General features: G+C 51.5%; 3 protein-coding genes, 1 long non-coding RNA gene and 2 other non-coding genes across 12 annotated transcripts in view; 4 read left to right on the top strand and 2 right to left on the bottom strand.

The window, feature by feature from the left end:
* The window catches only part of XG (Xg glycoprotein (Xg blood group)), a 43,390-nt gene extending 37,442 nt beyond the window's left edge, over window positions 1-5,948 (top strand). For all 4 annotated transcript variants that reach the window (XM_066249881.1, XM_066249878.1, XM_066249880.1 and 1 more), the window contains 2 exons: window positions 1,164-1,280; window positions 4,404-5,948. In XM_066249881.1, the coding sequence (XP_066105978.1) occupies window positions 1,164-1,280; window positions 4,404-4,420 (134 nt within the window). In that variant the 3' untranslated portion in view covers window positions 4,421-5,948. The remainder of the gene's footprint in view (window positions 1-1,163; window positions 1,281-4,403) is intronic.
* On the bottom strand, window positions 3,576-4,996 carry LOC136317231 (uncharacterized). The gene is made up of 2 exons (XR_010727850.1): window positions 4,957-4,996; window positions 3,576-3,738 (listed from the first exon to the last, which is right to left on the bottom strand). It is a non-coding gene; the product is annotated as an uncharacterized lncRNA (long non-coding RNA).
* A 4,099-nt stretch (window positions 5,949-10,047) lies between the features above and the next one.
* On the top strand, window positions 10,048-49,030 carry GYG2 (glycogenin 2). 3 transcript variants are annotated; one of them, XM_066248832.1, is made up of 12 exons: window positions 10,048-10,232; window positions 10,684-10,821; window positions 15,514-15,655; window positions 22,183-22,357; window positions 25,166-25,328; window positions 27,567-27,693; window positions 28,472-28,694; window positions 31,607-31,816; window positions 42,113-42,217; window positions 43,393-43,500; window positions 45,576-45,745; window positions 45,856-49,030. In XM_066248832.1, exons 2-11 carry the CDS (start codon window positions 10,815-10,817, stop codon window positions 45,735-45,737), a joined length of 1,422 nt encoding a protein of 473 aa, XP_066104929.1. In that variant the 5' UTR covers window positions 10,048-10,232; window positions 10,684-10,814; the 3' UTR covers window positions 45,738-45,745; window positions 45,856-49,030. The 3 variants fall into 3 exon arrangements, with proteins under 3 accessions (XP_066104929.1, XP_066104928.1, XP_066104931.1); XM_066248831.1 differs by having other exon boundaries at window positions 45,576-49,030; XM_066248834.1 differs by lacking the exons at window positions 10,048-10,232; window positions 10,684-10,821; window positions 15,514-15,655 and adding an exon at window positions 19,402-19,699 and having other exon boundaries at window positions 45,576-49,030.
* On the top strand, window positions 19,104-19,179 carry TRNAP-GGG (transfer RNA proline (anticodon GGG)). The gene has a single exon. It is a non-coding gene; the product is annotated as a tRNA-Pro (tRNA).
* Window positions 49,031-58,688: 9,658 nt separating the features above from the next.
* Window positions 58,689-70,351, bottom strand: part of LOC136316733 (arylsulfatase D-like) — a 21,458-nt gene continuing 9,795 nt past the window's right edge. Inside the window, exons 5-10 of one of the 2 annotated variants that reach the window (XM_066248828.1) lie at window positions 68,926-69,349; window positions 65,736-65,872; window positions 64,015-64,152; window positions 62,931-63,093; window positions 61,030-61,151; window positions 58,689-59,439 (exon numbers count right to left, since the gene is read on the bottom strand). In XM_066248828.1, the coding sequence (XP_066104925.1) occupies window positions 59,075-59,439; window positions 61,030-61,151; window positions 62,931-63,093; window positions 64,015-64,152; window positions 65,736-65,872; window positions 68,926-69,349 (1,349 nt within the window). In that variant the 3' untranslated portion in view covers window positions 58,689-59,074. The remainder of the gene's footprint in view (window positions 59,440-61,029; window positions 61,152-62,930; window positions 63,094-64,014; window positions 64,153-65,735; window positions 65,873-68,925; window positions 69,350-70,351) is intronic. The other variant, XM_066248827.1, reaches the window with a different exon arrangement.
* TRNAT-GGU (transfer RNA threonine (anticodon GGU)) lies at window positions 69,391-69,466 on the top strand. Its single transcript has one exon. It is a non-coding gene; the product is annotated as a tRNA-Thr (tRNA).

Genomic DNA, 70,351 nt, shown 5'->3' with positions numbered 1-70,351 from the left:
TCACGCCAGGCACTCCCTCTGGGACGGAAGCAGGGGCTGCTCCTTCGTAAAACTGGCTTTATTTATTTATCTCATTATTATTGTTATTTTTTTTAATGAAGGAGGGAGCAATAATATACACTTTGGGGGGAGTGTTGACTGTCTGTCCAAGCTCCCCAGCCTCAGTTCTCTTGTGCCGGAGACCCTAGAGCAGGGGTCGGGAACTTAGGGCTCACGACCATGATGATGGCTGCCTCTGGCTCGCAGACCAGCCTTTAATAAAAAAGTAGCAACGTTAAAAATATAAAACATTCTCATGTATTGCAATCCACTCATTTCCTACCGCTCATGTTCATGATTGCGGGTGGCTGGAGCCCATCACAGCTGTCCTCCGGGACAACACCACATTTTTATTGGATGATGCGTCACGTCCACGGGTTGTTGTATGGCTCTCACGGAATGACATTTTAAAATCTGTGGCGTCCGTGGCTCTCTCAGCCAGAAAGGTTCCCAGCCCCTGCTCTAGAGCTCTGCATTACACGTGACTGACACGTCTCGGCATCCTGCGTGAGCCCATGTGTCCCGGGACCCAGCGGCCTTGGTGGGCAGCGCTGTCTGGACACAGTCTGGCTGAACACCGTTTTGCATGAGTTGACACGCTATGTCCAAAGAGGGGCGAGTCCACCCAAGCCAACGAACCAAAACACAGACACGACTCAGTTTATCAGCTCACGTCGGGGACCAAACCAGGGTCACTTTCTCGTGCTTGTTGTGGCAATGGCCCGTCCTGGGCCGGGAAGGGGAATTGCAAAGTTCTTTCAAACGCATGATGTTACCACCGGCCATGTTCTTTCTTAATTTTTTTTCTCTTTTTTATCCTCGCTCACCCGACCTTGTCCGACTCTCTCCCTCCCTCTCTCTCTCCCCCCTCTCTCTGTCCTCTCTCTCTCCCTCTCTCTTCCTCTCTCTCCCTCTCTCTCCCTCTCGCTCTCCCTCTCTCTCCCTCTCTCTCTCCCTCTCTCTCTCCCTCTGTCTCCCTCTCTCTCTCCCTCTCTCTTGCTCTCGCTCTCCCTCTCTCTCCCTCTCTCTCTCCCCCCTCTCTCTCCCTCTCTCCCTCTCTCTCTCCCTCTCCCCTCTCTCTCTCTCTTTCTCTCTCTCTCTCTCTCTCTCTCCTCCCCTCATAGGCAACACAGTAGCGAAAATCGTGTCCCCCATCGTGTCCGTGGTGGTGGTGACCCTGGTGGGCGCGGCGGCCGGCTACTTCCAACGCAACCGGAGAAGGAACTGCTTCCGAACCAGCGGCAAGTGCCTCTCAGAGTTTTTTTTTTTTTTTTTCTATTTATGAACCGTGGATAAAAAATGCTTCCCCGGAACGGTATCTGTCCCTGGCTCCGTTCCCTAGAAACAGACGCCCCCGTCGTCTAACGAAGGGATTCCTTCCCTCGGGACCCGAGGGTGCCGGTAGAGAAAACTAGGCATACGTTTTCACGGTAGAGAAAGCTCAGCGTTTTGTTAGCTTCTCCGAACAGTTCTCTGTCCTGAAAGAGTTGGGTCAACGGCCAAGAAACTGCACATAAACCAGCACGTGAGAATCAGTGGATAGGTGGGAGCAGTGGTCCCCCACCCCCGGGGCTGCAGACCGGTACGGGTCCGTGGGCCATTTGGTACCGGTCCGCAGAGAAAGAATAAATAACTGACACTATTTCCGTTTTATTTATAGTTAAGTCTGAATGATGTTTTATTTTTTAAAAATGACCAGATTCCCTCTGTTACATCCATCTGAGACTCACTCTTGACGCTTGTCTCGGTCACGTGATACGTTTATCTGTCCCACCCTAAAGGCCGGTCCGTGAAAATATTTTCTGACATTAAACCGGTCCGTGGCCCAAAAAAAAGGTTGGGGACCACTGGGTGGGAGGGAGGGTTGTGCATTTACCTAGCCTGGCCCAGTTATTGTTTCTGTATTTTTTTATTTTTATTCTGTGAAATTTTCATCACCAGCGAATCTGGAAAACAGAATATCTGGGTTGAACCAGAAACGTTTGCACGCCCGCCCCACCCCCACCCCATCAAGAAAACGGGGAGAAGAAACACAAAATTGAAAACCGTCCTGTTGTTATTCAGAGGCTGGACTCCAGCCTTGGGGAACAGGGCGGGGGTGTGTGGGGGTCTCCCTGGTTTGCTGGTGGGTCCAGGCTCCCTGGTGTGGACAGTCACCCCCGCTCAGCCATTTTGGGGGTGTGTGTGGGGGGGAACAGAGGTCTCCAATGCAGGTCGCTGAACGCCCTAAAGGCGTCACGGAAGAGAGCACATAGCTAGGGGACGTTTTCTTGCACAGACCCCGCCTCAGATTTTAACTGTCGGGGTTCGTTTGGGAGAGCACCCCGTGCCCGAGTCCGTCTGGGGTTCGGTGGGAGCCTGCACCCCATCCACAGAGGAGGGTATCCGCAGTGACCTGCCCCGATGGTCTTGTTTCTTCTTCTTTTCCTGGTCTTTTTTTATTATTATTAATTTTAATGGGGTGACATTGATCAATCAGGGTACATAGGTTCAGAGAAAACATCTCCAGGTTATTTTGACATTTGATTATGCTGCATACCCCTCACCCAAAGTCTAATTGTCTTCTGTCACCTTCTATCTGGTTTTCTTTGTGCCCCTCCCCTCCTCCCACCCCTTCCCTCTCCTTCCTCCCCGCCCCTGGTAACCACCACGCTCTTGTCTCATTTTTATGTCCCACCTATGTATGGATTCATATAGTTCTTCATTTTTTCCTGATTTACTTATTTCACTCCGTATAATGTTATCAAGGTCCATCCATGTTGTTGTAAATGATCCTGTTCTTTTTTTTTTAAAAGAATTTCTGCAAATTCTGAAAGGCTGAGAAGCTGTCCGTGACCGCCCTCTGCTGGTGGACGGGCGGTACTGACCCATCCCCGCGGGGCGAGCCTAGGTTAACACCACACCCTCAAAGTACGCAGGAAAAGGCAACAGGCAGGAAAAAAAACCAAAAAACAAAAAAACCCTTGCTTTTTTTTTTCTGTATTTTTCTGAAGTTGGAAATGGGAGGCAGTCAGACAGACTCCTGCATGCACCTGACCGGGATCCACCCGGCACGCCCACCAGGGGGCGATGCTCTGCCCACCAGGGGGCGATGCTCTGCCCATCTGGGGCATCGCTCTGTCGCGACCAGAGCCACTCTAGCACCTGAGGCAGAGGCCAAGGAGCCATCCCCAGCGCCCGGGCCATCTCTGCTCCAGTGGAGCCTCGGCTGCGGGAGGGGAAGAGAGAGACAGAGAGGAAGGAGAGGGGGAGGGGTGGAGAAGCAGATGGGCGCCTCTCCTGTGTGCCCTGGCCGGGAATCGAACCCAGGACTCCTGCACGCCAGCCCAACGCTCTATTACTGAGCCAACCAGCCAGGGCCAAAACCTTGCTTTTTTGACAACACGTAGGATCACAACAGAAGCAGGGTTTAATTCCGACCACACCCTTGGTGCTGATTCGTCAGCACCCGTGAGCCCGTGGTGAGATTACGGCCGGAACCGGGTGCAAATATGCAGAAGGAAAACATTTCTCTTAATGAAAGAGAGAGAGAGAGAGAGAGTTATTCCATTTATTTATGCTGTTCAAACGGCCTTAACAGACCTTGGCCGGGCGGCTCAGTAGGTTGGAGCGTCGTCCTGCTGAGCCAAGGCTATGGGTTCGATCCGAGGCAGTTGAAGGTCAGCTGAGGCCCTGGGCGCAGAAGAAAATAATGGTCCCCTTAAAAAAGAAAAATAAACAGAGAGAGAGAGAGAGAGAGACAAGGAAAATAAAAATACATGTTCACCATGGTTTTTTAAATTAATTAATTTATTTTTATTTTTTTAATTTATTCATTTTTAGAGAGGAGAGAGAGAGGGAGAGAAAGAGACAGAGAGAGAGAGAGAGAGAGAGAGAGAGAGAAGGGGGGGGAGCTGGAAGCATCAACTCCCATATGTGCCTTGACCAGGCAAGCCCAGGGTTTCGAACCGGCGACCTCAGCATTTCCAGGTCGACGCTTTATCCACTGAGCCACCACAGGTCAGGCATCACCATGTTTTTAAAGAAATAAAAAATATGGAGTATTCATGTTAACACAGCGCAGAGGAAGCCCAACAGGGTATCGTTAGAAAAAAAGTGTCAAGTTGGGGTCTGGAGGGGCCCTTCAAATGTCGGGGTCCAGGGCGCCCCCCCCCCCGTGAAATCCGCCTCTGGGTTCGGTTCCCGGTGGGGGCACATTCGGGAATCAACTGATGAATTAGTTCCTTAGGAAACGGAAAACACATTGATGTTTCCGGTGGGTGGGGTGAGGGGGGTAAATGCTCAACAAATAGAGAAACAATGTTGCAAAGGTGATAATAATGCTCTCAGACCGGCTGTGACATTTCTGGTGCCTCCCCCCGCAGCTCCGGAGAACGTCTGAGGACCCTGACATCCACCGGTCACTCTGCCAACACTCCCTCCGGACGACAGCCCCGTGGACTGACCCCGTGAACACTCTCCTTCATGCTTTGGCGTTAATTCTCCTCCCTCCCCATGGGAGTGTTCTCTGTCCCCCCCACCACACCCCCCCTGGACACAGAGGGGGCTGCCCCTCAACACGCCACCCACCCCACCTCGTGTTGCTGGACGCGGCCACCACCCCAGCGGCCACCAGGCGGGAGGAGAGAGGGGGGCATCCAGAAGTGGCTCGACCCGTTCCTCACACAGGGACTCCGTCTGACTCCGTTCTGAGCTCATCAGAGACTATGCTTCTTGTGGGATGATGTCACGCCCAGGGTCCACCCTGAGGGCTAAGCCACTTAACGCAAGGCCAGCAGAACGGCCCAGGGTCTGGGAGGCAGAGTGATGGACTAAGGGCGGGCAGAAGCTGATAGACTATTCACCTCCGGGTCCCCAAGACACACACACACACACACACACACACACACACACGCGCGCGCGCGCTATTTGTGTCACCTGCAGAGAGAGACAGGCCAGATGGGAGCGGCATTTCGAGAGACACACACACACACACAGACACACACACACGATTTGTGTCACCTGCAGAGAGAGACAGGTCGGATGGGGGCGGCATTTCGAGACACACACACACACACACACACACAGACACACACACACGATTTGTGTCACCTGCAGAGAGAGACAGGTCGGATGGGGGCGGCATTTCGAGGGCACCATCGCTCCACGGGAAAACCGCCACGGAGAACCGGTCCGGGGGTGCGTCTCCCTGTGACCTCTTGATGCGTCGGTATCTTTCTGGCAGACCCTGGGACCCAAACGGCGGTATTATTTTGGGTGGCATGACTGTTGGTTTCTGCTATATTTTTTTCTTTTCTTTTCTTTTTTAAATTCTTGGATGCTCTGTGGGTGCCAGGCGCTTTGGTGCTGGGGCTGAAAACATTTTTTTCTTTTGTCCCCGGAGGGACAGAAAAAAACGTTATAACGTCCTCGGACGTCAAAGAAAAAAGAAAGAAATTCTATTCGCTCTCGTAAGAGTTTCAGGGAAGAGGGAAAAAAAGGGAGTGATTTGGGTGGGTGGATCCGGGGGAGTGGGATTCGATGAGGATGAATACGGGTCAGAGTTTCGGACGTGGCCGTTGAGTCTGAGATCAGACAGGGGGCACATTCACGGCAAACGGGGAATTCGTAAAGGGGTCCCCTGAAATATCCCACACTCACGTGCCGGCTTCCATGGCGGGTGGGGAGACGGGTGGGTCTCCCCCGGGAGAGGTTTGAAAGCACAGAAGTGTTTGAAAAGGAACTTAATACTAACTGTCGAGGGGTGATGGAAGGACTTGGGGGCGGTGAATAGACCATACAGGGTACAGGTGACGTCTTGTGGAATTGTTGCCCCGGAAACCGGTATAATTGTATTAACCAACGTCACCCCCATAAAGTCAATGAAGAGATGTCTAAGAAATGGCTATAAAGGTCCGTCTGTGCCCTGGCGTGAGCTGACTTTTTGCCCTTGCTCGGACGACGGGGATGTGTGTCACGGGCCCCGGAGAGTTCTCCGCTCAGCTCGGAGGGACAGAGAGACACGTCAGCCAAGTGGCGGAGAGGGAACTTTCTCGAGGGAGGATGTAGACCAGGTGCTATTCTCTGGGTGTCATCGTTGGTGGCTCCCAGGCAGACGTGCCTGAGACACGGACCTTCACGATGTCAGGGGCGGCCGTGGAAGGTGGAACGCTCCTGACTCTTGTATCTTAGAGTCTGGCAGACGGCTGCACCTGGTTCAGCCCCGAGCTGGTGGCCCACCCAGGCCTCTCTGTCTTTCGCACTAAGGGACAGTTTCTCAACCGAGAGTGCCGTTGTCCCCAGAGGGAGGCCACCAGGCAGTGTCTTGCTCCCGGCGTCTGGTGGGGGGAGACCAGGGAGGCCGCTCAGCACCTTATGGGGCACAGGACTCCCCCATGTCAGAGAGTCACCAGCCCCAGACGTCGGGAGGGCTGAGGGTGGGAAACTCTGACTTAAGCGTGAGAGCTTGTTAGCTTTCCTTTCCTGTCTCTTTCCTTCTTTCATCTACTTGTGTATCTATTTATAGTATGTATCTGTGTCCCTGTCTATGACTATATGCATCCATTCATCCATCCATCCACCATCCATCCACCATCCATCCACTATCCATCCATCCATCCATCCATCCACCCATCCACCCACCATCCACCCATCCCCCATCCATCCATCCATCCATCCACCCATCCACCCACCCATCCATCCATCCATCCATCCATCCATAAATCCACCATCCATCCACCATCCATCCACTATCCATTCATCCATCCATCCATCATCCATCCATCCACCATCCATGCATCATCCATCATCCATCCATTCATCTATCCACCATCCATCCACACATCCACCATCCATCCTTCCATCCATCCACCCACCCATCCACCATCCATCCATCCATCCATCCATCCATAAATCCACCATCCATCCATCCATCCATCCACCATTCATCCATCCATCCATCCATCCATCCACCCATTCATCCATCCACCATCCACCCATCCATCCATCTATCTACCTTCCTATGTATCCATTACTAAGGAGGCTTTGCAGCTCTGATGTTCTCAGACCTTCTGAATTCTCTACCAATGCTGCACAAATGTATTTTTTTAGGGGAGAGGAAGGTAGATAGTGAGGCAAATTCCTGCCCATGCCCCAACCTGGATCCACCCAGCAACCCCCTCTGGGGCCGATGCTCAAGTACCAAGCTATTTTTAGTGTCTGAGGCTGACACACTTGGACCCATGGAGCTATCCTCAGTGCCCAGGGCCAATCAAACCACTAACTACAGGAGGGGAAGACAAAGAGAAGGAGGGAGAGGGTAAGAGAAGCAGATGGGCGCTTCTCCTGTGTGGCCCTGACTGGGAATCGAACCCGGGACGCCCACACACCGGGCAGACACTCTCTCCACCGAGCCACCAGCCAGGGCGCATATTGGTGGCTGTTGTTCTGGAGTTTTTGGAACATTCTACATTTAAAAAATTATTTATTTATTTAATTTTTGCTGCCCCTTCCCCCCCCCCCCCCAGTTAAAGGCCTAAATTCTAACATTGATCTTGAAACCTCGGATAAGCATAACATAACGTATAGAATCTCTCCCTGCACGAGCCTACATTGTATTGGTTCTCAAACCAGGAGACGTGGAACCCTGGGGGGAGGGGGAGCTGTCCCCAGGTCCTATGTTGGTGTTTTCCCGGAGGACCTCCAAGTGCCGGTTCAGTGTGGGGTCGGAGAGGGGTGAGGGGGGGATGCCGGTGCTCCCCTCCGCCTCCCCCTCCTCCCGGGTGACATTAGCAGAGCAGGAGGCCCAGGCTGTGAAACCTGCCCAGCAGGACTGTTGATTCTGTCTGGCGACTTTTGTCTCCCGGAGCCTCCAGCCAGTTAGAACAAGTCTGTCCGTCTGCAAGAGCCGGTGGAGTTCCTGGAATGATTGCTGCCTTTTTCCGCCTCCCCCCCCCCCCCCCACGGCTTCTCTGACCCACCCAGCGGCTGGGCTGTCTCCCCCTCCCCCCCCTCGGAATCCCCACCCTCGCAGGTCCCCCCCGCCCCGCCCCACGCGACAGCATGCGCTCTCACGCTGCGTTCTCCTGTCCCTCTAAGGTGGGTATCCGGAGGCCCAGCGCTCCAGGGCAGCACCCCTGGGTGCTGCGGCCAGAGGTTCCAAACCCGTGGTCTCCGGGGGATCCACACGGGAGCCGCGCGCCTCCCTGGTCCGTCCACTTCCGGACTGTTTGACAGCGAGGGCCGTCCTCACAACACTGGGCCCGTCTCAAGACCACGCCTAGGGGCTGGCAGCCTGGCCAAAGTCCTGCCCTCTGTCCTCCTGCAACTGGGTGCCCTGAGGACTTCAACCCAGATGCACATGTGACCCCAAGAATGGCTGCGCGTGTGGGCCTTGCAGACAGGTCCCTGCTGGTTTGGGTCTGGGTGGTCCTGTTCTGCGTCCTTCAACAGGAGAGGAGACCCCCTCCCTCCCAATAGGGTCTGGGGCTTTGCAAAACCAGAAGGAACACGATGCCCAAGGCTCAGGAACACTGGTTTTCATATGAATCCATTTTCTGACCCTTGCACGTGTGCGTTCACACGTTCATTCATTCATTGGCTCACTCACACACGCATGCGTTCACAGTTCATTCATTCATTGGACTCACACACGGGTGCGTTCACACGTTCATTCATTCATTGGCTCACTCACACACGGGTGCGTTCACACGTTCATTCATTCATTGGCTCACTCACACACGCGTGCGTTCACACGTTCATTCATTCATTGGCTCACTCACACACGGGTGCGTTCACACGTTCATTCATTCATTGGCTCACTCACACACGGGTGCGTTCACACGTTCATTCATTCATTGGCTCACTCACACACGCGTGCGTTCACACGTTCATTCATTCATTGGACTCACACCCGCATGCGTTCACACGTTCATTCATTCATTGGACTCACACACGCATGCGTTCACACGTTCATTCATTCATTGGACTCACACACGCATGCGTTCATACGTTCATTCATTGGACTCACACACGCATGCGTTCACACGTTCATTCATTCATTGGACTCAATCACACACACGTGCGTTCACACGTTCATTCATTCATTGGACTCACACATGCATGCGTTCATACGTTCATTCATTCATTGGACTCCCTCACACACGCGTGCGTTCATACGTTCATTCATTCATTGGACTCAATCACACACACGTGCGTTCACACACGCATTCATTCATCCAACCCCTTCACCGCGCCGGTATCCGCCCATCAGCCAATCAACGCATCCACCCGCTTGCGCGCACCTTGTCCCTTCCGGGGGCGCAGCTATCTGCTCGCTCATATCAATATTATTTATCCCAGGCGGGTCACCCATTCGCGCACGCGGGTCTTCATTCCTCCATCCACGTCCTCACTGCTTCAGGCACTTCATTCATTCCTTCATCCCTGCACGCACCCCTGCCCTGTATAAACTCATTCCCGTGTCCACTCCCTGACTGGTGCGGGCATGCGTGAGTCCCTGGCTCATTCACGGCTTCCTGCCTTTAACGCGCTCGTGGACCAGCTCGTCTCCGTTCATGCATTCATTCTCTTAATCACTCCTTCATCCACGCACGGACTCACCCATATATCCACGCAGTCCCTCGTTTGCGTTAAATCCTCCTTCGCATCCCCCCCCCCCCCCCCCCCCCCCCCCGCCTTCCGTCCATCAACGCAATCCTGGTTCATGAATTCACTGGCTTTACTTTCTCCGGTGCTCGCCCCGCGTGCAACAAGACCCGACTGCAGGGCCACGGCTGGCTCAGAGGTGTCCACCGCGGCCTCCACGCGGCCGGCAGCGCGCTGGCCTGGGGCCCAGTCTCCTGGGGCCATTGCAAACATTTGCTTTAGGGCTAGCTGGTTAAAGGTGAAATGTCCAAACCTAGAAACCGCCCACTGCTGGATTCAGCGAAGAGGGGGTTGGTGAGGGCGCAGGGGCGGCGCTCGGACTGCGGGGCACTGGGCGGGGCCACGGACGCGGCGAGACCCGCGCCTGCCCGCCCGCCCTCCGGGCTGGGCAGAGGCGGGCCCGGGCTTCCGGCGAGCAGCCAATCGCGGGACCCTGGCACTGCAGGGCCTCCCAGCGCCCGGGGCGGCGGAGGCTACCGGAGCGGACCGGAGGTGCTGGGGGGGAGGGGTCACTAGGGTTTGAGACTCACAGGCTGCCTGAGCGCGCAGTAAGTGCTGGACACGCAGGGGTGCGGGGGCGTGGGAGCCTCTTGGGCGCGGGTGGGGACCCGTGGGGCGGGGCGCAGGGGCTGCCCAAGTGCAGAAGGGGGCCGAGGCGCGGCGGCGGGGGAGCATAGAGGTGGATCTGAGCGGAGAGGTGGCCGGGAGGCGTTGGGCGGCGGTGGCGGCCGAGGCCGCCCAGAGCGAACCGGAGGGGCGGGGCGCAGCGGGCTGCAGAAGACAAGGGGGCGCCGAGGAAGTCCCAGGCGCGGCGGGGTCGCTTATAATACCTCCGGGGCGGACTGGTGGTGAGGGGAGCGCGTGGACGGACGGAAGACAGAGGCTGCCCCCCGGAGCGCTGAGGAAGAGGTGTGGCACGCGGGGGTCATGGAGGCGGCGGCCTGGGAGACGCGGAGCGAGTCGAGTCGTGGGCACCGCAGCCACGCGTGTGTCCCGCAGGCCTGGAACTCCGCGCGGGGTCCCCTGGAGACGACGCCTGTGCGAGGCCTTGCTAAAGGCCGGAGAGTCCGCCCAGCGCGCCTAGGCGCACTTCGGCCCTTCGGTGCCCGCGGCGCGCGGAACCTCAGACCATGCCGGGTGAGTCGGAGAGTGAAACGCTCTTCCCCTTGGCGCGCGTGGGATCAGCCTGCGCCGGGGAGACCCCCCCCCTCCCTTACCCCGCCAGGATCACCCCAAACACCCGGTCTCCTATTATTTGCTTCCCGAACGTCTCCCAAGGTTGGAGACGCTGGCGGCGCCGGGCGCAGCTGGAGAGGTCCATGTTTCAACAGTTGGGAGGGGGCATTCCCATCCCATCATTTTCTCTCCGTAAAAAGAGGTCGGGGTGGGAGGCGTCTCAACGGGCTAGTTTCTTGGCCAAAGGCTTGGAGGGTCTCAGACTAGAAGCAGACGGGGAGAGGTTTATGCCCCCAAAGCCCCAGCCAGACAGTAAGCTTTTGGGGTTTCCCCCCTGAAAGCATAGTTAGATATTCCCCCACGTGCTTGGGACTACGGATGGCGCATGGCTGCGTGTTTGGCAAATCCTGGTCCCCCGTGGGTTCCAGGTCAGCCCTGTGTCTGCCCCGTTGGGTTTTTGGGGACCCAACTGTCCAAAGATCTGGGCAGTTCACTTTAGAGGTCTGACATGAGAATAATGTCGTTTCCTTAAGACACGCCCACTCTTGAGCATTCACCAGCCTGTGTGTGTGTGTGTGTGTGTGTGTGTGTGTGTGTGTGTGTGTATTTAAATGCAGGCTGCTGGTTATTCAGGGGAGCAGTTTGATACACAGCCAGGTGGCTTTCCCTGTGGTGTTTTTCCTCTCCAGACTGGGAAAGGGGAATTGTTGGGGAGAGGCCACTGGCCCCGTGTCCCTGGGCTGTATGGTCAGATGCCGCTCAGGACGCACACAGAAAGGGGTCTCTGTGTCCCGCAGGGGCTGGGAGCTCTGCAGAGAGGAAAATTACTCTTCCCTCCTCCCCCTCCCCCCCTCCAGCTCCCCAAAGCCGGAGGGACACTTATAACGGCAGCATTCAACCCTGGGCGTTCGCTCTCCATGTGGGTTTTCAGCGGTTGGCAGGAGACAGAACCATCTTTGAGGACAGGGGAGGCCAGCGGCCGGAGCCGCCCGTGTTAATTTCCGGGGCTGGTTTTCGAAGACGGGCTCCCTGCACGGCAGGGCAGGCGTGGACATAAACACGTCTGTCTCCCCACGGGTTTCTTATGGAACTGGCAGCCGCCACGATCTTCGGGCTGACCCCGACGTGGCGACAGCATTTATTTATTATTGTTATTATTTTTTAATCCTGCGTTTGGAATCTGGTGACAAATTTTGTTTCTGATTTTTTTTTTTAAAAAAAGGTTTAATTTCTTATTTGTTTGGTTTTATTTTTAAGTGAGAGGAAGGGAGATAGACAGACTCTTGCATGCACCCTGATCGGGATCCACCTGGCAACCCCCGTCTATGGAGAACGCTCAGACTAACGGAGCTATCCTCAGCACCCGGGGCTGACGCTTGGACTAACTGAGCTATTTTTAGTGCCTGAGGCCAATGCTCAGATTAACCGAGACACTGGCTGCAGGAGGGAAAGAGGGAAAGAAGAGAGAGAAGGAGGGGTAGAGAAGCAGATGGTTGCTTCTCCTGTGTGCCCTGGCCCGGGAATTGAACCCGGGACATCTGCATGCTGGGCCGACACTCTATCCACTGAGCCAACTGGCCAGGGCCTCTGTCTGATTATCCCCTGTGTGGCTCCGTGCCGCGCTGGTGGAAAGGCGCCCTTGGAGTGCGGTGACCTTGGATAATTGTCGGCGTTTTTTCTCTTGGGTGCCTTTCCCAAACACCGACATTGGTGAAAGCTCTGGCAGTGAGATTCCATCCTTCACTGCGTTACAACCCACTGGTCTGTCGCTGCCGTGGGCATGGAGCCCTTACCCGTCAGTGGCTTTGCAACATCGTGTGTGGACCCCCAGCGGACAGCGGACGAGCGTGTCTAGGAGTCTTGGGGGGACCGTGGAGAGACGGCCACTTTTTTTTTTTTTTATCATTGGTGCCGTCTGGTTGTTCTGGGCATAGGACGACGAGTCTCTGTCCATCGTCAGTGGAGAGGAAGGACGTTGAGACGTTGAATAGTTTCCAAATCCCAGCACCCCTGCCTCCGCCCCGATGAGTCGGGGACCTCTGCCTGTCTGCACCCTCCCTCCTCCATGCCTCCACCGCCTGGGGTCCCCACAGACCTGTCGGGCCACCCGCCTCCCCACACAGACAGACTCCGCATCCCATCCACCCATCCATATATCCACGCATTATCCATACATACATCAGTACCCGGGGCTGATGCTTGGACTAACTGAGCTATTTTTAGTGCCTGAGGCCAATGCTCAGATTAACTGAGCCACTGGCTGCAGGAGGGAAAGAGGGGAAGAAGAGGGAGAAGGCGGGGTAGAGAAGCAAATGTTTGCTTCTCCTGTGTACCCTGACCAGGGAATTGAACCTGGGACATCTGCATGCTGGGCCAATGCTGTATCCACTGAGCCAACTGGCCAGATGGCTCCCAGATGGACGTCTTTCTCACCCGCTGTGTTAGCTGGGGCATGGCCGCCCCAGGTGGGTGGGCAAACACGACCTGGTTGAAAATTCCACGCTTCCGGTTGGATACCTTCTCCGGCGAGAGAAGCCCCCTCGTCCACCACGTTGAGTCCAAACACCTCCGGCCAGGGAGGTGTCCATGTCTCAGCTGCAGCGCAGGGGTGCGTCTGACCTTGGGGGGAGGAGTCGGAAACGATCCTCATGGGGTTACTTTTCATGTCCTTCGTCTGCCTGTCCCAGTAGGGAAAGATCTGATGCTCTTTTCAGGAATTGTCTAACCAATCATCACCATCATAGGTGCATCTATAGGTGGTAGGTAGGGAGCTGGATAGATACATAGGTAGATATAAATAAGCGGATGAGTGATTGATAGATTGGATAGATTGGTGGTAGGCAGATGTAGATTGATTGGTAAATGATGGATGGATGGATGGACAGATAAATGGATCAATGCATAGATAGGTAGGTAGATAGATAGATGATAGATACATAGATAGATGATATATAGATAGATAGATGATAGATAGATAGATGATAGATAGATGATATAGATAGATGATAGATAGATGATAGATAATAGATAGATAGGTGATAGATAGGTAGATAGATGATAGATAGATGATAGATAGATAGATGATAAATAGGTGATAGATAGATGATAGATACATAGTTAGATGATATATAGATAGATGATAGATAATAGATGATACATAGATAGATGATAGATGATATATAGATAGATGATAGATAGGTGTTAGATAATAGATAGATGATAGATTGATAGATAGATGATAGATAGATACATACATAGATATATAGATAGGTAGATGATAGATAATAGATAGATAGATGATACATAGATAGATAGATGATAGATAATAGATAGATGATAGATGATAGATAGATGATAGATAATAGATAGATGATATATAGATAGAGAGATGATAGATAGATAGAGAGATGATAGAATAATAGAGAGATAAATCGATAGAGAAATAGCCGGGTGGAGAGGTATAGTATCATTGAGGTGGATGAGCAGGTGGACACATAGATAGATAGGTAGGTAGATTAGATAGATAGATAGATAGATAGATAGATAGATAGATAGATAGATAGATACATAGCTGGCTAATTGTTGAGTTGCAGACTTGAACCCTGCCCTGGGGCTGTGACGCTCCACTCACGAAGCAGACGCCAGGAATTCTCATAACTTCTTAATTCAGGAAAGAAAACAGAGCCCCACCCACACCGTGCAGACAGAACCCTGTTGGGACAGGCTCACTCGGGGAACGCGCCCTGGTGGAATGTGGAGGTCTGAGCGGCAGCCTCAGGAAAGCAGCTGTGGGAAGCCCCTCTGTCCCCTGCTGCCCGGGGCGCCGGACACGGGGGGGGGGACACTGTGACCCCTGAGAACTGAGCCCTGAGTGTTCCCACCCAGACGGCTTGCTGTGAATTTTAATTTCTCCAGACGGCACCGTCCCTTGCGCAAGACACAGCTTTCTCCGCGGTGCCGTCGTCACCGTGCCAACAAGCTCTCGGGGTTGGAGGGAGAGCCCAGAATTCAACTGTTGAAACGCCCCCCCCCCTCCCATCCCCGGGCGTGGGTTAACATCCCTACTGTGCGCTCGGACTTCAAATTGCCATAAATTGGACCTGCTGTTAGCGTCCTTTCCTCTGCCCTTGAGACAGGAAAGGATTTCTGTTCTCTGTCCCCTCTCTCTACACGGCTTCTTATATATAAGGTACACCCCGGGGTGGAAGCCTTTCCAGCAGGTGGTTTGCGCAGGGCGTAATTGCTGCGTTCTTTCGAGAGGGCAGGGCGTCTTTGTTGAGACGTCTCACTTTTTCTCTGTGTTTTCTTCAAAGATTCCGATATGGGGGCGGGATGGGTGAACTTTTGTGACGAAGAAGGGGCCACAGGTGTGAGGTCTCTGGGTGCGTTGGCATCAGGAAGGGTTAAGTGTTTTCTGGTTGACATGGGGTCCCCTGCTGTGTGTGTGTGTGTGTGTGTGTGTGTGTGAGAGAGAGAGAGAGAGTTTAAATGAAAGTTTAAATATAGAAGCTGTTACCAGGGAACATTTTGGACCACTGACTAGCTATTCTACATGAGTTGTGGAGCTCAGGGGAGGAAGAGGAATGACCGTCGACCGCGGCAACCCATGAGATCCGCCAGGAGGGTAACCGCCCTGTCTGTCCCTGTCTGCAGTGTCCGACCAGGCATTTGTTACGCTGGCCACCAATGACGTCTACTGCCAGGGGGCCCTGGTCCTGGGCCAGTCGCTGAGGAACCAGAGGGCGACCAGGAGGCTGGTGGTGCTGATCACCCCTCAGGTGTCCAGCCTGCTCAGGTACGTCTTGGGGACACGCCTGGGTCTTATTGGCTTCTTCTCCTGTAGAAGTTTTTTCTGGTCCTGGACCACGGGGCATCACGGACTAGATGTATGGATAATGCGTGGATGGATGGATGGATGGATGGGTGGGTAGAGGGATGGGTGGGTGGAAGGATGGATAGATGGATGGATGGATGGATGGATGATGGATGGATGGGTAGAGGGATGGGTGGGTGGAAGGATGGATAGATGGATGGATGGATGGATGATGGATGGATGGATGGATGATGGATGGATGGGTGGATGGATGGATAGATGGATGGATGGATGGGTGGAATGATGCATAGATGGGTGGATGGATGGATAGATGGGTGGGTGGATGGATGGATGGATGGGTGGATGGATGGATAGATGGATGGATGGATGGGTGGAATGATGCATAGATGGGTGGATGAATGGATAGATGGGTGGGTGGATGGATGGATGATGTGTGGATGAATGATGAATGGATGGGTTGATGGTGGATGGATGAATGGATGATGGATGGATGGATAATGGATGGATGGATGATGGATGGATGGATGATGGATGGATGGATGGGTGGAGGGATGGGTGGGTGGATGGATGGATAGATGGATGGATGATGGATGGATGGAGGGATGGGTGGGTGGATGGATGGATAGGTGGATGGATGGATGGGTGGAAGGATGGATAGATGGATGGATGGATGGATAGATGGGTGGGTGGATGGATGGATGATGTGTGGATGAATGATGAATGGATGGGTTGATGGTGGATGGATGAATGGATGATGGATGGATGGATAATGGATGGATGGATGATGGATGGATGGATGGATGATGGATGGATGGATGGGTGGGTGGATGTATGGATGGTGGATGGATGGATGAATGGATGGAAAGATGGATGGATGGATGGATGGATGGATGGAAAGATGGATGATGGATGGATGGATGGATAAATGAATGGTGGGTAGATGGATGATGGATGGATGGATGGATGGATGGAAGGATGGATGATGATTGGATGGATGGATGGATGATGGATGGATGATGGATGTTTGGATGGATGGATGGATGGATGGATGGATGGATGATGGATGGATGGATGGTGGATGGATGATGGATGGATGGTGGATGGTGGATGGAGAATGGATGGATGGATGGGTGTGTCGATGTATGGATGGTGGATGGATGATGGATGGATGGTGGATGGAGAATGGATGGATGGATGGGTGCATGGATGATGGATGGATGGTGGATGGTGGATGGAGAATGGATGGGTGTGTCGATGTATGGATGGTGGATGGATGATGGATGGATGGTGGATGGAGAATGGATGGATGGATGGGTGCATGGATGTATGGATGGTGGATGTATGGATGATGGATGGATGATGGATGGGTGGGTGGATAGATGGATGATGGATAAACAAGCAGATATCATGACTGTCTTAAAGCTACCTCAAACTGTTATTCATGTAGGGAACTATGTTATAGTGTGTGTGTGATCAACATCAACGTACTTACACAGGATCATGCTTGTGGTTCAAGCTTATTGTCCCAACTACCAAAATTTAAGTCAATTTTAGGGTGAGGGGAGTTTCCAAAGCAACAGCCCTGAGCTAAGTGAAAGAACTCCAGCCTTGGAACCTCAACCGTCCTCAGTTAAATTAGAGAGCTGAGCCCGGATGTCACAGAGGCCCCTGGGGCTCTGCAGCGCGTCCTGACGTGTAGAACGGGTCTGTGCTGCGTCTGGACGGGGCGTCCTGGTGCCGGTGTGCTCGCTACGCCGACAGGCGTGTCTGGTGCCTGTGCGCAGGGCCCTGCTGCGCTGACGTGGTATCCGGGGACGAAGCACAGCTCTGTGCGTCTCGGGGTCTGTACGGAGACACAGGTGGGTGTCGGGCGTTCAGCCAGGGGTGGGCGGTGTGACAGCCAGGGACCGGCGAGCGTGGCCCGGCGTGGGCTCAGGGACACGTGAGCAGCAGGCGTGGAGTCGTCACACCAACCAGACTCCCTGGTTCCCGAGAGCTGGCACTCCTGGGGTTGGCGTGGTGGCCTCGTGAGCTCCCCAAGGACATGACCTCACTCATCCAAGCTCCTCATGACTCCTAGTCGTCCGCCTCTCTCCCCCAAGATGCCTCGGGCAGCGGGGACAGCGGGGAGCTTCCCCTTCCCTTCCTCTGGGGCCCTGGTCACTCGCGATGACCGGCCGTTAGTGGTGCTGAAGGCCTCCGGTCCCAGAGGGCGGCCTTCAGGGTCCGAGGGAGGACAGGGGAGGTTTGAAGGTGGCCAAGACGTAGTAGGCGTAGGGCGCAAGCCCGGGCCAGAAGGGACTCCCCTCTTCCCAGTGCAGTGGGGTGCAGCATCCGTAAAGGGCGGTGCTGGAGGCGGAAGAGAGAGAGAGAGAGAGAGAGAGAGAGAGAGAGAGGCCATTTCCCGTCATCGTGGGTCAGTGACCTGTTTCCTGGGGAGGTCACGGATGGAGCTGGCCGGGGTGACCTCATTCAGCGTTGGGGTCCGGCTTGCCGTGGTTGGGCTTCAAATCCTGGGGAGGTCACGGAGGACGCCACGCCGAGGCCCCTGACGTTGTCCGCGCACCAACGTGCAGGGGCGCAGCCGAGTGCCTCGCTGCCCCGTTTCCATGGCGACTGCGCGCTACGCCCCGCGTAAAGGAACAACCGCGTTGATGAAGGGACCGGGGTTGGCCATCTCTGCTCACTCAGCAAGCCACCAATTCTTCTCGGATGCTCCCAGGTGGCCAGAGATGCCTCAGTTTACCCTCCCATTGGAAGGGGTGCCCATCGTGGACACAGAGAGAGGACAGAACACCTTTTTTTTTTTTTTTTTTTTTCCATTTATCCTCACGAAGAGAATTCTCTCGAACTTCATGGCCGTGGGACGGCGGACACCAGTCAGAGCGAGTGGGTGGACGCGTAAGGTTGGGGGCTGCCCGGGGGGACACCCAGGAAAGGCGTTGGAGCCCGCAAGCTGTTGTGTGAAGGGCCTTTGGTGTGACCTGTGTCCCACGTGGGGTTAGGGGCCCGGGTGTGTTGGTCCCCACCGGTACGGCCCGTTTTTGGTGGGTTTGCTGCTGAGTGGAGACGGGAGGGGGGCGTGCAGCTGGTGCCCCACCCCCCCATGCAGACAAGGCTGGGTGGAGAAGGAGGTTTTCACCTCCTATGACCAGCGTCCTCCGTAGGAGCCCCCTGGCTTTCATGAAGTTGGCGTCCCTGGAGGAATGGTCCGAACGATTTGGCGGGAGCTTTGATGTGGCCTCTGGCTGTTGAGACCTCCTCGTACTGGGTCACTGCGGGCGGGTGGGGTTGAGGGAGGCGTGACATTTGGGGTCTTGGGGTCAAAGGGAACCTGGGGGTCTCGTGGCCGCCCCTCCTCCTGGGACGTTGGAGGGGATGAGAGCTGGAGGCAAGACTCTGTCTGTTGGCCTTGGCCGGTTGGCTCAGTGGTAGAGCGTCGGCCTGGGGTGCAGGAGTCCCGGGTTCGATTCCCGGCCAGGGCACACAGGAGAAGCACCCATCTGCTTCTCCACCCCTCCCCTTCTCCTTCCTCTCTGTCTCTCTCTTCCCCTCCCGCAGCCGAGGCTCCATTGGAGCAAGTTGGCTCCAAGGCCTCTACCTCAGGTGCTAAAAAGAGTTTGGTTGCCGAGCAACAGAGCAACGCCCCAGATGGGCAGAGCATTGCTCCTGGTGGGCATGCCGGGTGGATCCCGGCCGGGCGCATGCGGGAGTCTGTCTGACTGCCTCCTGGTTTCCAGCTTCAGAAAAATACAAAAAAAAGAAAGAAACCTTTTTTGGAGAAATTATGGCACCCAGCCAGAAACACCGGTTATAGAGCATTCATTACAAAAGATATGAGATCTCATCAGGATCAGAGAAGAGGTTTTACGGAGAGAGAAATGGTGTCCGAAACAGACGCACCCCGTGGAAACCCCAAAGCCAGTGGAGCGGGCTCCGTAGACGAAGATGCGTTCGAGGAAGACGTCTCGCTCTTCTCGTTTCTGAACAAACCCAGGCTGAGCGGTGCGTGCCGTCCTGGCAGGAGCGAGGGGGGGGGGGCTGTCTGTCAAACCATCCCTTCATCACCTTTTATTTTGTTTCTCCTTAAGCCCCTCCCCTCCCCCCACCCCCATTCTCCTCCTCCCTGCCCCTCCCCCCATAACCACCACACTCTTGCCCGTGTCCCTGAGTCTCAATTTTGTGTCCCACCTATGTATGGAATCATACTACAGCTCTTGGCTTTTTCTGATTTACTTATTTCACTCCGTATAATGTTATCAAGGTCCATCCATGTTGTTGTAAATGATCCGATGTCATTATTTCTTATGGCTGAGTAGTATTCCATAGTGCAGGGGTCCCCAAACTTTTTACACAGGGGGCCAGTTCACTGTCCCTCAGACCGTTGGAGGGCCGGACTATAAAAAAAAAAACTATGAACAAATCCCTATGCACACTGCACAGATCTTATTTTAAAGTAAAAAAACAAAACGGGAACAAATATAACATTTAAAATAAAGAACAAGTAAATTTAAATCAACAAACTGACCAGTATTTCAATGGGAACTATGCTCCTCTCACTGACCACCAATGAAAGAGGTGCCCCTTCCGGAAGTGCGGTGGAGGCCGGATAAATGGCCTCAGGGGGCTGCATGTGGCCCGCGGGCCGTAATTTGGGGACCCCTGCCATAGTGTATATGTGCCACATCTTCTTTATCCAGTCTTCTATTGAAGGGCTTTTTGGTTGTTTCCATGTCCTGGCCACTGTGAACAGTGCTGCAATGAACATGGGGCTGCATGTGTCATTACGTATGAGCGTTTTTGAGTTTTGGGGGTAGATTCCCAGTAGAGGGGTTGCTGGGTCATACGGTAGTTCTAGTCTTAATTTTCTGAAGGAACCACCATCCTTTCTTCCCTAACGGCTGTGTGCGGTGAAATTTAACTCCACTGCGAAGAATTCATCTTCAAGAAGCAGGCGGGACCGGGGACCGAAATTATTTCGGGAGCTCCGCTACAGGGCTATTTGTGGCAGTGAAGAGTGATACCTCCCCCTGTCTCCACCCCGGGGGTCTTTATATAACCACGAGGATGCCGTAAATTCCAGAAATAATTGGGCAGGAGGCTCGCGTGCGGAGGTGGGAGGGGGCGGGTGGAGGGGAATTGGCGAGGAGATAGTTCTTTCCTAGAGAGAACGCTTCTTTGAATAATAGCCTGTGATGAGAAATCACCAATAAATGCAGAGTATTAAAAAAAGAAGCTACTATAAAGGCTGTAAATAGACCCCCCAGAAGCTCCAACATATGTCTCATCATAGGAGCTTCATAAACAACAACAGACAATAAATAAACAGGAAGAGACAGAAAGAACTCCCATCCACTGTAAGAAAGGAGGTTCCAGTGAGCGTTTGTTTTCTTTACCATTGGGCAGAGTGAGCGAAGCAAGCCCTTAGGTTGACACAAAAGGTGAGGGGTGCATTTTAGGGCTCCCCCCAAATAAAGGAAACATTCCGCCCCCCCCACATGCATTTCACTCCCAGGTCTGGTTGAGAGAGGCTCAGTGTCTCAAAGGTTTGGCACAAAATCGTTTTTTTTTCCTGTGTGTGTGTGTGTGTGTGTGTTTAAATTGACTTAGGGCAGTGGTCCCCAACCCCCGGGCCGCGGACTGGTACTGGTCCATGGGCCATTTGGTACTGGTCCGCAGAGAAAGAATAAATAACTTACATTATTTCCGTTTTATTTATATTTAAGTCTGAACAATGTTTTATTTTATTTATTTTCTGAAGCTAGAAACGGGGAGAGACAGTCAGACAGACTCTCGCATGCACCCGACCGGGATCCACCCGGCACGCCCACCAGGGGGCGACGCTCTGCCCACCAGGAGGCGATGCTCTGCCCCTCCAGGGCGTCACTCTGCCGCGACCAGAGCCACTCTAGCACCTGGGGCAGAGGCCAAGGAGCCATCCCCGGGCAAACTTTGCTCCAATGGAGCCTCGGCTGCGGGAGGGGAAGAGAGAGACAGAGAGGAAGGAGAGGGGGAGGGGTGGAGAAGCAGATGGGTGCTTCTCCTGTGTGCCCTGGCCGGGAATCGAACCCGGGACTTCTGCACGCCAGGCCGACGCTCTACCGCTGAGACAACCGGCCAGGGCCCTGTTTTTTTTTTTTTTAATGACCAGATTCCCTCTGTTCCATTCGTCTAAGACACACTCTTGACGCTTGTCTCAGTCACGTGATACATTGATCCGTCCCACCCTAAAGGCCGGTCCGTGAAAATATTTTCTGACATTAAACCGGTCCGTGGCCCAAAAAAAGGTTGGGGACCACTGGGTGGGAGGGAAAACAAAACCGGAACAGGAAGGCTTCAGAGAGCGGGCGTGGAGGTGGTGGTGGATTTGGATTCACGTTCCCTGTTGCTGAGCAACAAACAGGTGTCCCCTTTGGAGAGAGGACACAGCCAGCCGGAGAAGTCCGCCCGGTCTCCCGGCTACTCGGCAAATCCCTCTCTCCCGGCAGGGTCCTCCTGTCCAGGGTGTTCGACGAGGTGGTGGAGGTGAACTTGATGGACAGCGCCGACTACGTCCACCTGGCCGTCCTGAGGCGGCCGGAGCTGGGGGTCACGCTGACCAAGCTGCACTGCTGGACGCTGACCCGGTACAGCAAGTGCGTGTTCATGGACGCGGACACCCTGGTGAGTACACGGTGTGGGGGTGTGTGTGAGCGTGAGGCACGCTGCCAGCTCTTGTTGGCTATCCCACCGGGTCCCACGCGTCCGTCGGTGACAAAAACGATCACCCCGTCACGGTCAGGATGTCCCATCCGCGCTAGTGCTGCCGTTAAGCGACGGGACATCGCGTCCCTCTCCTAGGACCACCGTGCCGCCGTGTTATTTTCAACGGACACGAGACAGAATAACCCTCCAAAATAAAAATAAAAATAAAATCGTGTCCAACGGTGTATGGCGGGTCACTGTGCTGATCGGCCGGGTCCGCACGCGGGTCACCTGGACGAGTGACAGCTCGCGGCCGGCACTTTCAGAAACAGCCCTGGGAGAGTCGGGGGTCTCACCTGAACTCGGAGGGTTCGAGACCCATTCTGGGCGCTATCCATTCTGCAGAAGCGTCTCCTTGCAAAGACAGGACCGCACAAAGGAAAATAACGGTTGTGTTATCAGAGTAATCACCCCCCACCCCCAATGGAGCTGAGTGGAGAAGGTGACAGGTGTTGGAAGCACCTGCTATCCGCTGTCAATCTCCTGGAAGGTAACGATGACACAGTACGGACTCATAAACCACCTCCAGTGCCTGGGCGTCGGTAGCTTGATTGATGGTGTTTGTAGATTGAAACCGGAAAGGCGGGTTGAGACAAGTCCACGGAGACCATGAAGAACTTCGGGAAAAGCACGTGGTTTTAGCAGCGGTGTGGTTTGACCGCTGGAAATGAAAAGAGAGCCACTTGGCTCGCTGAACTGTCTGTCTGGAATACATTCTCTTGCCCCCCGAGGACGGGGACGCATCCGGAGAAATGCGTCCTCAGAGCCTTTAGACGTTGTGCGGACTGTCAGGGGCACTGACCGAGGCTGTGCGGTCTGGGCTCTTGCTCCCGGGGCTGCAAACCTGGACAGCCTGTCCCTGGATGAGACAAGACAGGCTGAAATCAGGCATGAGAGGAGATGAGGCCATCAAGGGGCAGGAGATGATTGTGCAGGAAACCTCTCCTTTTATAACTAGAAAGAATAAACATACTGTCGAAAAGCAATAGAAAGTGCGGGGTCATAAGGGCATGAACCAGCAACGTCCTCAGGTAGATGCGTACGCAGCGCTGGGATTCAAATGATTGAACAGCCCGTTCTCTGCCTTAATGACCATCTTAAGTATATGTATGTGTATCTATATATACACACAAACAAAATGATATATATATACAATATCATTTATATATGTAATATATATTTATATATACAATATATAATGATACAATGCATATAATATATGTGCAATATATATAAATATATGTAATGTATATTTATATGTATACTATATATAATGATACAATGTATATATAATATATATAATATATACGATATATACACAATATATATAATGATACAATGTATATATATAATGATATATATATATGTAATAGTATATATTTGTATATACAATATATATAATAATACAATGTATATATAATGATATATAATATATACTATATATAATGTGTACACAATATATACAATGATACAATGTATATATATAATATATATGTGATATATGTAATAGTATATATTTATATATACAATATATAATGTTACAATGTATATATATAATGATATACACAATATATATAATATATGTAATATATATTTATATATACAATATATAATTATACAGTGCATATATAATATATATGCAATATATATAAATATGTGTAATGTATATTTATATGTATAAATATATGTGATGTATATTTATATGTATAGTATATATAATGATACAATGTATATATAATGATATATATAATATATACAGTATATAATATATACTTATATATACACAATATATATGATACAATGTATCTATATAATATATATGCAATATATGTAATAGTATATATTTATGTATACAATATATTTATATGTTACAATGTATATATAATGATATATATACAGAATATATATACAATATATGTAATATTACATATTAATATATTATTAATATAATATATATTATATATGTTATACATAATTAATAACTAGATATGTAATAATTATATATAATATATAATTAATATATAATTATTATTATGTATATGTAATTAATATATATTGTATATGTAATATTACAATATTATTGTATATATATACACAAAAGGATATACTGAAAAATAGTTTATGATTTCATGCATTTAATAGTTAAATAGAACAACAAAAGAGGCACAGAAAGCTAGATGACATTATATAAAAGTTTTAAAATAGGAATGCAAAATATTAAGTAACACCTGACCAAAAGAAACCCCCAAACAATAAAACCATTATTTAAGATATTCCCATATGGCTTCTTGATGGGTGTCCTCACTTGCAATTTTTTTCACCTCCGGACGGAATGAAGATTTCTACGGGGGGCTTATAACAGGCTGTTGTGCAGATTAACGTTAAAAAATAAAAGAGTAAGGAATGTCAACTTGTGATTTTTACACGGGGCGGCTGTCTCAATGCCCGCCTTAGAGAGAGAACGCTGATTATTCAAGTGCCATTCGAACGACCGTTTGGCCGAACTCCACAAAGAAACGAGGTATCCGGGCTGAGAACCGAGGTGCGCCCGCCGAACCCCACCACCGCGCTTAAGAGAAAAACGCCCCTCACCAACCTGGGCTTGGGTTTTCGACCGCCGGACGCTCTGCAACCCAAACCCAGCCCCGATGGTGTTGGTCACCTGCAGACCAGAGGTCCCAGATGTCTGGCTTGTAACAGGTTCCTGTACCCTCCCCCGCTCGCCAGGTGCTGTCCAACGTGGACGAGCTGTTTGACCGGGGCGAGCTGTCCGCGGCCCCGGACCCCGGCTGGCCGGACTGCTTCAACAGCGGAGTGTTTGTCTTCCAACCATCCCTGGAGACGCACGCCCATCTGCTACAGCACGCCACCGAGCACGGCAGCTTTGACGGTAGGTGAGGGGACGCTGGGACACTGTGTCCCCTCCCTAGACCCTGTCCGCCCCCCTGTCCAGTGTCTCTGAATGACAGCTAGACATCAGTTCAGCACAGGAATCAAAAGACTCAACCCACCTGACCAGGCGGAGGCGCAGTGGATATAGAGCATCGGTCTGGGATGCGGAAGGACCCAGGTTCGAGACCCTGAGGTCGTCAGCTTTAGCACGGGCTCATCCGGTTTGAGCAGAGCTCACCAGCTTGGACCCAAGGTCGCTGGCTCAAGCAAGGGGTCACTCGGTCTGCTATAGCCCCACGGTCAAGGCACATATGAGAAAGCAGTCAATGAACAACTAAGGTGACACAATGAAAAACTGATGATTGATGCTTCTCATCTCTCTCCGTTCCTGTCTGTCTGTCCCCTATCTGTCCCTCTCTCTGACTCTCTCTCTGTAAAGGGGAAAGGGGAAAAAAAAAAGACACAGCCCAATGCTGAGGTCACCGGTTCAGAGCCCCAAGCTTGTCCGGTCCTCGGTGCCTCCAAGGACCCTGCCTCTCCTCCACTGCCTTCCTCTCTCTCTCTCCTCTCTCTAAAATAAAAAAATCAATAAGTAAAATTTTAAAAACAAAAAGAGCCAGCCAGCAGGGGGACCGAAAGAAACGGAGAAGGTGTCCTCAGCGGGGACGCAAGAGACACCTGCGTGGACAATATCTTGCCCCCGTGGAAACAGCGTCACCCAATCGTGACTGTGCAGAACAGGTGGGCAGTCCTCCCACGAGACTCCCAGATCATGTGTCTTTTGTGGCGAGCTCGGTTGCCAATATTTAACTGCGCCTTTGCACGGGGAACACAGCCATGGACGAGAGCTCCCCAAGCATGTGCAGCTCATTTATAAACACAACTTTATTTGACCCTGGCCAGCTGGTTCAGTGGTAGAGCATTGGCCTGGTGTGCAAGAGTCCCGGGTTTGATTCCCAGCCAGGGCACACAGTAGAGACGCCCATCTGCTTCTTCATACTTCCCCCTCTCCTTCCTCTTTGTCTCTCTTCCCCTCCCACAGCCGAGGCTCCATTGGAGCAAAGTTGGCCTGGGCGCTGAGGATGGCTCCATGGCCTCTGCCTCAGGCACTAGAATGGCTCTGGTTGCAACAGAGCGACACCCCAGATGGGCAGAGCATCACCCCCTGGTGGGCATGCCGGGTGGATCCCGGTCGGGCGCATGCGGGAGTCTGTCTGACTGCCTCCCCATTTCCAACTTCAGAAAAATCAAAAAAAAAAAAAAATTAAATAGAGCTGACTGGGAGCCCAGTATTTGAATGAACAGTCGTTAACGGGTAGACAACTCCTAGAGTTTTTGTAACGTAAAAAAATATATATCTATTAGATTTTCGAGGAAGAATTGTCTCTAGATTTGAACAAAGAGTTAACAAACTTGCAAGAATGTTGGGGGGAAAAAGCAGTAACCCTACAAAACAGAATTCACTGGGGTCAGCACGGGGAATTTTGCAGACGAGATGTCATCTTATGATTAATTGTTTGGGTTATCGGCAGAGAATTTGGGGGAGAATACAAACTTTTAAAAGGCACGGAATGGTGTTCATGGTATTCGTTAGTGGTATCAGTTTACAGTATTCATGTATACGTTGGTGGAAATACCCTAAACAGTGTTGGTGAAAAATAGTTTATGGCATTTCTGTAAACCAGAGATTTTTATACCTACCGCCCACTTTTGTATCTCTGTGAGTAGTAACATTTTCTCACCGCCCACCGGTTCCACAGTCATGGTGATTTATAAAGTAGGGAAGTCACTTTATAAAATTTATAAAGCAGAGTGACAGCAAGTGAAAGCATATAGTAATAATTACTTACCAAGTACTTTATGTCGGATTTTCGCTATGTTTGGCAGACTCCATCTTTATAAAACAACTTACTATCGTTCAATCTATCCTTTTATTTCTACTTTGGTTGCTCCACTACCGCCCACCATGAAAGCTGGAGCGCCCACCAGTGGGCGGGAGGGACCAGGTTGACCACCACTGCCGTAAACGGTCATTTGCTCATGGTATTCGCCCGTGGTCGTTCATAAAAATTAATTCTATGGAGGAAGGGTCAGACTTTTAAGGTAGTGCTGTAGGAGGAGGCAGGAAGCAGAGATGTAGTCCGTGACCTTGAGTGGCCTTCAGACAGCACCCATGTCCTGCCGGCGTCCTGAGCCGTCCTGTGGTGACGTCCCCGGGCGTCCGCTCACCCCGCAGGGGCCGATCAGGGCTTACTGAACACCTTCTTCAGCGGCTGGCCCACGGCGGACATCCACAAACACTTGCCGTTCACCTATAACCTGAGCAGCAGCGCCGTGTATACGTACAGCCCGGCCTTCAAACGGTGAGTGTGCATGGTTCCTCTTGCTGTGGCTCACGGCCAAAAATGATAGGCATAGCCCTGGCCGGTTGGCTCAGTGGATAGAGCATCGGCCTGGCGTGTTGGAAGTCCTGGGTTTGATCCCCGGCCAGGGCACACGGGAGAAGTGCCCATCTGTTTATCCACCCTTCCCCTTCTCCTTTCTCTCTGTCTCCCTCCCACAGCCAGTGGCTCGGTTGGTCTGAGCGTGGGCCTCAGGCTCTGAGAATAGCTTGGTTGACTTGAGCATCGGCCCCAGACGAGGGTTGAGAGGTTGATCCCGGTTCAGGGCCGCATGCGGGAGTCTGTCTCTCTGTCTCCCCTCCTCTCCTTTAACAAAAGAAAATTAAGCTATAGGCTTCTCACAATGATAGCGATTCTCGAAGGGTTGTCCAAGGAACCCCTTGGGGATTCTCCGCAACTCTCCCGAGCGTCTACGAAGGGAAAATGTTAAAAAAAAAAAGTTCTAAAATGTGATGTCTGTTTCTTTTCCCTCTCACGTTTTTTATAAGCGTCCAGGGCGACTTTGCTCGCACGACCGGGTGTGATAGCGCCCCGTGCGGAAGGGAGACACAGACACGAGAAAACATCTAAAGTGACATTTGAGCCAAAGGGTTACAAGTCCGAGGTCGTGCTCGCTCCATGGTGGCCAATGACCGATGAGACGTGGGGGGCGGGAGGGGGCGTGCCTCGCGGCTGTCACTCAGCTCCCCGTGCAGGTCGGGGACACACCCACACAGAAGACCCTCTCTTTCCTTCTCAGATTCGGCGCCAGCGCGAAGGTGGTGCACTTTGCGGGCTCCACCAAGCCTTGGCACTACCAGTACAACACCAACACCGGCTCCGTTTCAGACGACGGCCCGGGACCGGGCCGCCACCACCAGCTGTCCTTTCTCAACCTCTGGTGGGATGTGTACCGGCACAGCGTCCTGCCGCTCTACGGGACCGTCCTGGACGAGGAGGGACCCCCGTCTCCCGGGCGTGCGGTAAGTGGGCGCTCCCCCCCCCACGCAGAAAGCCGGAGCTGAGAATACCGCGGATGGTGGCTAAGTTGTTGTGCACCTAAAATTAATATATATCATCTGCCAACTATAATTTAATTAAAAAATATGTTTAAAGGCCCTGGCCTGGCCGGTTAGCTCAGTGGTAGAGCATCGGCCTGGCATGTGGGAGTCCCGGGTTCGATTCCCGGCCAGGGCACACAGGAGAAGCGCCCATCTGCTTCTCCACCCCTCCCCCTCTCCTTCCTCTCTGTCTCTCTCTTCCCCTCCCACAGCCAAGGCTCCATTGGAGCAAAGTTGGCCCGGGCGCTGAGGATGGCTCTATGGCCTCTGCCTCAGGCGCTAGAATGGCTCTGGTCACAACAGAGCGACACCCCAGATGGGCAGAGCATCGCCCCCTGGTGGGCATGCCGGGTGGATCCCGGTCGGGCTCATGTGGGAGTCTGTCTGACTGCCTCCCTGTTTCCAACTTAAGAAAAATACAAAAAAAAAATGTTTAAATAAATCAAGCAAGAGTTGACTATGGAGATACTCTGTCTGTGCGAAACATGGAGTACATTTCTTTCAAATACGCCCCTTCTGTCTCCCATACTATTATTCCTTGCGAAAGATAATAGAGAGACATGACCTTTTTTTTTTTTTTTTTGGCTGAAAATAGTGACTCTAATGAGCAGAAATGCTTCTCTAATGTCGAGGACGGACCCATCAATTATGCAAAAAAAATCAATTTAAATTAGCCTCCTTCATCAGGGAAAGAAAAAGCCTCTTGTATAAGGAGCTAAAGATAACTGATGATCGTGTTGTTGAAGGAACATCTTCCCTTTAACATCTTGGACCAGAATTGCAATCAGCAGGAACCTTCTGAAAAGGATTGTTAAAAATGGTTGATTGACACTCATTTGATTTAATTTTTTTTTTTTTAATATTTATGCGCTCACTGGTTGATTCTCGTACGTGCCCTGACCGGGGATCAAACTCACAACCTTGGTGCATTAGGACGATTCACTAACCCACTGAGCTACATGGCTGGGGCCCTTGATTTTTTTTTTTTTTCAGAGACAGAGAGAGAGTCAGAGAGAGAGATAGACAGGGACAGACAGACAGGATCGGAGAGAGATGAGAAGCATCAATCATTAGTTTTTTGTTGCGACACCTTAGTTGTTCATTGATTGCTTTCTCATATGTGCCTTGACCGAGGGCCTTCAGCAGACCGAGTGACCCCTTGCTCAAGCCAGCGACCTTGGGTCCAAGCTGGTGAGCTTTGCTCAAACCAGATGAGCCCGCGCTCAAGCCGGCAACCTTGGGGTTTCGAACCTGAGTCCTCCGCATTCCAGTCCGACGCTCTGTCCACTGCACCACCGCCTGGTCAGGCAGCCCTTGATTTTTTTAAAAAACAAAATGAAAACATCATGAAGTGTCTGCTGTCAAATTAACATGGGTGCATCTACCTTCAGAGAAGACCTTTTTTTTTTTTTTAGCTGAAATGAGGTGTCGGCGAACCGTTACTTTTCTTTTTTTTTTTTTCTTCATTTTTCCGAAGCTGGAAACGGGGAGGCAGTCAGAAAGACTCCCGCATGCGCCTGACCGGGATCCACCCAGCATGCCCACCAGGGGGTGATGCTCTGCCCATCTGGGGCGCTGCTCTGTTGCATCCAGAGCCATTCTAGTGCCTGAGGCAGAGGCCATGGAGCCATCCTCAGCACCCGGGCCATCTTTGCTCCAATGGAGCCTTGGCTGCGGGAGGGGAAGAGAGAGACAGAGAGGAAGGAGAGGGGGAGGGGTGGAGAAGCAGATGGGTGCTTCTCTTGTGTGCCCTGGCCGGGAATCGAACCTGGGACTCCTGCACGCCAGGCCGACGCTCTACTACTGAGCCAACTGGCCTTTTAAACCAGCACGTGTACTGGTAAAAGTGAGTCACAGTATCCGCAGATGCGTGACCTGGGAAATCGCGGAGAATTCCTGGTTTCCTGTCGACCGTGCGTTTTGTTTTGTGGACCAGAGCGCGGGTCTTTCAGGAGGGACTCGAGGTGTCTCTGACCCTCTGACAGGAGCAGAGAGCAGTTTCTTCATATTTGTGTTTTCTGCGGGGCGCAGGGCGGGCGCACACGTGAGAGTTAGAAGCCGGTGGTTTGGAGAAAGGGCCATCGGAGAGCCGTTGGGGACTCCGGTGTCTTCCCTGGGCTCAGGTGTCTGGGCGTTCCTTCTCAGGGACCACCGGTTGCATCCCAGGTGACGTTGCTTCTTGTCAGCGGCGTCCACGGGGTGTGGGACCTCACGCTCCTGTGTGCAGGGCGCCCGGCTGCGCGCACGGGTGCCGCTCAGGACGTTTCTCCGCTCTGTGTGGGTCTCAGGGGTCAGCCTCACAAGGACGTGGGGTGTTCCTTGGGCATTTAATAAATGCGGACAGGGCCCTGGCCAGTTGGCTCAGTGGTAGACCATCGGCATGGCGTGCGGAAGTCCCGGGTTCGATTCCCGGCCAGGGCACACAGGAGAAGCGCCCATTTGCTTCTCCACCCCTCCCCCTCTCCTTCCTCTCTGTCTCTCTCTTCCCCTCCCGCAGCCGAGGCTCCATTGGAGCAAAGTTGGCCCGGGCGCTGGGGATGGCTCTGTGGCCTCTGCCTCAGGTGCTAGATTGGCTCTGGTTGCAACAGAGCGACGCCCCAGATGGGCAGAGCATCGCCCCCTGGTGGGCATGCCGGGTAGATCCTGGTCGGGCGCATGCGGGAGTCTGTCTGACTGCCTCCCCGTTTCCAACTACAGAAATAAATAAATAAATAAATAAATGGAGGCGGCAGGGTTGGGGTGCGCTGACCACACGGGGGATGGGGTAGGTCTTCAGAAAGATGGAAAAGAAGGAAGGAGAACTTACTGAATGTGTCTGCTTTTTTGGGGGGCAGGCTTGTCTCCGTGGCGTTGAGGGGCCGTGTGCAAATTCAGCACCTCCTGCGAAAGGGCAGTGTGCAGATTCAGCGCCCCGTACCCTGGGGCCGTGTGCAAATTTGGCGGCGGCGGGCTCCAGCCAGCCTGGGTCTGCTGAGCACCCTTCGGAGCCGACCGTGGTCGTGAAAGAGAGCCCACCGTCCCCCGACAGAAGCCGTTCGGAGGACGTAAGTACCCGCACGCCGCACAGGGGTGGTGGGAAATTAGACGCTGGGGCCCCCGTGGGGCAGAGCAGACAGGCTCCTTCCTGGGGCAGTGGGCAGGGGAGGGGTTCGTGTCTGGGTCCGCTCTGTTATTCGGGGTCCTGCACTCATGGAGATCATCGTGCAATGAAGCGTCCACAGTAGATCCTGTTACGGGCATCCCAGAGCCAGCCAGCCACGACCCCCGGGAAACGCCACCTTCCGGGGTGACCGGCTTGGCGGGCGGGGTTCAGTCTGGGGATGAGGGAGGATGGGGTGACCGCTCCGTCGGGCACACCCGGCCCCGGTCCCTCTGTTGTACGTTCGGCTGCAGTCCGCATCCTCTCGCCCGGTCAGCTGTCACGGAGAAACAGGTTGTGGAAGGGTTTCCAGACCGGTGCGTTCAGTGTCCGGGTGGGGTCAGCGTCGTCACAGGGAACCCCATCCCTGGGGAGCAGAGGGAGATTGGAAGGAAGCAGAGGGACGTGCGACGCTCGGAGAAGGAGCAGGAGGCTCCACGTTCTTGACTTTGAAGGTGAGGGGCGGTTGCTCTGGGGAACTCGGGACAAGGCAGGGAACAGGGGACTTGCAGGAACCGCGCTCCGCTGACCTCCGGACGTTAGCTAGCCCAGCGGGACTCCTGACTTGCGCCCATGGTCACGGTTCCTCTACTGCAGGGGTCCCCAAACTTTTTACACAGGGGGCCAGTTCACTGTCCCTCAGACCGTTGGAGGGCCGGACTATAAAAAAAAACTATGAACAAATCCCTATGCACACGGCACATATCTTATTTTTTTAAAAAAAAAAACAAAACGGGAACAAATACAATATTTAAAATAAAGAACAATTTAAATCAACAAACTGACCAGTATTTCAATGGGAACTATGGGCCTGCTTTTGGCTAATGAGATGGTCAATGTGCTCCTCTCACTGACCACCAGTGAAAGAGGTGCCCCTTCCGGAAGTGCGGCGGGGGCTGGATAAATGGCCTCAGGGGGCCGTAGTTTGGGGACCCCTGCTCTACCGCGATGGGTCAGGGCGTCCAGGTGGAGGTCACTCGTGACAGGAAACCCCTCCACGGCCGTTGGACAGATGTCCGGTCTGATGTCATTGGCCGGGGGGCAGGGGGGGGGGAGGAGCCCCAGAAGTTGCAGGTTCCTGCGCGGTCTCGCCCGCCGGGCACTGGGCGTACGTGAAGGTTCGCTGGTCAGTCGCGTCTGCTCACGCTGCGGGATTGTGTCCCTCGGGAAGCGGAGATGCAGCTTCATTGGCAGAAATAAAAAGAAAAAAAAAAACCCCGACAGAACTTCTCCATGAGGCACTGTTTCTTCAACCCCCCCGTTTCTGAGAGGCTGCGTGAGATGCACCCCGGTGCACAGCCTCCCACGCAGATCCCGTCAGCCTCTCGCGAGGGTCGTGACGCGCCCCTAGCTGGGGGTGGATTTCGGGGACCGGGGACGCACAGGGAACGTCTCCGCTTTCGGGGGGGAGAGGTGGGATCACGGCCAGCCGGTGTTTACGTTGGAGCGAAAGGTCGCTGCAGCTGTCAGAGGGAATGGATCACGTCCTGGCCGCCTCCCGCACGTGTCCCCTGTTGGGTCGCAATGGCACGCGGATGAAGACACGTCCGGAAAAGACCCCGAGGGTCACACAGAGACGACGGGCGTGTGAAGACATTCGCTTTTCCCTCTGAGGGACCCGGAGCTCTGCGCAACGTGGGGACCCGGCCCCGGGCGCGCCTCACGTCCATTCTGTCGGGAACGTCTCGTGCGTGTTCACGATTTGTGAACACACGTGCAGAATTAGTAAGAGCCTCGTAAAGAAAAAAAAAATCCCAGAGGTGTTGAGTCCAGACGGACTAGAACACACAGAACGTTGAGCGGGCTATTCAGTTCCATGCACGTCACTCAGAAAATTCTTTCGGGACACAGGTGACCCGTCCGTGAGTACCGGGGTGTCCCAGGGAGGACCCCTTCTTACGGGCGTGAGTCATCCAGTGCGCGACTGCTTGGACGTGTCCGCTACAATGTTGCATCACAGCAGGACAGCTGGGGGGATGTGTCTGTGTGTCCTTGCAGGAGAAGCAGACTGCTTCCATGTGTCTGCTACAATGTTGCATCATAGCAGAACTGGGGGGGGATGTGTCTGTGTGTCCTTGCAGGAGAGGAACCAGACTGCTTCCATGTGTCTGCTACAATGTTGCATCACAGCAGAACTGGGGGGGATGTGTCTGTGTGTCCTTGCAGGAGAGGAAGCAGACTGCTTGGATGTGTCTGCTACAATGTTGCATCACAGCAGAACTGGGGGGGGATGTGTCTGTGTGTCCTTGCAGGAGAGGAAGCAGAGTGCTTGTCGTGTCTGCTGCAATGTTGCATCACAGCAGAACTGGGGGGGATGTGTCTGTGTGTCCTTGCAGGAGAGAAAGCAGATTGCTTCCATGTGTCTGCTACAATGTTGCATCACAGCAAAACTGGGGGGGATGTGTCTGTGTGTCCTTGCAGGAGAGGAAGCAGACTGCTTCCATGTGTCTGCTACAATGTTGCATCACAGCAAAACTGGGGGGGATGTGTCTGTGTGTCCTTGCAGGAGAGGAAGCAGACTGCTTCCATGTGTCTGCTACAATGTTGCATCACAGCAGAACTGGGGGGGATGTGTCTGTGTGTCCTTGCAGGAGAGGAAGCAGACTGCTTCCATGTGTCTGCTACAATGTTGCATCACAGCAGGACAACGGAGGGGTGGGGGGGAGGAATGTGTCTGTGTGTCTGTCAGCGAGAAGGGGACACTGAGGCCTCCCACACCCAGCTGAGCTTCCGGCTCTCTGCCCAAGTGTATATCTGGGACTTCACCAGAATGCATGGGTCAGGGGGAGGGCGGGGAGTGGGGGGCAGAGGACTTGGAGGGCTTTACTTCCAAAATACAAAGTAGTTCATTGGGAAGGAAATAGACCCCGGCCGCAGGGGAAGGCAGGAGGAGACCTCCAAGCCGCCGTGGAGCGGCGTCAAAACAGACACCAAGCATCCACAGCCCGCATGACAGATACTTAAAACCTGGACAAGGACACGTGCAGCCACGACGAGAAGAAAAAGTGTTTTTGTCCCGCCGGGTTCGCCCACCATTCTGTTCCCGCACCCCATGCCCTCTGCACCCCCAACTCGAGAGAGAGAGAGAGAGAGAGAGAGAGAGAGAAGAGAGAGCGCACACCTCCAACCTGTGACCAATGCGTTTGGGACGCTGGACTTTCCAAATTAAAAATGTCTGTTGTTTGGATGGTGTATGGCAGGGGTCGGGAACCTTTTTTGGCTGAGAGAGCCATGAACGCCACATATTTGAAAATGTCATTCCGTGAGAGCCATACAACGACCCGTGGACGTGACGCATTATCCAATAAAAATGTGGTGTTGTCCCGGAGGACAGCTGTGATTGGCTCCAGCCACCCGCAACCATGAACATGAGCGGTAGGAAATGAATGGATTGTAATCCATGAGAATGTCTTATATTTTTAACGTTATTTTATTATTATTATTATTAAAGATTTGTCCGCAAGCCAGATGCAGCCGTCGAAAGAGCCACATCTAGCTAGTGAGCCATAGGTTCCCGACCCCTGGTTTATGGTGAGCGTGGCTCTCTGGAAGGGAGGAAGTCGTGACACTGGAACGGTGTCTGTGATCTGTTTATTTTTTCTTTCTTTCTTTTTAATTAGAATTTGAATGTATTGTGTTCACATGGATTCAAGCGTCTGTGATCCATTTTTCATTCTCGCAACCTGAGGACGTTGTGGAAATTAATTGTGGGACCTCAGTGCCACCTACTGGCCGTTGGTTGAATTATTGTCTCTGGTGTTTTTTTGGTTTTTTTTTTTTTTACCCTCAACTGTTGTTGTTTTTTTAACCCCGTGAGGGAGGGGGAGTGTTCACAGTTCTTTTGTTGTTAGAAAGTTAATAGCTTTTTTGTTTGTTTTGTTGTTTCTTGTTTCTTTTTCTTTCTTTTTTTTTTACTGTGATTCACCTGTCTTATTTTATTTATTCCTCACTGTATTTTTTTCCCAATCACTGTTTTGCTTTGTTTTTTGAGAACCACAGACGTCAAAAAGAGGGCGCAGGTAATGTGTGGACATCTTCATGGAGCTTCAGAATGCAGCGGGGGGTGGGGGGTGGAAAAATTAAACAGCCACAGTGAAGACGCAGAAAGCCACCCCAGAAGCGATCTCAGTGCCCATGCCTGTCACCAGGAAACGCTACGGTGGTGGATTTGACAGGTGTCACTCAGTTCTCTGTTTCTGAGCTCCTTATAGACGAAATCCTCTAGTATATAGTCCCCAGTCCGGACTGGACTAGAAAAAAAAATTATATATATATATATATATCTACACAATTAATCTAAAGGAAAATGAGAAAAGAGGGCAAGTTCCTTAAAAGGGGTGACAAGAAAGAGTCAACCAAGAGAGAGATGTTAAGCGTGACCACACCAGTCATTATATAAAAGGTTCACAAACGAGCCACGTGAAAAGGCAAAGAAAACCCCCTAGTTCTAAGCAAGCGTCCTATCAAGTAGCACCTTAACCCTAAGAACACAGAGAGGTCGGTAGAAAAAATAAAATAGAGAGAAGAAGATACACTGTATAAATATTCACCCAAGCCAAGCTTTCAGGCAATCACAGCCTTGGGTAGAGAAATGCTTTTGCCACGTTTGTGCAATCCCCACATCCTGGTGGGACGGCGCCTGACCGAGGACGCCACCCCGGGCAACCTTATCTGCCTTTATCCGCCCTGTGTGTTGGAGGCTTTATCCGTATTTTGGGGGTTGCTGGATCCATGTGTACCCGTGGCCACCCTTAGGAACATAGCATAAAATGAATAAATATCTCCCCAAGTATTCATACGGCGTATCCCTGGAGGGCAGGATTAGCCCAAGGAGGACATGACGTATCTCTTTGTGGGTTCGTTTGGGGAGACCCAGATGGGTCCGGAACATGAGGCAGAGGGCGTTCTGGTTATATGAAATTATAGGCAATGTAACATCACCCACCGTGACAGAGAGAGTTTCTCTTCAAGGGCGGTGGCTTCACAGGGCTGTGCGCCCACGTCACGGGAGCCTAACTAAACGTCACGGTTTGGGGACGTTCCGTTTAATTACATACCTCAATAAAGGGGTTGGCCGGACAGGTTGAAGGGTGCTCTCTCTGTCTTTGCCGGTTGAGCTCATTGTCACGAAAGCGTTTCTACCCGAGGCTGTGATTGCCTTAAAAGCTTTGCTTGGGTGAATATTTATACAGTGTATCTTCTTCTCTCTATTTATTTTTTCTACCGACCTCTCTGTGTTCTTAGGGTTAAGGTGCTACTTGATAGGAAGCTTAGAACTGGGGGGGGGGGTTTCTTTGCCTTCTCACGTGGCTCGTTTGTGAACCTTTTATATAATGACCGGTGTGGTCACGCTTAACATCTATCTCTTGATTGACTCTTGTCACCCGTTTTAAGGAACTTGCTCTCTTTTCTCATCTTCCTTTGGATTGATTATGTAGTTATATACACATACATATATATATATATATTTTCTAGTCCAGTCTCTATGGATCTATCATTTCCCTTACTTTGATTATTCTTATTTTTTCTTTTTTTACAATACTTACCTGGAGATTCCAATCTTTTTATTTTTTTTAATTTTTTAATTTTTAATTTTTTTACAGGGACAGAGAGAGAGTCAGATAGAGGAATAGATATAGACAGACAGACAGGAACGGAGAGAGATGAGAAGCATCAATCATCAGTTTTTCATTGCAACATCGTAGTTGTTCATTGATTGCTTTCTCATATGTGCCTTGACCGCGGGCCTTCAGCAGACTGAGTAAGCCCTCCACTAGAGCCAGTGACCTTGGGTCCAAGCTGGTGAGCTTTTTGCTCAAGCCAGATGAGCGCACGCTCAAGCTGGCAACCCCGGGGTCTCGAACCTGCGTCCTTCCGCATCCTAGTCAGACGCTCTATCCACTGCGCCACCGCCTGGTCAGGCAGATTCCAATCTCAGAAAATTCTTTTAAAAAGTGCTCTTGCACTTTCTCTGGCCAGAGAGGAAACCCCAGCATGGGGCAGAGAACATTTGAAAGTCTGAATCACGTGAGCATTGTGCAGACGGCATTTATTATTATTATTATATTATAATTATTACTGTTATTATTATCATCATCATTATTATTTCTTTGCTTGTTTCTGGAAGGAGGTTCTCGGAGAGGTGGTTTGCCCATCAGAGGTGGAGTTGGTGTGGAATATGGGGCTTCCTGTGTCTGTGAGGGGCGGGCTATTTGTGGCCCTGGCTGGGCGGGGAGTCCCCAAATGACAGCGTGTTGCTGGGTGCCTAGAAGGTTGCTCTGGAACATCTCGTCACCATTCCTGGGCTCCTCGCTCCTGTCCTGGTGGGGAAACGCCCGGTCATGTTCCCATGACCTCCAGGTGAAATCAGACGCCGGGTATATTGATGACCAAGGCATATTTTTTTTTTTTTCTGTGCATGAATGTGGTCCAGCCTCCTTAGGCGTTTTGGACAGAGCCTCCGTCACTCTCCGACGATGGAAAGAGTCCGTTTGGATTTTGTTTCCTGCACGTCCGGCCGTAATAACTGGCCCCAGATTCTAGCCTGTGGTGCCCTTTGGAATTGGTTAAACGTATCCCTCTCCTCGGGCTGTGCGTCCGAGTCTCTGTGCCTTATTTTATTTTCTGGCCCCGATCGATCGGGTTTGGTGATGTTTCCAGCTTGGCGTTGCTGTTTCCAGCATGAGGGGTTTTTGTTTTGTTTTGTTTTGTTTGGGGGGGGGTTTGGCCCCAAAGTGTCTCTCTTTCTCTCTCTCTTTCGCTCCAAGAGTCCTCTGAATTGTATCCAGTTCCTGAGCTTTTTAAAAATTATTTTCCAAGGTGACCCTAACTTGGAGCAGCGGCTGAGTCGGGGGAGGGGAGGGGAGGGGAGGGGAGGGATCAATGGAACCTTTATTCTCTGAAGATAAAAATAAACTTGAGTTTGCAAAAGCCCGTGGTGCTGCCAAGAACGATCCCAAACGTCTGAACATTGCGCCGGGCGATGCTTAAGTTCTTGTCTCGGAACTCTCTGTGCTTGTATGGACAAGCGGTGTATTTACTACCCATTGTTCTGTTTGTATTACCCGGCTTAATGTTTATTTAAAAAAAAACAAAAAAAACAACAGAAACAGAAATGTAAGCCAGCTGGTCTCGTGCAGGCTCATGTTCGGACTGAACTTCTTGTCCTCCTTAGATGACGTTTGTAATATTAGAACCTGTGTTCAAAGCTCAGAACGCGTATTGTTATTTCATTGTTATTTTTTTGTTTGTATTTTTTTGAAGTGAGAAGCGGGGAGGCAGAGACAGACTCCCGCATGTGCCCGACCAGGATCCACCCGGCGTGCCCACCAGGGGGCGATGCTCTGTGCTCTGCCCATCTGGGGCATTGCTCAGCAACCAAGCTCTTCTTAGCACCTGAGGCAGATGAGTCATCCTCAGCACCCGAGGCCAACTTTGCTCCCATGGAGCCTTGGCTGCAGGAGGGAAAGAGAGAGATAAAGAGAAAGGAGAGGAGGAAGGGTGGAGAAGCAGATGAGCGCTTCTCCTGTGTGCCCTGGCCGGGAATCAAACTCGGGCCTTCCATATGCCGGCTGGCCGATGGTCTCCCGCTGAGCCAGCCGGCAAAGGCCCTTTGTTTTATTTATTTATTTATATTTTTATCCAGTGACCAATTCTGAGTTAAACCCTTCCTTTGCCGGCAGTGATAAGAGTCTCGTGACCTCCCGCACGGACTCGATGGGCACGTTGTTTGTTGAGGCCAGTCGAGGTGACAGACACGACAGTTTCCGTCACCCTCGTCAGCCGCACCTTCACGGAGCGCTTCCTGTTTCCTAAGCCCCTGGCTGCCGCGTCTGCGCTCCACCCGTGATGATTAAACACGTCGCGTCTCAGAGCCCACGGGCTCCCTCTCCAGCCTCTCTCTCTGCCTCGTGTGTTTTCCGGCTGCAAATCTAGAAATGAGCCGCTGTCAGCCCCCCCGCGATGGTTTTTATGTAAGTTGCATTTTTATGAAAGTAGGCCAATGTACTCAGCGTCCGCTCCCGACCCACCACCAGCACCTCCGAAGTTGTTTGAGTGCTTGGTAGACGGTGCCTCAGATGCACTGAGGATGCAGGCTGCGGCAGACGGAAAGCTGTGAGTTCAAATCTCTGTCAAGGCGTAAAACCTCTCAGCAGGCACAGCAGCGATGAATCTCTTCCCCCCCTCACAGGGTGGTTGTGAAGATTATAAGGAATGACAACAAGCTTGCATGCATCATTAACGAACCAGGGACTACACCCTCATTCAAAAGGGCTGTCGTGGCCCTGGCCGGTTGGCTCAGCGGTAGAGCGTCGGCCTGGCGTGCGGGGGACCCAGGTTCGATTCCCAGCCAGGGCACACAGGAGAAGCGCCCATCTGCTTCTCCACCCCTCCCCCCCTCCTTCCTCTCTGTCTCTCTCTTCCCCTCCCGCAGCCAAGGCTCCATTGGAGCAAAGATGGCCCGGGCGCTGGGGATGGCTCCTTGGCCTCTGCCCCAGGCGCTAGAGTGGCTCTGGTCACGGCAGAGCGACGCCCTGGAGGGGCAGAGCATCGTCCCCTGGTGGGCAGAGCGTCGCCCCTGGTGGGCGTGCCGAGTGGATCCCGGTCAGGCGCATGTGGGAGTCTGTCTGACTGTCTCACCCCGTTTCCAGCTTCAAAAAAAAAATACAAAAGGGCTGTTGTATCCTCCTCTTCCACGTTTGGGGGTGACGTTATCGCCTTTCTTGACGTGTTCCTGTTCTTTTCGGGTTTTGCTAAGGTCGTTGAGACCCAAGAGAAAGAGTCTGTAGTTCCGTGCGCCCTCTCCAGTGTACGACCTAGAAAGAAAAATTGCCGTATTAAAAAGAAAACAGAGCGATATCACGATCACTCTATCCTCCTGTCCGTTTTGAAGATTTCTTTCCGCTGGATCTCGCCAGTCACGACTTTGGGGGTTCTCTAGTTTTTCCAGAAGAATTTATCTTTTTTTTTGTTTTTGTTTTTTGTTTTTTGTATTTTTCTGAAGCTGGAAACGAGGAGAGACAGTCACACAGACTCCCGCATGCGCCCGACTGGGTCTCCCTTCTTCTCGAGCAGCCCTTTCCAATGGTGCCTCTTTAAGAGAGAGAGAGAGAGAGAGAATCAGGGTCCCCTGCTGAAGCCAGCCCTGGTCCCCAACCTGTTGTTTCCTATGCATCTGGCTTGGTCCCACTTGGGGGACCATTAAGAATACAGAGTGTCCGTAAAGTCACGGTGCACTTCTGACTGGTCACAGGAAAGCAACAAAAGACGATAGAAATGTGAAATCTGCACCAAATAAAAGGAGAACCCTCCCAGTTTCTGTAGGATGATGTGGCAGCATGTGCGCATGCGCAGATGATGACGTCACACCTTGTCTACAGCGGAGCAGCCCACGGCCATGCCAGTCGAGATGTGGACGGTACAGAGGGAAGTTCAGTGTGTTCTGTGGCTAGCTACATTCGAATCCCTGACCAAAGTGCAACGTGAATATTCGTGCGTTTATAACAAAGTGCCACCACATAGGAATCACATGACTCGGTGGGATAAGCAGTTGAAGGAAACCGGCAGTTTGGTGGAGAAACCCCGTTCTGGTAGGTTATCCATCAGTCAGTGACGACTCTGTAGAGGCTATACGGGATAGCTACCTAAGGAGCCCTAAAACATCTGTGCGTGAGCCCACATTGAACTGCACTGAATAGGTATGAAACTGGGAGAGTTTCCTTTTATTTGGTGCAGATTTCACATTTCTATCGTCTTCTGTTGCTTTCCTGTGACCGGTCAGAAGTGCACCGTGACTTTACGGACACACTGTAGCTGTGGGAGGTCTTCCCCAGACGGTCGGTATCACGTCTTTGTGGAAACCCAGTCCAGATCCATTGGGGAGACCTGGCCTCTCACCAGACCCGTGGGGAATTGCGGTCGGAAGTGGCCGCCCGGCGGTTGAGTCACGCTGTGTCTCCTCGGGGCCGCGGGTGGTGAGAATCCGCTCGTCATGCTCCCACGTAGGCGCCGAGGCGATCAGCCCGTGGCGTCCGGCGTGGGTCCCAGATGCAGCCTCTGCGTTAAAGGTCTTCATCATCCGCCCAGATGCTCCCCGCGGGGGCGGAAGGCATAGGTGGGGTGTCTCCTGTGAAGCTGGTTCATTCGCATGAAGGTGGGCGCTAACCTGCCTTTGATGTTGTTGTTGTTATTTTTATAACAGCTGATCGGTTGGCCCGGAACCGAGACGTCTGCTGGGATGCCGTGGGACCCGGTTTCACCACCTTACGCCCCGTCCACAGACGTCACAGGGACCGTGACGGCCTCGGTATAGCTCCTTCTACACTCTTAGTGCCCGGCCGTCTCTCGCACTGGTCATGATCACCTCAGCAGGTCATGTGCCCACTGACCGCCCAAGAACGTGCCGTGGCATCTTTTGGACGCGTCCCACGGCCTTTCCTGATGTCCCGGGGAAGATGGGGGTGGGATTGGTCTGTTTGTACCTGGCTGTCCGTTCGGATGATGACATCCTCCACTGTGACGGTTTCCTGTTGGTCATTTGGTCACTCTCTTTTGGTCTCGCTTTGGGCAAAATTACAAAAGACAACAGACCACATCATTATGGCACATACGACTCCCTTAATTAAAAAAATAACAGCCTGACCAGGCGGTGGTGCAATGTATAGAGCGTTGGACTGGGATGCGGAGGACCCAGGTTCGAGACCCCGAGGTTGCCAGCTTGAGCACGGACTCATCTGGTTTGAGCAAAGCTCACCAGCTTGGACCCAAGGTCGCTGGCTTGAGCAAGGGGTCACTCAGTCTGCTGTAGCCCCCGGTCAAGGCACATATGAGAAAGCAATCAATGAAAAACTAAGGTGTCGCAACAAAGAATTGATGCTTCTCATCTCTCTCTGTTCCTGTCTGTCTGTCCCTGTCTGTCCCTCTCTCTGACTCTCTCTCTGTCTCTGTCACACAAAATAATATTAGTAATAATAATAAGAAGTCAGTCTGACCATCCAGCCCTTGTTAACATCAGTACTGAAGGAACATAAATTCTCGTTTTGTTTTTTTCCTAAATCTACGTCCCCGAACCCGGGCTTTGGTCACGATGTGTCTGAACCCGGACGGACTGTCCTTAGTAAGATGCCCCATAATCCTGAGCCCATGTAAGCGTGAACGCAGATGGGCTTTCTTACCGTCCCCGCCAGCCCATCTTGGTAAAACGTCCCCTACAAGCCGAGTGAGCCCGTCTCTGACGAGACACCGTTGACCCGTGGCGTGCAAACCGGAAGCATCTCATCTTCTGTCGGGAACGCTGGGCAGTTCTGGAAACGCTGGGATCGCAGCCGGGGTGGTGGTCTTTGCAGGGAAAGGGCCCGGAGCACGACCCCTCCGTCTTATCTTATCGTCACCGGGAAGAAAGAGTCTTGTGTGGTGGCCGTGAAGGCTACAGCCCTCGGGAGCCCACGCTGGACTAACAACAACTCATGGTTGTGTTTGTAGGAGGCGGTGGACCAGACAGGAGGTGACCCACTGGGTGGACCCGTGGAACGGAGCCAGGACCCCCCTGTGGACGTCCCCGGGGACCCCAGCCCTCGGGATGCACTGCAGGTGGTAACCCCATCATTTCCCTGTCGTGCTCACTGCTCACAGACACCTGCTGTTACCTCGAATTCCGCCAGGCTTTGTTGAACTCTCTTTCTGCTTCCCCCTCTGGGTCCATTCGTGCTCTCCCCCTCTGGCGTTCCCCTGGTTGACCGGTACCCTCTTCGCTCCTGTCCTTCACTGCCACGCCCTTCAAGCTCTCTCTCAGACCCGTCTTGCAAAGTTTAGTGGACACGTTGAGGCGCTCTGCGGCTTCCTGTAGGGCGAGCAGAGAAACCGTTGCCCGGCTAACCGCTGTGAAAAACGACTCGTCAGAGAATCTGGGGGGCGGAGGGTGGGTCTCTTGCAGAAGAATCTTTTTTTTTTTTTTGTATTTTTCTGAAGCTGGAAACGGGGAGAGACAGTCAGACAGACTCCCGCATGCGCCCGGCCGGGATCCCTTGGCACGCCCACCAGGGGCGACGCTCTGCCCACCAGGGGGCGATGCTCTGCCCCTCTGGGGCGTCGCTCTGCCATGACCAGAGCCACTCTAGCGCCTGGGGCAGAGGCCAAGGAGCCATCCCCAGCGCCCGGGCCATCTTTGCTCCAATGGAGCCTTGGCTGCGGGAGGGGAAGAGAGAGACAGAGAGGAAGGAGGAGGTGGGGGTGGAGAAGCAAATGGGCCCTTCTCCTATGTGCACTGGCCAGGAATTGAACCCGGGTCCCCCGCACTCCAGGCCGACGCTCTACCACTGAGCCAACCGGCCAGGGCCTTGCAGAAGAATCTTGTACTGACCGGGGATCAAACCCAGGATGTCCACATGCCAGGCTCTATCCACTGAGCCAACGGGCTCAGTGTAACATTTCAATGCCTAGGAACTCCCTGACCGCACATCTAAGGGCCCCCGGAGCAGTTGAGTGCAGAGCCATCTTGGAAAAGGAATTTTCAGTTTTGAAACTTCCTTGAGTGACAGGATGGGTGTGTTTGAATCCATCGTGTGTTAGTAAAAGCAGAGAGCAGACCTTCTATATCACGGGTCCCCAAACTTTTTACACAGGGGGCCAGTTCACTGTCCCTCAGACCATTGGAGGGCCGGACTATAAAAAAAAACAAACTATGAACAAATCCTTATGCAGACTGCACATATCTTATTTTAAAGTAAAAAACCAAAACGGGAACAAATACAATATTTAAAATAACAAGTAAATTTAAATCAACAAACTGACCAGTATTTCAATGGGAACTATGCTCCTCTCACTGACCACCAATGAAAGAGGTGCCCCTTCCGGAAGTGCGGAACTATGAGAGACACAGAAACTATCATGTAACCATGGGGCTCTCAACATCCTTCCCATGACACACAGCATGTGGAGACCTGAGGACTCAGCTTCAAAACCACGAAGTCACCGGCTGGGTCATGGGGTTGCCGGCTTGAGCGTGGAATCATAGTCATGACCCTGTGGTCACTGGCTTAATCCCAAAGGTCAATGGCTTGAGCAAAGGATCGTTCAATCTGCTGTAGCCCCCCAGTCAAGGCACATATGAGAAATCAATCAATGAACAACTAAGTAGTCGCAATGAAGAATTGATGCTTCTCATCTCTCTCCCTTCCTCTCTCTCTCTCTCTCTCTCTCTCTGTCACGAAAGAAAAAGAAAACGTGAACACACATGCACTTATATTTTATAACGCTTCAAAGATATTTAGGCAAAAGACATCTTACAAGAACAGTCGTTCTGAACTGAAGTAAAATTTATCTCCTCTTTCACGGTATGTTCTTTTTTTTTTTAATTTTTTTTTTATTCATTTTTAGAGAGGAAAGAGAGGGAGAGAGAGAGAGACAGAGAGGGAGAAGGGGGGAGGAGCTGGAAGCATCAACTCCCATATGTGCCTTGACCGGGCAAGCCCAGGGTTTTGAACCGGCAACCTCAGCATTTCCAGGTCGACGCTTTATCCACTGCGCCACCACCGGTCAGGCTCTGTTCTTGACAAATGAAAGCTCACAGTGTGTCGGGAAGAAAGGTGGCCGAGAGTTGAGATCCGCAGGCAGCACTGAGCGGCTGACCAGGGAGCGGTGGTCACCTGTTTCTTTGTCTTTCCCAGGTGGACCTGGCTGTCTCCGTGTCCAGGATCTCCATCGGAGAGAAGGTCAGGGAGCCCAGCCCGGAGGAGGAGAGGCGGAAGTGGGAGGAGGGCCACATCGACTACATGGGGAAGGACGCCTTCGCCCGCATTCAGGAGAAGCTGGACCGCTTTCTGCAGTAGTGAACCAGGTGGGAGTGGAGCACGGAGCGTGGCTCCGCGGTGTTCCGCCGTAGTAGACGTCCCCTCTGAACCTTTCCGGAGGGAAAAATCTGTCCCCAACCACGTGCCTCTATTTAAGGTTATTTAATGGTCGACCGACTTGAGTGCCTCTCACGCAAATAACGCAGACCCCCAAGAAGCCCAGGTCGAAGCCCCCTGCCGATCCAAGCTTCCCTGCCCCATCTTCCCGGCTGCCTTGGCAGGACAGGTCTCCTCACCTTTCTCGGCAAAGGGGTGAGGAAGAGACTTCTGGGAGAGCGTCAACAACGGCCAGGCCATGGAGCTTTGCCACGCTGCCTTAGACGGGCGCTTCAGTGCCTGCCCTACGTCGGGTTTAACGTCACCGCCGAACTTATTCTGTCCTTAAGCAAATTACAGTCTTAAGATATATTCAAGTACCTTGAGGACCCTCAAATATGAACACACCTTCTCTTCGGGAAGCACGCGGACACCTTGAGCGTGGAGTCTCGTCGTTGGGACTTTGCGAATGCGCGTCCGTTTCCGTTCCGCGTAACCCGACCGCAGGAAACCTCAGGCTGCCCCTGACGTCACACTCGTGTCCAGGGATATTTGAAAGAGAGATTCTAGCCGGCGTTGGGACGTGTGACCTCTTCTGAACGGAGTTAAGTTACCGGTTTCAGGAGAACCTGCAGGTTCGTCGACTCGGTAGTGTGCTGAAAACTCGCTCACGGTTACAGAAGAGAGTTTACTTGGAGGCAAATCTCACTACCTCAGTTCCCAATAATGTATCGAGTTCCCCGTGCTCCGGAACCCGCTTCAACTCAGCTCTTTCTTGGGGGCGGGGGGACTCTCCGTTTTATGAGACTGGGAGCTTTATCCCGGGGGTCGGGAAGCCCCGTCTTTAGAAGTGTCTTCATTTTGTGAATTCACGCCGGACATTGGAACGTCTCACAACGTTACAATTCTCTGGACACCACGGGGACGATGAAACACAGAACGCGCTGCATGGAACAGAAGGAAATGGTTTTGTTGTTTTGTTTTTAAACATCTGAACGGTTTATTCATTGTGCCCGTGCTATAAATTAGACTCGTGTTTGGGAGAAGGTCCGAGGGCGATGTTTAAATTCAGTGGGTACGTTTGGCTACCTGCTCATTCCCCGACGCTGTTTACCTTGGCTAACGGTGTATTACATCCATCTGCCCATTTATCCATCCACCCACCCACCCACCATCCATCCATCCATCCATCATCCATTCATCATGCATCCATCCACCCTTCCATCCATTCACCTATTCATCTGCTTGTCCATGCACCCATCCACCCATCCATCTCTCCTTCCATCCATCCATCCCTCATCCATGTATCCATTCATTCTTCATTCGTCCATCCATCCATTCATCTATCCATCCACCCATCAATCCATCCATCCATCCATCCATCCATCCATCCATCCATCCAATCATCCATCCATCCATCCATCCATCCATCCCATGTTTACTGACTTCTCTCTATCTGATAAGCACTGTGACATGTTCTAAAAACAGTCCAAGCGAACGCTGGCCATACAGCGTTCCTTGTAGTGTTAGCTTGTGCGAGGTGTGAGTTAGGGATGAAGGGATGCTTTCTCCTTATGTCCGGGTGCTGAACGCTCTGGAGCAGGGGTCCCCAAACTTTTTACACAGGGGGCCAGTTTACTGTCCCTCAGACCGTTGGAGGGCCAGACTATAAAAAAAAAATTATGAACAAATCCCCATGCACACTGCACATATCTTATTTTAAAGTAAAAAAACAAAACGGGAACAAATACAATATTTAAAATAAATAACAAGTAAATTTAAATCAACAAACTGACCAGTATTTCAATGGGAACTATGGTCCTGCTTTTGGCTAATGGGATGGTCAATGTCCAGATCCATATTTGTCACTGCTAGCCCTAACAAGTGATAGGACGTGCTTCTGGAGCTGTGACGCGTACGTCCTATGTCACCGGTAGTAGTACTGTACGTGAGCGACACCATACTTTACTCCTCTCACTGACCACCAATGAAAGAGGTGCCCCTTCCGGAAGTGTGGCGGGCCGGATAAATGGTCTCAGGGGGCCGCAGTTTGGGGACCCCTGCTCTGGAGTCTGGCTTCATGCTGTCTGTATGTTGCTACAAGGGTTCACGGCAAAGAGCCAGAGGGGGTCATAGCCTTTGGTGGGTTGGGTACGGTGCTGACCAACCAGGAGAATAATGCCGTAGGTTTCTCCCAGGGAAAGGATGCTGGTATCTGCTCTATGGTGCTGGGGTACGGAAAACAGGAGCCCGAGTCAGGCATCCTAGAGAGGGAAGCTGTCCTGATGAGCCCCGTTTAGCTTCTCCCGATGAGAGATCCCATGTTCACGGGTACCGGTTCAGTGGCTCGTGGAATACATTCAGCACGGGTGTCTGTTCTGTGTCCTAGTGATTCTGCTGGCTGTGGACGGACGTGGACGCATCCTAATTAAAATGTGATGAGGGCAGTGTGCCCCGCCTCCCGGTGTGGTGTGCGCTTGCACGCGCTCTGAGCAATCAGGAACAGCTGTGTTTCACAGACGGGGGGAATTGGGCTGCCTGTCTTTGCTCTGTAAGAAGTTTCTGTTTTAGCAAACAGGTTTTCCCAAATTGCTGGTAACGGTAAAGTGCATGGGTCCAGGGAAGCTGCCCTTTGGTTAGCATTAGCTTCATGTCACCATCCAACCATCTGTCTATCATCCATCCATCCATCCATCATCCATCAATAATCCATCCATCCCTCCGTCCATCCATCCATCCATCCATCCACCCATTCATCTCTCCTTCCATCCATCCATCCACCCATCCATCTCTCCATCCATCCATCCATCATCCACCCACCCATCCATCCATCATCCATCCACCCACCCACCCACCCATCCTTCCTTCCATCCATCCATCCATCCATCTGCCCATCTATCTGCCCAGCCAGCCATCATCCATTCATCATCCATCCATCCATCCACCCATCCATCCATCTGCCCATCTATCCGCCCAGCCAGCCATCATCCATTCATCATCCATTCATCCATCCTTCCATCCACTCACCTATTCATCCCGCCCATCAATCCCTTGTTCCATCCATCCACACATCATCCATTTATTCTTCATTCGTCCATCCATCCATTCACCTATCCATCCATCCATCCATCCATCCATCCCTTCATCCATCCGTCTGTCCATCCGTCAATCCATCCATCCATCCCTTCATCCACCTATCTGTCCGTCCGTCCATCCATCCAACCATCCATCCATCCATCCATCCACCCATTCATCTCTCCTTCCATCCATCCATCCACCCATCCATCTCTCCATCCATCCATCCATCATCCACCCACCCATCCATCATCCATCCACCCACCCACCCACCCATCCTTCCTTCCATCCATCCATCCATCCATCCATCTGCCCATCTATCTGCCCAGCCAGCCATCATCCATTCATCATCCATCCATCCATCCACCCATCCATCCATCTGCCCATCTATCCGCCCAGCCAGCCATCATCCATACATCATCCATTCATCCATCCTTCCATCCACTCACCTATTCATCCCGCCCATCAATCCCTTGTTCCATCCATCCACACATCATCCATTTATTCTTCATTCGTCCATCCATCCATTCACCTATCCATCCATCCATTCATCCATCCCTTCATCCATCCATCCATCCTTCCATCCGTCCGTCCATCCGTCAATCCATCCATCCATCCATCCCTTCATCCACCTATCCGTCCGTCCGTCCATCCATCCAACCATCCATCCATCCCTACATCCATCCATCCATCCATCCATCTATCCATCCATGCCATGTTTACTGACTTCTATCTGATAAGCACTGTGACATGTTCTAAAAACAGTCCATGTGAAGTTCAAGAACATCGTGATGACTTCTAACATCCGTCAGAGGTATGACACTGTACTGAAGAACACCAGTGTCCACACCTGCCCTGCCTAATGTCGGGATTCCAGAATCATACAAGTTCAGTCCTCGAGAACTGGGATTGGACCTATACTATCACTTACGTTGTGGGACAGAAAGAGAATTAAAAGAAAAAAATTTATTGTCCTAGGACTATGTGATTCTTTGGGGGCGGACAGAAATAACATGGGGAGCAGAAGCATGGTTTATTGAGGTTTACTGACATGGCCAGATGGGTTAAGGTGGACACAGCTTAATAGTTCTGTCTCTCCGAGTTGCTGAGTCACAGCCCACTGGTGTCACCATCTGGTTCGTGAAGGAAGGCACACGGACAGTGTTGGGGTGGCTGCGTGTCTGTGTGGAATTTATTTTGTATTTTTCTGAAGCTGGAAACGGGGAGGCAGTCAGACAGACTCCCGCATGCGCCCGACCGGGATCCACCTGGCATGCCCACCAGGGGGTGATGCTCCGCCCATCTGGGGTGTTGCTCTGTTGCAACCAGGGCCATTCTAGCACCTGAGGCAGAGGCCATGGAACCATCCTCAGCACCCGGGCCATCTTTGCTCCAATGGAGCCTTGGCTGCGGGAGGGGAAGAGAGAGACAGAGAGGAAGGAGAGGGGGAGGAGTGGAGAAGCAGATGGGTGCTTCTCCTGTGTGCCCTGGCCGGGAATCAAACCCGGGACTCCTGCACGCCAGGCCGACGCTCTACCACTGAGCCAACCGGCCAGGTCCTGTGTGGAATTTGAGACAAGCTGAGGCAGGAGTTGCTGCTGGCAAAGCAATTATCTGTTCCGATCTGACAGATCTCTGTGTGGACAGATCAGGACAGCGCCTCATGTTAAACACTGGATGGCTTCCGTCCCAGCTCCCTCCACCATCCTGAGAAACAAAATTGGACTGTTTTTTGGCACAGAGAACACCCGTCAAAACATTGGTGCCTGTCCAAGCACCCCCCAGTGTGTGAACTTGGCAGATAAAACACAGTGCTTGGCAGATAAAACACATTTCTTTTAAGTTTAGTAGCAAAATAAAAAAAGGGGGGGGGATGAGTGGAATGATCAAAATAGCTCCAAGATTGATCAATGGCTAACCAAGATTACGAGCAGAGAATGAGCAAGTGAGCCACGTGGTCAAATCCTCGATGGGGGTGGAAAATAAATTATAAAGACAGTCCCAGGAGTCAGGCTGGTTACAAGCCCCTTAGTGAGCTAGAAAATAATGCATTTAATAACATTTAACTTCATTTTTTTTTCTTCTTTTCTGAAGCTGGAAACGGGGAGAGACAGTCAGACAGACTCCCGCATGCGCCCGACCAGGATCCACCCAGCACGCCCACCAGGGGAGATGCTCTGCCCACCAGGGGGCGATGCTCTGCCCCTCCGGGGGGTTACTTTGCTGCGACCAGAGCCACTCTAGTGCCTGGGGCAGAGGCCAAGGAGCCATCCCCAGCGCCTGGGCCATCTTTGCTCCAATGGAGCCTTGGCTGCGGGAGGGGAAGAGAGAGACAGAGAGGAAGGAGGGGGTGGGGGTGGAGAAGCAAATGGGCGCTTCTCCTATGTGCCCTGGCCGGGAATCGAACCCGGGTCCCCCGCACGCCAGGCCGACGCTCTACCGCTGAGCCAACCGGCCAGGCCCTAACTTCATTTTTTTGTTGTTCGTTTATAGCACTCTTTAGATTCCACGTATAAGTGAGATCCCATAATATTTGTCTTTCTCTGACCGACTTGTTTCACAGGGCAGGACACCCTGCAGGGTGGGTCCGTCCGTGCTGCTGCAAATGGTCAGATGGAATTTGTTGTTGTGGCTGATTAATATTCCATGGGGTTAAAGGGACCACGGATTTTTTTTTATCCACTTGTCTATCGATAGGCAATTAATTGGACTGTGTCCAGAGCTTGGCTATCGTAAATTATGCTGCAATGAACATGGGGGATGCCTACAGTCTTTAGAATTTGTGTTTTGGGTTTCTTTGAATATATTCCCCAAAAGTTGAATCGCCAAAGTAGAGCATAGAGAATATAGTCAACAATATTGTAATAATATGAATAATAATATTATATATACACAGGCCAGGTGGGCACAGGGGATACCCAGAGATCACTTTATAAAGTGCAGGATTGTGTAATCACTAAGCGATCCACCTGAAAGTAATACAAAATGATATTGAATATCAGCTGTCATTGAAAGAATTCTATTTAAAATATATTTAAAAATTGATTTAAATTCACCCAAAGTAGAACTTTAGTCAAAGTATTTAGAGTCCTCCTTCGCATTTGAAGGTTGCACAAGTTTACTTCTCTGTAAACTATTGTTTAGAGATGTTAAGAATTGTCTAACTGGCGGGGGGCTATTGTCCTGGCTGGGGTTTTTGCCCCCCAGCCTGTCTCTATCCGGGAACCCTTTCTTCACAGTGGTCTCCTGGCTGGATTCAGCGCAATGTGACTTGGTTACCTGGTCTCTAAGAACTGAGACATTGGAATCTGTCGTTGAGCTGACGGCTTAGGTATGGTTTCATTCGAGCGGGTTTCTTCCGTTTGAGTGGGTTAGTTGTGGGTGGCGGTGGGGGTGGGTGGGTAGACTGAAGAAACAAGAGCCAACCAGGATTGATAGCGGAGCTCCTGGGAAGTAGCTCTTTCTGTCCACGGATGGACAAATAAAGAAGAGGTGGTACATGTATACAAAGGAATATTACTCAGCCATGAAAAAGAGAATTCTGCCATTAGAACATATATACAAAGGAATATGACTAGGTCACGAAAAAGGAATCCCTACCATTAGTACATAGATACAAAGGAATATTACTCAGCCCCTACCATTAGTACATGTCTACAAAGGAATATTACTCAGCCATGAAAAAGAGAATCCTGTCATTAGTGCATACACACACACACAAAGGAATATTACTCAGCCATGAAAAAGAATCCTGTCATTAGTGCATACACACACACACACACAGGAATATTACTAGGCCATGAAAAAAGAGGGAGTCCTGTCCTTGGCACACATATACACGCACAAAGAAATATTACTCGACCATGAAAAAGGAAATCCTACCATCAGTGCAAACGCACACAGGAATATTACTTAGCCATGAAAAAGGATATCCTGCCATTCGTGTGTGAGTACACACACACATATGCATGCAAAGGAATATTACTTGGCCATGAAAAAAGGGAATCATGCCCTTGGCACATACACACATATATACACACACAAAGGAATATTACTCGGCCATGAAAAAGAAAACCCTACCACTAGCAAATATGTACACAGGAATATTACTCAGCCATGAAAAGAGGGGAATTCTGTCATCAGTGCATATATATACAATACACACACACACAAAGGAATATTATTCAGCCATGAAAAAAAGAATCCTGCCATTAGTGCATATATACAAAGAATATTACTCAGCCCCTACCATTAGTACATGTCTACAAAGGAATATTACTCGGCCATGAAAAAGGAAACCTATCATCAGTGCATATCTACAAAGGAATATTACTTGGCCATGAAAAAAGTGGGAATCCTGCCCTTGGCGCACACATACACGTACACATACACATGCACAAAGGAATATTACTCAGCCATGAAAAAAGAAACCCACCATCAGTTCATATCTGCAAAGGAATATCACTCGGCCATGAAAAAGAGAATTCTGCCATCAGTGCATATACACAAAGGAATATTACTCAATCATGAAAAAGGGAATGCTGCCATTAGCCCATATATACAAAGGAATATTACTCGGCCATGAAAGAGGGAATCTTGCCCTTGGCATATACACACATACACATGCACAAAGGAATATTACTCATCCATGAAAAAGGAAACCTACCATTAGCCCATATCTACAAAGGAATATTACTCGGCCATGAAAAAGGAAACGTACAATTAGCACATATCTACAAAGGAATATTACTGAGCCACGAAAAAGAGAATTCTGCCATTAGTACATATATGCAAAGGAATATTACTTGGCCATGAAAAAGGGGGAATCCTGCCCTTGGCACATACACACATATATACATGCACAAAGGAATATTACTCGGCCATGAAAAAGGCAACCCTACCACTAGTACATATATACAAAGGAATATTACTCAGCCATGAAAAGGGGAATTATGTCATCAGTGCATATATATATGCATACACACACACAAAGGAATATTACTCAGCTGTGAAAAAGATTTCTGCCATCAGTACACACACACACACACACACACACACACACACACACAAAGGAATATTACTCAGCCATGAAAAAGGGGGGAACCCTGCCCTTGGCACACATAGACACATATACACGCACAAAGGAATATTACTCAGCTATGAAAAAGAGAAAACCCTGTCATTAACAACACACAAACTGAATATTACTCAGCTATGAAAGAGAATTCTGCCATTAGTACATATATTCAAAGGAATATTACTCAGCCATGAGTAAGGATATCTTGCCATTGGTGTGTGTGTGTATGCACATGCACACATGCACACACACATACAGACATGAAAAGGAATATTACTCAGCCATGAGAAACAGAATTCTGCCATTAGTGTGTGTGTGTGTATGTAAAGGAATGTTACTCGGCCATGAAAAATGAAATCCTGGCATTAGTACATATATGCAAAGGAATATTACTCAGCCACGAAAAAGAGGAAAACCCTGCCACTAGCGTGTGCGCGCATGCACACACACACAGGAATATTATTTGGCCACAGAAAAGGAAATCCTGGCATTAGTACAGATCTGCAAAGGAATATTACTCGGCCATGAAAAGATGGGAATTCTGCTACTAGTACATGTATACAAAGGAGTATTACTCAACCATGACAAAGGACATCCTGTCATTACCGTGTGTACACAGAAATGGACTATTCCTCAGCCACAGCAAAGGAAATCCTGGCAGTGGTAGATACGCAAAGGAATATTAGCCATGAAAAGATGGTGATTCTGCCATTAGTACATACATACAAAGGAATATTACTTGGCCATGAAAAAAGAGGAAATCCTGTCCTTGGCACACATATATACAAGCACAAAGGAATATTACTCGACCATGAAAAAGGAAATCCTACCATTAGTGCGTGCACACACAGGAATATTACTCAGCCATGAGAAAGAGAATTCTGCCATCAGCACATATATACAGAGGAATATTACTCAGCCATGAAAAAGAGAGTCTCTCCTTTAGTGCATATATATACAAAGGAATATTACTCGGCCATGAAAAAAGAGGGAATCCTGCCCTTGTCATGCGCACACACAAGTGAATATTACTCAGCCATGAAAAAGAGAATTCTGCCATTGGTCCATACATACAAAGGAATATTACTCGGCCATGAAAAAAAGGGGGGGATCCTGCCCATGACGCGCGCGCGCGCGCACACACACACACACACACACACACAGAGGAATATTATTCGGCCACAGAAAAGGAAATCCTGGCATTAGTACAGATCTGCAAAGGAATATTACTCAGCCATGAAAAAGGAGAACCTGCCATTAGCACTTGTATAATAAGGAATATTACTTGGCCACAACAAAGGAAATCCTGGCAATAGTAGATAGGCAAAGGAATATTACTCAGCCATGAAAAGATGGTGATTCTGCCATTAGCGCATATATATATATATAAAGGAATATCACTCAGCCATGAAAAGACGGGAATTCTGCCACTGGCACATATATATATAAAGGAATGTTACTCAGTCACGAAAAAGAGGATCCTGCCATTGGTACATATATGCACAGGAATATTACTCAGCCATGAAAAAGGAGAACCTGCCATTAGCACTTGTATAATAAGGAATGTTATTTACTTGGCCATAAAAACAAGACAAAATGGGAATCCTGCCATTGGCCAGAGCATGGCGGACCCGGAGGGCATTGTGCTGAGTGAAATAAGTCAGACAGAGAAAGACAAGGACTGCACGATTTCACTCTACGTGCAATGTAAAAAAAACAAAAACAAAACTACCGAGATTCACAGAGAAAGCGATCCGATGGGTGGTCCCCAGCCGTTGAGGGGTGCGGGATGCCAGCTTCTGAGGATGGGACACACGACATCACGCGGAGGGCGAACAGGGCCGTGGGGCGTACTGGAAAGCCGTTAGGGGGGTGAATCCCAAGGGTTCTCATCACAATTAAAAAAAAAGCATTTTTCTTTTTTTATCATTATCTATGAGGTGATGGGTGTTACCTAATATTAGTGTGGTGACCTCACAACAGAAGTGATGTCATGATGCTGAATACCTTAAACATAAAGTGACGGATGTCCATCATTTCTCAATAAAACTGGGGGCGGAGGGAGAGAAAGAAAAAGTCAACAACAGAGACAAGGAGGTCTTTGCAGTAATTGTCGACCAGGGGTATAATTTATAATTTACGGGATTTCAGCTCTTTGAGAGGTTTATGAACAGTGAGAGGTAATCGAGTCTGAGATTTATAAGAACAGCTACTTGGGAAGCCCTGATTCAGTCAGGAGCTCGGATAGTGTCCCCATGAGGAGACACAGGCGATGGGTGTTTATGGGGAAGGGACAGGGGACGGTGACACCCACAGCAGGGAGGCGTTGCTATGGGTGCAGGTGACATTACATGATGCGGACTCTGAACAGTGGGTTGAATCTGGAGCCGTCTGTCCATCCAGTGGTCACATACCTGCTGTATCTGGTCCCCTTTGCAAACAGCGCTAGGGGACACCAGGTGGCTTTGCACCCCGTGCAGAGGTCATTCTGTCCTGTTCTAGCGTCCAGAGGTTTGGGGCGTCGGCCGTGCAAGGCACTTCCTCAGGGACGGCAGCTCCAGCTCCATGTTAATGGGACTCTTTTTATCTTATTGGCTGCACTTCCTTTCCGTTTATTTTCCCCAAGATCCCTTCCTTCTTCTGGGTGAGTAGTAGTGCATTGCAGACACACGTACCATCTATCTGTCTGTCTGTCTGTCTATCTATCTATCGCGCACTGCAGATATAGTCTGTCCGTCCGTCCGTCCATCCATCCATCCATCCATAGTGCACTGCAGACATATGTACAGTCTATCTATCCATCCATCCATCCATGTACCCATCCATCTCTAGTGCACTGCAGACATATGTAGTCTATCTATCCATCCATCCATCCATCCATGCACCCATCCATCTTAGTGCACTGCAGACATATGCAGTCTATCTATCTATCTATCTATGTATAGTGCACTGCAGACATATGTAGTCTATCTATCCATCCATCCATCCATCCATCCATAGTGCACTGCAGACATATGTACAGTCTATATATATATCCATCCATCCATCCATCCATCCATCCATGCACCCATCCATCTTAGTGCACTGCAGACATATGCAGTCTATCCATCCATCCATCCATGCATCCATCCATCCATAGTGCACTGCAGACATATGTACAGTCTATATATCCATCCATCCATCCATCCATCCATGCATGCACCCATCCATCTTAGTGCACTGCAGACATATGTACAGTCTATCGATCCATCCATCCATCCATGTACCCATCCATCTCTAGTGCACTGCAGACATATGTAGTCTATCTATCCATCCATCCATCCATCCATGCACCCATCCATCTTAGTGCACTGCAGACATATGCAGTCTATCTATCTATCTATCTATGTATAGTGCACTGCAGACATATGTAGTCTATCTATCCATCCATCCATCCATCCATCCATAGTGCACTGCAGACATATGTACAGTCTATATATATATCCATCCATCCATCCATCCATCCATCCATGCACCCATCCATCTTAGTGCACTGCAGACATATGCAGTCTATCCATCCATCCATCCATGCATCCATCCATCCATAGTGCACTGCAGACATATGTACAGTCTATATATCCATCCATCCATCCATCCATCCATGCATGCACCCATCCATCTTAGTGCACTGCAGACATATGTACAGTCTATCGATCCATCCATCCATCCATGTACCCATCCATCTCTAGTGCACTGCAGACATATGTAGTCTATCTATCCATCCATCCATCCATCCATGCACCCATCCATCTTAGTGCACTGCAGACATATGCAGTCTATCTATCTATCTATCTATCTATGTATAGTGCACTGCAGACATATGTAGTCTATCTATCCATCCATCCATCCATCCATCCATAGTGCACTGCAGACATATGTACAGTCTATATATATATCCATCCATCCATCCATCCATCCATGCATGCACCCATCCATCTTAGTGCACTGCAGACATATGTACAGTCTATCGATCCATCCATCCATCCATGTACCCATCCATCTCTAGTGCACTGCAGACATATGTAGTCTATCTATCCATCCATCCATCCATCCATGCACCCATCCATCTTAGTGCACTGCAGACATATGCAGTCTATCTATCTATCTATCTATGTATAGTGCACTGCAGACATATGTAGTCTATCTATCCATCCATCCATCCATGCATCCATCCATCCATAGTGCACTGCAGACATATGTACAGTCTATACATCCATCCATCCATCCATGCACCCATCCATCCATCCATGTACCCATCCATCTCTAGTGCACTGCAGACATATGTAGTCTATCTATCCATCCATCCATCCATGCATGCACCCATCCATCTTAGTGCACTGCAGACATATGTACAGTCTATCGATCCATCCATCCATGCACCCATCTATCTTTAGTGCACTGTAGACATATGCATAGTCTATCTGTCTGTCTGTTTATCTATCTATCTATCTATCTCATGCACTGCAGATATATAGTCCATCCATCCATCCATCCATCTATAGTGCACTGCAGTCATATTTACAGTCTATCATCTATCTATCTATTGTGCAGATATATGTATAGTCCATCCATCCATCCATCCATCCATCCATCCATCCATAAGGCACTGCAGACATACGTATAGTCCGTCCATCCATCCATCCATCCATCCATCCATCCATCCAACCATCCAAGTATAGTGCACTGCAGACATACATATAGTCTGTCTGTCTGTCTATCTTAATCCATCTATCATCTATCTATCTATCTCTATTTATATCTATCTATGTCACATGTTTTTGATCCATGCCTTCACTGATGGACTCGGAGGTTGTATTCACGTCACAGGTGTTGTGGAGATCCTTGCCATGAACCTCTTTGCAGTCCTGTTTTTATTCCCTTCATATAAATTCGCAGAAGTGCAGTCACTGGGTCAGAAGGCAGCTCTGCAGGTAACGATTTAAGGAAACTCCATCCTGTTTTCCACAGTGGCTGCACCGGCCTGCCTTCCCACCAGCAGTGCAGAGGGGGGGGGCTCCCTTTTCTCCACACCCTCGCCCGCACGTGGGAGGCGCTACGAGGTGAGGGCAGCGGTCCAGACCACGTGAGGTCACGTCCCCCCGGGGTCCTCGTCCTGCCGGCAGGAGCAGAAGGGAAAGATCCCACAACAGGGTTGCAACCACGGCTTCCACAGGATGCGGGTCAGGGAGAACTGCGGAGTCACGGGGCTCAGGGTCCCCCTGTGCTCCTCCACGGCCTCGCCCACCCTGGCGACCACCGCGTGGTACAGCGGCTCCGAGTCCGGGGACAGGGGCCGGGCCTCGGAGGGGTCCGTGGAGAGGTCAAACAGCAGCGGGGGGCTGTGCCGGGTCACGCCATCCCCGGAGCAGGGGCAGACACCGCGGCCATAGCAGGCCCCCGCGCCCGGCGGGTGGAACCGCGGGGTCACGTAGTGGACCTTCCAGAGTCTTCCGTCTAAATGCAAACAGGGAGGTGGTCAGGGCAGCAGGAGCCTGACCCACAGCAGACACCTGGCCCAGGTCCTGACACTGAGGCACGTTCACCAACACCCCCCATCCCGGGATATAAAGAAAGAAGAGAGAAGAATGCAAGCTGAGGTGTGGAAGTGGGACATCCACATTGTCTCATCGGTGAGCGTGCATGCATGTGTGTGTGTGCACGCGTACTCCAGGCTCAGAGAAGCAATAAGACTCATCCCAAAGTGCTCGGTGCCACTCTGTGTGGGACCATTGGGACATTCTCACCCTTTGCCTCTAACTGTTCGTTGAATCAATATTGAACAGTAACACTGGCCTGATGGGCACAGGTCTGGCTGTGTCCGTGAGAGGTTCATCTGGACTCCATGATTGGCAGATAATATATAGCCACTCACAGGACAGCACAAAGTGAAGTCCCTTCCCCCGTAAATGGGGCACCCACTGCCACCCTCCCTCCGCAGGAGATATCGAGTGAGTCTCTTCTCAGCTGGTAAGAGAAGGATTTCTTCTGTGGCAGGGAATTCCATGTGTGAGCATGGCCAGGCTGGGATGCCCACATAGGCGGCCTAACAGCAGTCTACGTGTCCCATGAAGGCATTCTGTGTTTTGTTTTTTTATAAACGAGTTTAACATTCAAATGAACAGACTGTCTTCCTTACTGTGGGTGGGCCTCACCCAATCAGTTGAAGAAGTTATGAGAAAAAAGACAGAGGTCCCCAAAGATGAAGGAATTGTGCCTCCGGACCACAGCAGACTCACTGCCTGAGTTTTTAACTGCCACACACAAGAGACCAGTGTCACACCTAACAGGCTGCTGGCTTGCCCTGCAGATGTCAGACCACCCGGAACCATAACTACGAGAGTCAGTCCTTATCTGTCTCTCTCTATGTGTCTATCTATTCATCCATCCATCCACCTACCCACCCATCCATCCATCATCCATCCATCCACCCACCCACCCACCCACCCATCCATGTTCCCTTCCATCTAACCATCCATCCCTCCATCTATCCATCCATCCACCCACTCATTCATCTATCACCCATCCATCCATCCATTCACTCATCCATATTCCCTTCCATCTAATCATCCATCCCTCCATCCATCCATTATCCATCCATCCACCCAGTCATCCATCCATCCACCCATCCAATCATCCATCCATCTATCCATCCATCTGCTGATTCATCCATCCGTCATCCACCCATCCATCATCCATCTATCATCCATCCATCATCTATTCATGCATCCATTATCCATCCATCCACCCAGTCATCCATCCATCCATCCATCCAATCATTCATCCATCATCCATCCATCCATCCATCATCCATCCATCCATCCATCCATCATTCATCCATCTATTCATCCACCCATCATTCATCTATCTATTCATCCATCCATCCATCCATCCATCCATCCATCCATCATCCATCCATCCATTTATCCATCTGTCCACCTGCCCACCCATCCATCAATCATCTATCCATCAACACGTTCTTGTTTCTGTGTGTGTGGCACATCCCGGCTGACACAGCCCCACACTGCCGGACGGGCGGGTACTCACTCTGCGTGTCATGCCAGCGCGCGGCGTGCAGAGACGCCCCACAGTAGTGGAACAGGAACTCGTGCTCCGAGCGCCGGGCGGCTCCTTGCAGCAAAGGCAGCAGACTGCGGCCGTCAATCACCCTGATGCAGTGAGGAGAGAGCAGGAAAAAATCAGGCCAAGGTCGCCTGGGCTACGCACCCGGGAACCAGCTCACGGGGCTGCAAGCGCCCAGCTGCCGGCAGCTGGACTCAGAGCTCAGCTGTCTCCCTGAGCTGTGACCCGACTGCAAGATCATCTGTTATTCAGAGTCCCATGAGCAGCACACACAGACACACACACCACTGTCACCTCGGATGTTAACACAAAGTCCTCTAGAATTCCAGCTGCGGAAGAGACAGAGAGAAGAACACTGATCTCCTCCTGCACGTGCCCTGACCGGGGCTCGAACCGGCCACCTCTGCAGACCAGGACGGCGCTCCTAACCCACCGAGCCATCCGCCCAGAGCTAAGACATGGATTTTAAATCCTACCATTCATAACTTCCTCAGCCTGCGGGCAAGACCGCATTCCAGGGAATGACGGGGGGGGGGGGGTGTTTTCTAACGCGTCAGTTTCTAAGGAGTTCATCTCCGCCTTGTGGTGCAGAGGTCTAAAATTTCTCTAACACTGGGGCAGCTTGGACCCCGGATGTCACTTCATCTGATGTTTTTCCCATCCATCATCCATCCATCCATCCATCCATTATCCACCCACTCATCCATACATCCATCCATCCATCCACCCACTCATCATCCATCATCCATCCATCCATCATCCATCATTCATCCATCCATCCATCCACCATCCACCCACCCACCCATCCATCCACCCATCCATCCATCCATCCACCCATCCACCCATCCATCCATCCATCATCCATCATTCATCCATCCATCCATCCATCCATCCATCATCCATCCATCCATCATCCATCATTCATCCATCCATCCATCCATCATCCATCCATCCATCCACCCACTCATCATCCATCATCCATCCATCCATCATCCATCATTCATCCATCCATCCATCCATCCATCATCCATCCATCCATCATCCATCCATCCATCCATCCATTATCCACCCACTCATCCATCCATCCATCCATCCACCCACTCATCATCCATCATCCATCCATCCATCATCCATCATTCATCCATCCATCCATCCATCATCCATCATTCATCCATCCATCCATCCATCATCCATCCATCCATCATCCATCATTCATCCATCCATCCATCCATCATCCATCCATCCATCCACCCACTCATCATCCATCATCCATCCATCCATCATCCATCATTCATCCATCCATCCATCCATCCATCCATCATCCATCCATCCATCATCCATCCATCCATCCATCCATTATCCACCCACTCATCCATCCATCCATCCATCCACCCACTCATCATCCATCATCCATCCATCCATCATCCATCATTCATCCATCCATCCATCCATCCACCATCCACCCACCCACCCATCCATCCACCCATCCATCCATCCATCCACCCATCCACCCATCCATCCATCCATCCATCATCCATCATTCATCCATCCATCCATCCATCCATCATCCATCCATCCATCATCTATTCATCCATTATCCATCCATCCATCCACCCAGTCATTCATCCATCCATCCATCCATCCATCCATCCATCATCCAGGTGGCTACTTCACATGAAGCTGTCCCCGACGTTGGAGGGCTTCGGAATGTTTTTTACTGTTTTTACATTCTAGCTTTTCCCCCGTGTCTGGGAAGAGTGTTGGGCGTGAGGGAAGCAGAGGTCTCATCACACGCCAGAGTGACATGGCACGTGCATGTTGTGTCTCTGTGCCACCGTAGATGGCTTCCCTGGGTGGCCCCGTACCTGTCCTGGGGCACCTTGCCGCCCCCCAGCTGGACCACGGTGGGGAACACGTCCATCAGACTGGTGGGCTCGTGGATGACCCGGCCGGCGGGCAGCACCCCGGGCCAGCGGAAGATTCCGGGCACACGGATGCCGCCTTCCCAGCCGGCCATGCCTTTGCCGCCTGTAAGTAAAGTGACAGTGGCACGTACACACAGAGTGTGTCTGTCCACAGACACCCACATGCCTCGGTGCCCATCATGGCAGCTGAGGGTGCTGCCCGCAGAAATGGGGGGCTATTCTAGTGCTTCACATTCATTTTGAAATATGCCTTCCTATTTGTGAGCAGTATTATCTCTCCTAAGGCTGGACACAGGGGTCGTTCCAGAAGGTTGTGACGCCCCCACCAGCAGGTGCAGGCACACCTGTCCCCCCGCCCCCCCCCGTAAAACTCGGGGCAGTCTTTGTGTGACCGTCTCGACCAACACAATCAAGGGTAAGTTCAGAGGCGTTACTGCGATTTCATGCAAACGCAAGGATGGTTCTGCTCATTTCCTTCCTTTTTTTAATTTTTTTTTTCCTGTATTTTTCTGAAGCCGGAAATGGGGAGAGACAGTCAGACTCCCGCATGCGCCCGACCAGGATCCACCCGGCATGCCCACCAGGGGCGACACTCTGCCCACCAGGGGGTGATGCTCTGCCTCTCCGGGGCGTCGCTCTGTTGTGACCAGAGCCACTCCAGCGCCTGGGGCAGAGGCCGAGGAGCCATCCCCAGTGCCCGGGCCATCTTTGCTCCAGTGGAGCCTCGACTGCAGGAGGGGAAGAGAGAGACAGAGAGGAAGGAGAGGGGGAGGGGTGGAGAAGCAGATGGGCACTTCTCCTGTGTGCCCTGGCCAGGAATCGAACCCGGGACTCCTGCTCGCCAGACCAACGCTCTACCGCTGAGCCAACCGGCCAGGGCCCTTTTTTTTAATTTTTAAAAATTCTGGATGGACTGGGTATCGGACCCGGGAACCTACGTGGCGTACAGCGAACGCCCAATAAACACTTTTCGAGTCCACTCTTACTGACGCCCACCTCTCCTACATGCCCCCCGGGGTCTTACCTCTGTAGACTCCGTTCCAGCCTCCGAGCTGGGCGCCTTCTCCGTCCCTTGCCTCCAGATGTCCCCCATGGTCAGACGTGAAGTACGTGAAGGTGGCGTTGGCCACACCGCTCTCTTCCAGGGCATTGAGAATCTGACCTGGGTGGAAAACAGGAGCATGCAGAGGGACAGCTCAGGGCAAAGGAAATAAGACAGCCTCATCGGCGACCTGGACACAAGTCTGTCCTCCGGCCATTGTGTATAAATAAATCATTGCTTCCCGGAGAGTCACAAAAGGGGACCGCCAACTCCAGGCTGCTGCCGCAGTGACAAAGGAGACCGCAACGCGTGAAGACGCATCTCGCTGTGATGGAAGAAGAGGGTTCAGCATCTTGCTCGCCACAATGCCAGCAGGGCAGGAAGCAGGAAGCAGGCATGGCCAGCAGGCTGCCCGCGGCACGCGCTCAGTTTGCCGCGGTTGCGTGTCCGTTGTGCGATGAGGAGGGGGACCGTGGGGAGGAGCGGGGGAAGGGGAGAGCCCTGCCCGCAGACAGGAGGAAGCCGGGGCCCCGAGCACCTCTGGGCGTGGACATGCGGATGCCCGGGCACAGTCGGGCAGGGCCACCGGCAAACCACGGAACCTGCTTTCTTTACAGAGCCGGGACAGAACTCGGAAGCCGGTTGATGAGACATCCCGGGAGCCACGGTCCCGTGCTGCCTCCTTCCCTGGTCCCCCTGATGTCCCCTGTGTTTGCCTCAGGACACACTTGATAAAAGGAACACAGACGGAGCCTTTCCACACGGAGCCGAAGCTGCCGTCCCAGAAGAGCCGTCTGGCATGTGCGACGCCCCAAACCTCTGGACGCTAAATGACCTCTGCACGAGGCCCACAGCCACCTGCTGTCCCCCAGCGCTGTTTGCAAAGGTGACCAAACAGCAGGTACGTCACCACTGGACGGACAGCTACAGGGCTGATGATTAAACCCACTGCTAGAGTCAGCGTCACATCACCTGCACCGATAGCAACAACGGCTCCTTGCTGCGGACGTCACCATCCCGTCACCTTCCTCATAACCACCCATCACCTTGGTGTCCTCAAGGGGACGCTATCCGAGCTCCCGCCTGAATCATGGCTTCCTGAGTCGCTATTCTTTCTTATCTCAAACAGACATTCCTGCCTGACCCCTTGAAAACGTTTTTTATGTTCAGGTGCAGAGTGTCGTTTTTTATGTCAACGTTTCAATGTCTGGACCGAAGAGTCGATGACTTTGGCGCGTGGCCACCTGGGGCCCCATGACGTTGCAGAAGAGAGACATCAGCACCAGAGCACACTGAGAAATCAGAAGGGAGCAGAGGGACACATGAACACTGGCCTGGAAGAACATTCTTTTTTTTTATTTTAATTTTTTTATTTATTTATTCATTTTAGAGAGGAGAGGGAGAGACAGAGAGAGAGAGAGAGACAGAGAGACAGAGAGAGAGAAGGGGGGAGGAGCAGGAAGCATCAACTCCCATATGTGCCTTGACCAGGCAAGCCCAGGGTTTCGAACCGGCGACCTCAGCATTTCCAGGTCGACGCTTTATCCACTGCGCCACCACAGGTCAGGCTGGAAGAACATTCTTGCTATTCTTTCTTTCTTCTTACCCCGTGGCAACCCGCCGCCCAGCCAGGCGGCCCCGTGGGTCACCACTGTCGGCAGTCACGCCGAGAGCGCGTGCCGCGGAGTCGCGGCCGAACTTACCCACCAGCCAGTCCATCTCCTGCACGTGGTCGCCGTACAGGCCGTGCGGGCTCTTCCCGAGGAACTCGGGGGCGGTGACGAGGGGGATGTGGACGTGCAGCAAGGACAGGAAGAGCAGGAACGGCCCGTCCTTGTTCCTGAAACAGAGACAGTCCCTTTCGACATGGCGGCTGCAAGGCAGACCGATTCGAGCTTTGGAAACCGAAACCCGTCGGAGGCTGAATGCTTCCCAAGCCATCAGAGGAGACTCAGGTGGTCTTAGACCTCATCTCCCTCTTCACATGGGGTGGTTTCAGGTGGGCAGGAGCCCACGGACAGGAGGCCCACGGTCACGCATCGTCAGAGAGATGCAAATGAAATCTGCAGTGAGATGTCACCTCGCACCTGTCAGAATGGCTCTCATCAGTAAGTCAACAACCACCCTCGCCAGCGTGTGGAGCAGGGGTCCCCAAACTACGGCCCATGGGCAGCACGCCGCCCCCTGAGGCCATTTATCCAGCCCCCGCCGCACTTCCGGAAGGGGCACCTCTTTCATTGGTGGTCAGTGAGAGGAGCATAGTTCCCATTGAAATACTGGTTAGTTTGTTGATTTAAATTTACTTGTTCTTTATTTTAAATATTGTATTTGTTCCCGTTTTATTTTTTTACTTTAAAATAAGGTATGTGCAGTGTGCACAGGGATTTGTTCATAGTGTTTTTGTTGTTTTTTTTTCTTTTTCTTTAATTTCTGAAGCTGGAAACGGGGAGAGACAGTCAGACAGACTCCCACATGCGCCCGACCGGGATCCACCCTGCACGCCCACCAGGGGTGACGCTCTGCCCACCAGGGGGCGATGCTCTGCCCCTCCAGGGCATCGCTCTGCCGCGACCAGAGCCACTCTAGCACCTGGGGCAGAGGCCAAGGAGCCATCCCCAGCGCCTGGGCCATCTTCGCTCCAATGGAGCCTTAGCTGCGGGAGGGGAAGAGAGACAGAGAGGAAGGAGGGGGGGGGTGGAGAAGCAAATGGACGCTTCTCCTATGTGCCCTGGCCGGGAATTGAACCCGGGTCCCCCGCACGCCAGGCCGACACTCCACCGCTGAGCCAACCGGCCAGGGCCCATAGTTTTTTTTATAGTCCGGCTCTCCAACGGTCTGAGGCACAGTGAACTGGCCCCCTGTGTAAAAAGTTTGGGGTCCCCTGGTGTGGAGAAAAGAGGACCCTCCTGCACTGCTAGTGAGAATGCAGACTGGTGCAGCCACTGTGGAAAACAGTATGGAGATTCCTCCAAAAATTAAAAACGGAACTGCCTTATGACCCAGCAATTCCACTTCTGGGCATGTAGCTGAAGAAATTCAAAACCCAAATTGAAAAATATGGGCACCCCTGTGTTCATGGAAGCATTATTTATAATAGCTGAGATCTGGAAATAACCCAGGGGCCCCTCAGGAGAGGAACGGATAGAAAAGCTGTGGTGCATTTACACAGTGGAATACCATGCACCCCTGAAAAAGAAAAGAAATATATATATATATATATATATATATATATATATATATATATATATATATATATATATATTTTGTATTTTTCTGAAGCTGGAAACAGGGAGACAGACTCCCGCATGCGCCCGACCGGGATCCACCTGGCACGCACACCAGGGGTGACGCTCTGCCCACCAGGGGGCGATGCTCTGCCCCTCCGGGGCATCGCTCTGTCACAACCAGAGCCACTCTAGCGCCTGGGGCAGAGGCCAAGGAGCCATCCCCAGCACCCGGGCCATCCCCCTTCCAATGGAGCCCCGGCTGCGGGAGGGGAAGAGAGAGACAGAGGAAGGAGGGGGTGGGGGTGAAGAAGCAAATGGGCGCCTCCCCCATGCGCCCCGGCAGGGAATCGAACCCGGGTCCCCCGCACGCCAGGCCGACACTCTACCACTGAGCCAACCGGCCAGGGCCAAGAAAAGAAATCTTAACATTTGTGATGGCACGGGTGGACCCGGACAGCATTACGCTGAGTGAAATAAGCCTGCCAGGGAAAGACAAGGACCACATGATCTCACCCATATGTGGAATCTAAAAAAACAAAATAAATAAACAAGCCAAACAGTAATAGATTCGCAGACACAGAGAACAGACAGATGGTCGCCAGACGGGAGGGAGGTTGGGATTCCAGGTGACCAAGGGGAAGGGACTGAGAGGCAGAGGTGGGCAGTCACAGAAGAGTCACAGGACGTCACGTCCAGCACGGGGAACACAGTGAGTCATATGGTCATCTCTACGGAGGGGGCCAGGTGACTGCTAGACTTCTCAGAGGATTATTCTGTGAGAACTATGTAAGTATTTACCACTATGCTGTACCCCTGAACCTGAAATAATATGGCGTGTCAACTATAATTAAAAAATATATAATACATGTTAAAGAAAAGAAGAAGAGCCTGACCAGGCAGTGGTGCAGTGGATATAGAAGGGGTCCCCCAACTTTTTACACAAGGGGCCAGTTCACTGTCCCTCAGACCGTTGGAGGGCCGGACTATAAAAAAAAAAAACTATGAACAAATCCCTATGCACACTGCACATATCTTATTTTAAAGTAAAAATACAAAACGGGAACAAATGCAATATTTAAAATAAAGAACAAGTCAATTTAAATCAACAAACTGACCAGTATTTCAATGGGAACTACGGGCCTGCTTTTGTCTAATGAGATGGTCAATGTGCTCCTCTCACTGACCACCAATGAAAGAGGTGCCCCTTCCGGAAGTGCCGCGGGGGCCGGATAAATGGCCTCAGGGGGCCGCATGAGGCCCGCGGGCCGTAGTTTGGGGACCCCTGGGATAGAGCGTCGGACTGGGATGTGGAAGGACCCAGGTTTGAGACCCCGAGGTCGCCAGCTTGAGCACGGGCTCATATGGTTTGAGCAAAAGCTCACCAGCTTGGACCCAAGGTCGCTGGCTTGAGCAAGGGGTCACTCAGTCTGCTGTAGCCCCACAGTCAAGGCACATATGAGAAAGCAATCAATGAACAACTAAGGTGTTGCAACAAAAAACTGATGATTGATGCTTCTCATCTCTCTCTGTTCCTGTCTGTCTGTCCCTATCTGTCCCTTTCTCTGACTCTGTCTCTGTAAAAAACAAAATAATAAAAAAAAGCTTAAAAAATAGAAAATAAAATAAAGAAAAGAAGAGAAGAAGAAAAAGGTGGAGGTCGAGGTACCTCTCGATATAGGACACGGCTTCCCTGAGCAGACGCCCGGCCGCCCTCTCCAAATCCATGGGCTGCTCCACGACGTCGTGGTTCCTCATGACGATGCAATTCCAGCGCCGCACGAACCCGAAGCTGGCGTACCAGGACCCGAAACCCAGGAGGAGGAGGCCGGCCGCCCCCGTGATGGCTCTCCAGGGGGCGGAGACCAACCCGCAGGCCTTGCCCAGCGCCAAGGTCAGGACGCCCAAGGCCGCCAACTGGGTGTGGTGCCAGAGCCGCGCCCTGAGGGCCGCGTCCACCTCGGGCGGCCGGGCTGGGTCGCAGTCGTTCACCAGCGTGAAGGGCAGGCCGTAGAAGTAGTCGAACCCATGGCGGAGCGGGTGGTGGCAGTGGTCCGTGCGGGACTCGCAGTTGACGCCCTGGTGCCATTTTCCTGGGACAAATGCAAGATGTTAAGACAAAAAGCTACGTGGGGCCCTGGCCAGTTGGCTCAGTGGTAGAGCATCGGCCTGGTGTGCGGAAGTCCCGGGTTCGATTCCCGGCCAGGGCACACAGGAGAAGCGCCCATCTGCTTCTCCACCCCTCCCCCTCCTTCCTCTCTGTCTCTCTCTTCCCCTCCCACAGCCAAGGCTCCATTGGAGCAAAAATGGCCCGGGCGCTGAGGATGGCTCTGTGGCCTCTGCCCCAGGCGCTGGAGTGGCTCTGGTCATGGCAGAGCGACGCCCCAGAGGGGCAGAGCATTGCCCCCTGGTGGGCAGAGCCTTGCCCCTTGTGGGTGTGCCAGGTGGATCCCGGTTGGGCGCATGTGGGTGTCTGTCTGACTGTCTCTCCCCATTTCCAGTTTCAGAAAAATACAAAAAAAAAAAAAAAAAAAAAGGATCTCCTGGGGTGTTTGGGGTCAAACACTTCTCACGCTACATCACTCTGCTACTAAATAACTCACAAGACCTGTGGTGGCACAGAGGATAGAGCGTCTACCTGGGATGCTGAGGTCACTGGTTCAAGACCCCAGGCTTGCCCAGTTTTTGCTCTATCTATCTATCCATTCATCATCCATCCATCCATCCATCCAATCATTCATCTATCATCTACCCATCCACCCAGCCATCCAGCCATTCATCCATCCATCCATTCATCCAGCTAACGATGCTCCCATCCATCCATTCATCCATGCATCATCCATCCATCTATCTACCCATCCACCCAGCCATCCATCCATCCATCCATTATCCATCCATCCCCATCCATCTATCTATCCATCCATCATCTATATCCATCCATCCATTCATGCATCCATCCATCCATCATGCATCCATGCATGCATCCATCCATCCATCATGCATCCATGCATGCATCCATCCATCCATCCATCCACCCATCCATCCATCCATCATCCATCTATAATCCATCCATCCATCCATCTATCCACCCATCC

This window comes from Saccopteryx bilineata, chromosome X (assembly GCF_036850765.1).
Source record: "Saccopteryx bilineata isolate mSacBil1 chromosome X, mSacBil1_pri_phased_curated, whole genome shotgun sequence".
Classification (NCBI taxonomy): domain Eukaryota; kingdom Metazoa; phylum Chordata; class Mammalia; order Chiroptera; family Emballonuridae; genus Saccopteryx; species Saccopteryx bilineata.
The sequence above is the reverse complement of the archived record's forward strand: the minus strand, read 5'-3'. Positions and strand labels throughout refer to the sequence as shown.

Bases quoted from the DNA above. Each gene is read 5' to 3' on its own strand.
- GYG2 (XM_066248832.1), top strand. The intron at 25,329-27,566 runs GTAGGTGAGGGG...CTCACCCCGCAG, and splicing joins CGAGCACGGCAGCTTTGACG to GGGCCGATCAGGGCTTACTG. The intron at 27,694-28,471 runs GTGAGTGTGCAT...TTTCCTTCTCAG, and splicing joins TACAGCCCGGCCTTCAAACG to ATTCGGCGCCAGCGCGAAGG.